Source organism: Thalassophryne amazonica, chromosome 13, assembly GCF_902500255.1.
Source record: "Thalassophryne amazonica chromosome 13, fThaAma1.1, whole genome shotgun sequence".
Lineage (NCBI taxonomy): Eukaryota > Metazoa > Chordata > Actinopteri > Batrachoidiformes > Batrachoididae > Thalassophryne > Thalassophryne amazonica.
In genome coordinates, this window is record NC_047115.1 from 23,772,862 (window position 1) to 23,844,950 (window position 72,089).

Here is a 72,089-nt window from a genome sequence, read left to right on the forward strand (position 1 = left end):
AGAATGTTGAAAAAAATAAAATGATTATGATTAGTAAAAAGTTGATTTCGTGGGTGCTCTCAGGATTTATCTGTGCTGTTTAATGCAGGGGGCAGCATAGTCAAACATTCTTGGTTAATCTTTAGGTCAGGTCTTTAACTGCGCTTGATGCTTTCAAAAGCGATCGTGTTAAAAATCAATTTCAGCTCTTGAGTAACTGCAAATGTCCCATAGACAACACCAGAATTTATCGATTATCTGTAACTTCCGATACATTTTTGGGTGGTTTATCGGTTTATCTTTATCAAAGATAACTTTTCAGTTATCTTATTATCTGTTATCGAAGTTAATTTTTTGGTTATCTGTGCCCACCACTGGTTACAGCATTATACAGTAAGGAAAATAAGTATTTGAACACCCTGCCATTTTGCAAGTTCTCCCATTTTGAAATCATGGAGGGGTCTGAAATTTTCATCTTAGGTGCATGTCCACTGTGAGAGACATAATCTAAAAAAAAATCCGGAAATCACAATGTATGATTTTTTAATAATTTATTTGAATGTTATTGCTGCAAATAAGTATTTCAACACCTGTGAAAATCAATGTTAATATTTGGTACAGTAGCCTTTGTTTGCAATTACAGAGGTCAAACATTTCCTGTAGTTTTTCACCAGGTTTGCACACACTGCAGCAGGGATTTTGGTCCACTCACCTATACAGATCTTCTCCAAATCTTTCAGGTTTGGAGTTTCAGCTCCCTCCAAAGATTTTCTATTGAGTTCACATCTGGAGACTGGCCAGGCCACTCCAGGACTTTGAAATGCTTCTTACGGAGCCCCTCCTTAGTTGCCCTGGCTGTGTGTTTGGGGTCATTGTCATGCTGGAAGACCCAGCCATGACCCATCTTCAATGCTCTTACTGAGGGAAGGAGGTTGTTTGCCAAAATCTCACAATACATGACCCCATCCATCCTCCCTTCAATACGATGCAGTCGTCCTGTCCCCTTTTGCAGAAGAGCACCCCCAGAGTATGAGGTTTCCACCCCTATGCTTCAACGGTTGGGATGGTTTTCTTGGGGTTGTTCTCATCCTCTAAACATGGTAAGTGGAGTTGATTCCAAAAAGCTCTATTCAGGTCTCATCTGACCACATGACCATCTCCCATGCCTCCTCTGGATCATCCAGATGGTTACTGGTGAACTTCAAACGGGCCTGGACATGTGCTGGCTTGAGCAGGGGGACCTTGCTGCCCTGCATCATGTGTTACTAATGTAATCTTTGTGACTGTGGTCCCAGCTCTCTTCAGGTCATTGACCAGGTCCTCCTGTGTAGTTCTGAGCTTTCTCAGAATCAACCTTACCCCACAAACTGAGATCGTGCATGGAATCCCAGACCGAGGGAGATTGACAGTCATCTTGTGTTTCTGCCACTTTCTAATAAATAATCATAACAGTTGTTGTCTTCTACCAAGCTGCTTGCCTGTTGTCCTGTAGTCCATCCCAGCCTTGTGCAGGCCTACAGTTTTGTCCCTGGTGTCCTTGGACAGCTCTTTGGTCTTGGCTATGGTGGACAGGTTGGACTGTGATTGACTGTGTGAACAGGTGTCTTTTATACAGGTACAAGTTCAAACAGGTGCAATTAATACAGGTAAAGAGTGCAGAATAAGAGGGCTTCTTAAAGAAAAATTAATAGGTCTGTGTGAGCCAGTATTCTTGCTGGTTGGTAGGTTATCAAATACTTATTTGCAACAGTAACATACAAATAAATTACTAAAAAATCATACATTGTGATTTCCACATTATTATTATTTTTTTAGATTATGTCTCTCACAGTGGACATGCACCTAAGATAAAAATTTCAGACCCCTCCATGATTTCAAGTGGGAGAACTTGCAAAACTGCAGGGTGTTCAAATACTTATTTTCCTCACTGTAGAAGTAGTTAGTTACTAGGGAAAGTAACTATCACTTTACTTTTTTAAAAATGTTCAAAAATTTGGGTCCCCCCCACCTTACTTTTTTAATGGAATTTTTAATTCAACTGTATGTTCAATTATCTTTAATAAAGCTGAATTTTAAATGTGGTTAATTAACTAAATGGGCTCATCAGAGAATAAATTAGTAACAGTAAACATTGTACACTAATCTATACTATTTTAATGTTGCTGTGGGACAGCTTAATTTAAAAAAAAAATTCTAATATGTCAATTAATTTGGATCCCCCCTTAATGAACTTGAAATTCAATTGTATGTTAGATTATTCATAATGAAACTGAATATTAAATATGTTTAATGAATGAAATTTCCACTTAATAGAATAAATAATTAACAGTAAACATTTTACACTAATCTACACTATTTTAATGTTGCTGTGGGACAATGTGAGACAAGATACCTATCAAATTTAATATGTTATTCTAGATATTATCATACTATGTTTAGATAGTAGAACAATCAAACACAATAGATATTTTAGGAATTTTTGATATTTATTGCACCACGTCCTGGATAGCAGATGAAAATGAAGGAATAAATATTTATTGCACCTCAGCAGACCACAACCGGCCATCAAATAAATGTAAAATGAAATTATGCTCGTTCACATGTACACTGAACAAAAATATAAATGCAACAGTTTTGTTTTTGGCCCATTTTTCATGAGCTGATCTCAAAATCTAAAACATTTACAAAAAAGACCTATTTCTCTCAAATATTGTTCACAAATCTGTCTAAATCTGTGTTAGTGAGCACCTCTTGTTTGCCAAAATAATCTATCCCATCTCAAAGGTGTGGCATATCAAGATGCTGATTAGACAGCATGATTATTGCACAGGTGTGCCTTAGGCTGGCCGCAATAAAAGGCTACATTACACAGATTTTGGCATCTCTTCATTGGCTTCCAGTCTCTGTGAGGTAAGATTTTAAGCTTCTGTTCCTAACCTTTAAAATTATTCAGGAACAAGCACCTCCCTACTTAGCTGACCTAATTACAGCTCAGGCTTTGCATTCTCAGGGTGCAGGACTACTTTGCATCCCTTGGGTTAATAAAAAAAGTCTACAAGCTATAGAGCCATCTCTTATCATGCCCATGTTTTTTGGAATGATCTGCCTGCAGAGATAAAACAACCAGATTCTGTAGAGACATTCAAGTCCAGACTTCTCTTGTATGGTTAGCATACTGGCATAGTATGGAACTATGCTTCCTATCCCTTCGGGCCCCTTCACACATAGTGCGAATATGTACAACTCAGGGCGACACCCGTCGGACCAGCTTCTATGACTAAACCAGAAAACATCGCACTGACTGGCAGGCGTGCACGATGCTGAGCAACTGTTCACGCACACGGGAACACAGTGCCACCAGCTGCCTGATATGGTTACACATTGTGCAGCTGCTGTGAAGAAAAAAATAAATTAAAAAAATGTAAAAATACATGCTGCGATGGTTTTGTGCATGCAGGAACACAGCAGCTTTTCACAGCAACTACGCAATGTGGTTACGCATCATGCAGCTGCTGTGAAAATAAAAAAATAAAAATTACATGCTGCCCACGGGAATTGAACCCACGCCAAAAGCTCTGATTATCAGTCACAAACTTTACCACTGAGATACAATCACTGTCCTGTACAAGCTGTGGGAAACTGCATCATATCAGGAAGGGCAATACAAATATGATCCATCTGTTCCTCTGTAGATGACCCATAGTAATAGACATACAGTCATGAAATGACATGATTGATGACATTGCGCAAGGGTAACAACCGCACACCACAGGAGGCTGGAATGACCAAGAGATGCAGACGCAGAGAAATTGACACAACATGTAGTGTGCTTTTGGAATGTACTCCTCCATGATGACATGATAGATGGATGCTGGCCCTGCACCCCAGGGCGCTGGATGACCCCCTGCCTGCAGTAGCAATGATTGTGTGCTCATCTCAATAATGCACTTTGTTTTTGATGCTATTCTGATGTTTCTCTTTCCTGTTTCTTCAGCTTGGTAAAAACTTTGTAAAAACCTTGTAATTGTTAAAATGGTCTAAGCAGTGGGTCAAACGTCTGAGTCCGGTCTGCTTGAGGTTTCTTCAACATCACCAGAGGGAGTTTTTTTTTCTTACCATTGTCACCTGTGTGCTTGCTCTAGGAGTTGGTAAGGTTAGATCTTACTCGTGTGAAGTGCCTTGCGGCGGATTTGTTGTGATTTGGCGATATATAAATGAAATAAATTGAAATTGAAATTGTGGAAAAATTATGAATACTTTCCAGATGCACTGTACATTCTGTTATGGTAAATTCATTCATACTGCAGCATCACTGTATTTCATAAACTATTTTTTATGTGTGTGTGTGATGAATAAAACAGAATTAGCAGTTTATTAGGAAGGCTATGATGGCATGGAGCAGTGCACCACCATGTAGCTGCATATTTGACAGTTGCTGTATTTCAGAGTGTAATTAAATTATCACAAATGTGACTCACAAATTATGTTCCATCCGAGACCTTGCTCTGTGTAATAGAAGCCATATATTCTGTTTCTTGTCACCACAGTTCATAGTAACCTTTATCTTTTAATCAAACAGTCACCTCCTTACCCTCAGCCATGGCCTTGCTGTCATGGGGGAAGGGCGTATGCTTGTTGCCTCTCTGTCTCCCCCCCGAGGCCGGTCATTATGCCCATTTTGTTGCCTGTCTTCACTAGCGTGCTGCCTTGCTGAGTCCCTATAGCAACTGTACAACAACACCAAGGAAATAAGACAGGATAGAATGTGTGGCCTAAAGGCGTCTATCCGGAGCTACACTAAAGCTCTGCAGACTTATTATTAGCATCATCATCGTCACTCCTGACCAGGAACAAGATCTTCAAAAGTAAAAGCACAACAAGAGGATCTGTCAAAAGTGGTGCCAGGGAACAAAGAGTCCAATAAGTTAGTGAAGATGTCACAAAGAATGAGTGTGTAATTAGGAGAGCGTGTAGGAATATGCGATAATGGAAGCCACTTCTAAGGGCCCCTTCACACACAGTGAGAATGTAACAGAGGCCAGCAGGTGTCGCTGTGCAGGTGTAGTTGGTAAACCTCACTCCCAACAGCTCAAAAGGATACTCTGGTCACAAGGCCAGAGCCCTGGGTTTTAGCCTTCTGGTTAGAGAGTCCGACTCCCATGCCGAGGATCGTGAGTTCACAAGGGGAGGGAATGGGCAGAGTCATAACAACACAATGCAGAGTGCAGCCGCTACAATGGTGCCGTGACCCGGATGGGAGTGAGTTTTGGGGGGTGAGTGTAACAGAGGCCAGCAGGTGTTGCTGTGCAGGTGTAGTTAGTAAACCTCACTCCCAACACCTCAAAAGGATTCTCTGGTCACAAGGCCAGAGCCCTGGGTTTTAACCTTCTGGTTAGAGAGTAAGACTCCCATGCCGAGGATCGTGAGTTCACGAGGGGAGGGAATGGGCGGAGTCATAACAAGACAATGCAGAGTGCAGCCACTACAATGGTGCCGTGACCCGGATGGGAGTGAGTTTTGGGGGGTGAGTGTAACAGAGGCCAGCAGGTGTCGCTGTGCAGGTGTAGTTAGTAAACCTCACTCCCAACACCTCAAAAGGATTCTCGGGTCACAAGGCCAGAGCCCTGGGTTTTAGCATTCTGGTTAGAGATTCTGACTCCCATGCCGAGGATCATGAGTTCGTGTCCCGAGGCGAGCGAATGGGCGGAGTCATAACAACACAACACAGAGTGCAGCCGCTACAACGGTGCCGTGACCCGGATGGGAGTGAGTTTTGGGGAGGGTGAGTATAACGGAGGTCAGCAAGTGTCGCTGTGCAGTGTAGTTAGTAAACCCCACTCCCAACACCTCAAAAGGATTCTCTGGTCACAAGGCCAGAGCCATGGGTTTTAGCCTTCTGGTTAGAGAATAAGACTCCCATGCCGAGGATCGTGAGTTCGCGTCCCGAGGGGAGGGAATGGGCGGAGTCATAGCAACACAACGCAGAGTGCAGCTGCTACATGAATTTGGTGGAAGTGCATGAAGCAGGAATCATATGCAAAACATGTAAATTCATAGCTGCCTCGAACGCCTCGTACAGCTGTTGCTGTTGCTACAATTGTTTGCGCACACCAGCGGCTGAAAGACAGAGTGTGCGCTGTGAGAGCCCATCAAACCTTCTCGCGGCAGGTGTCTGCCAAATTCCAGCTGACACACACGAACATCTAACACCGCTCGTTTGGCACTTAGACAATGTGTGGCCATTCGCACTATCATCACAAAAACGGTCACCAGATGATCATTGTCGAGCTGAATGTGAAATCTGTCTAAGTTCCCCCACGACTGTGGAGTTGCTGAGTGCTTTACAACTCAGCTCAACTTGTAAAGTTGAGTTCAACATCCAAAACTTGTAAGACCTCTTTATGTTAAAGAGAGGCAAGTGGACATAACTAAATGTAGCTGCAATGTTTTAGAGTGTATTAGATTTAAAAGTGTCATTTTTAAAAATTAGTTGCAGAAAAAATGCAAATTATTAAAAGTTGACTTTATGTTATTAAAAACAAACTACTTTTCATACAACTGTACACATATATTCTGACAGTTATACCTCCTGTTTTTTCTACAGTGGTTTAGTATTTTAAATTCATATCACCATTGTACAGTAGTGTTCAGAATAATAGTAGTGCTATGTGACTAAAAAGATTAATCCAGGTTTTGAGTACATTTCTTATTGTTACATGGGAAACAAGGTACCAGTAGATTCAGTAGATTCTCACAAATCCAACAAAACCAAGCATTCATGATATGCACACTCTTAAGGCTATGAAATTGGGCTATTAGTTAAAAAAAAAAAAGTAGAAAAGGGGGTGTTCACAATAATAGTAGCATCTGCTGTTGATGCTACAAACTCAAAACTATTATGTTCAAACTGCTTTTTTTAGCAATGCTGTGAATCACTAAACTAGTATTTAGTTGTATAACCACAGTTTTCATGATTTCTTCACATCTGCAAGGCATTAATTTTGGTGGTTTGGAACCAAGATTTTGCTCGTTTACTAGTGTGCTTGGGGTCATTGTCTTGTTGAAACACCCATTTCAAGGGCATGTCCTCTTCAGCATAAGGCAACATGACCTCTTCAAGTATTTTGACATATCCAAACTGATCCATGATACCTGGTATGCCATATATAGGCCCAACACCATAGTAGGAGAAACATGCCCATATCATGATGCTTGCACCACCATGCTTCACTGTCTTCACTGTGAACTGTGTGTGGCTTGAATTCAGATTTTGGGGGTCGTCTCACAAACTGTCTGTGGCCCTTGGACCCAAAAAGAACAATTTTACTCTCATCAGTCCACAAAATATTCCTCCATTTCTCTTTAGGCCAGTTGATGTGTTCTTTGGCAAATTATAACCTCTTCTGCACGTCTTTTATTTAACAGAGGGACTTTGCAGGGGATTCTTGCAAATAAATTAGCTTCACACAGGCGTCTTCTAACTGTCACAGCACTTACAGGTAACTCCAGACTGTCTTTGATCATCCTGGAGCTGATCAATGTGTGAGCCTTTGCCATTCTGGTTATTCTTCTATCTATTTTGATGGTTGTTTTCTGTTTTCTTCCACACGTCTCTGGTTTTTTTTTTTGTCCATTTTAAAGCATTGGAGATCATTGTAGATGAACAGCCTATCATTTTTTGCACCTGCGTATAAGTTGTCCCCTCTCCAATCAACTTTTTAATCAAACTACTATTATTGTGAACACCCCATACTTTTTTTTACTAATAGCCCAATTTCATAGCCTTAAGAGTGTGCATATCATGAATGCTTGGTCTTGTTGGATTTGTGAGAATCTACTGAATCTACTGGTACCTTGTTTCCCATGTAACAATAAGAAATATACTCAAAACCTGGATTAATCTTTTTAGTCACATAGCACTACTATTATTCTGAACACTACTGTATATCACGACATTGCTTGGACTGAGTTAGCACAGCCAAATGCGAGTATAAAATGCACCGCTGCACTCTTCTTATTGACATAATTACAATATATGCAAGCGGAGCCTTCATCAGATCTTTCAGTAAATGAAGTTGCTACAAGTGTTTTGTGATGGATATGTGAGTCCACTGTGAAAATGCTCATCAGGCTCCGTAGACGGGCGGCGAATATGAGCTCAAACAACTGCAATAGTGCGCTTTCAAAGAGTGAAAGACACACGAGGAGGAAAGCTGAGTGCAGATTTAGCGCGTCGCGTCATACTGAAGTGTCGATGAGCATGACGCTGAAGTTCTCTGAGCTCGACTGATTCCTGTTTGAAGCCGATCTCGATCCCAGTGTTCTCTACATGAGCGCACAATCACTCATTTCATTATTGTGCCTGTGGAGAGATCCCCAAGGGGGATCGGTTTCATCTCGATCTGTGAGGAACATCCGCACCTCCCCTCCATCACGGAACACACAAGCTGGAGCTCTTTTTTTTTCTTTAAAAGATGAAAAAATGCACAGATTTCTCTCTGCTATTGGTAAAAATCACACAAGTGATGATTTCTATGTAGTCATAACCTGCGATTCTTCCAGCGCTCGTGCATGGGAGCTTTGCTCATACGGCATGCGGCTCGGCTGCAGGAGCCTGCCTGGGGATTGCTTTACGGATTAATTTGGCCCTCACCTAATCTCTCGTCTGTGCCGTTTCTTCTCATCTCATCATTCTCGCTCTATTTCTCTTCCTGTTGATCTGCATTTCTTCAAATGCGACTCCCTTTCTCTCACTGGTTTTTCAAGCGAGGAGTGCGGCAGGACTCTGATTTTTCATGCCCTGAAAGGCGACTAGCGCTTCCACTCACTCAGCCCACAGCTAGTTTGTCAAACTGTCACTAAATTCATCAACAGTCACCACAACAGAAAGAGTTAGCTCCCATCACTCTGTTAGCACTGGTGGGCACAGCTAAATTAAAAATTAGCTTTGATGAGCACCAGTCTGCTAACTGAAAGGGTAACTGTGATAATGCTACAATGCTAAAACATTTAGCTGAAGCTACGATGCTTTGGCTTAGTTTTTGGCGCTGCAAGCCCCTAAAAAAACTGAATTTTAGTATGTTCAAGTATAAAAAAGGAGATTCCTAGAATGGTTTAGTATGCCGATATCAAATGATGATCAAAATGTGCATAAATAATTCAAAAGCAAAATAAATTAACCAGTAGTTTCCTTTTAACATGCTGAAAGTATTAGACAAGTAAGAAGTATTAAGAAATAATAGTTAACACAGTTCCATTAAATAAATACAATTCCATGAAATAGTACAATTTTTATTTTTTCTAATTTTACCTCAGATTGTTATTCCATGTGTAAGGAAACACGACACTTCATTTGTGTATGTATGATACAGTAAAGCAGATATGTAAAAATGTAAGAATGTAAAAATGCCAAATTTTCCACATTGTTTAATAAATCATTTAAAATATTAGATATCATGCTATGCTCATTTTCCCCCCTTGAGGACAAAAAATGGCAAAATCCAAGATGGCCATCATGATATTCCGTATTTATTATTATGTCATACATACACAAATGAAATGTTATTTTCTGTGTTTTCTTGCATGTTTAATCCATTCCAACCACAATTACATTGCTATTTGTTAGAAATAGCATTTGAAGCTATTTGAAGAAAAAAACACCTACGTTTGCCATGATATTGCTTATTTTTAATGACGTATTAAACAAAGTCTGTGCAAAATCAGAGATTTTACGTGAAAACTCAATCATTTCACATATCTGCTCCACTATAATTGGAACAAATGCATGATTTTTGGATTCACACACATTTTGGACCCTTTAAATTCATTCAAAAATATGAGTCCTGATGGATCCAAACTTCTTCCATTTACGGATGATGGAGGCCACTGTGCTCATTGGGACCTTCAAACAGCAGAAATGTTGTGGTACCCTTACCCAGATTTGTGCCTTGAGACAATCCTGTCTTGGAGGTCTATGGACAATTCCTTTGACTTCATGCTTTTGTGCTCTGCACTGTCAACTGTGGGACCATATATGTAGAAATGTGTGTGTGCCTTTCCTAATCATGTCCAATCAACTGAATTTACCCCAGGTGGACTCCAATTAAGCTGTAGAAACATCTCAAGGATGATCAGTGGAAACATAATGCGCTCACTCACTTACACATCTTCAACCGCTTATCTGGGATCGGGTCACAGGGGAAACAGGATGCATGGCAATGGCTGTGAATACTTACATACATGTTATATACTTAGTTTTTTAATAAATGTGCAAGAATCTAAAAAAAATCTTTTTTACATTGTCATTATGGGGTATTGTGTGGAGAATTTTGAGGGAAAAAAATGAATTTAATCCATTTTGGAATAAGGCTGTAACATAAAGTGTGGAAAAAGTGAAGTGCTGTGAATATTTTCTGGATGCACTGTAAATCCTGTGGAACTACATTTAGTGAAAGCTAATGCTTTTCCAAAGTTAGCTGAAAAGCTAATCTGCAAATGAAAACATTAAGCTCACAAGTTAGCTGTTCGCTGAACTTTCCCCACCACTGTCTCTTATAAACTCGTGCTTCAGCCATTTAATCATATCCATTTTTTTCTCCTTTGTGCATTGATTTTCTCTCACGTATGCAAACCTGCAGACCCTCATCCCCTATAGGCCATTACAAGCCAAATTAATGTTATGCAAATACAGATAGAAAATGAGTGTAAAAATGAGTGTCGTACTGGTCGCAACAGTCCAACACTGCCAGCAGTGTGAATTAACTATGTCCTGGCATGCAGGGCTGGAGGAAGTGAACAGCAGGAGGGGTTTTATCCCTCTCGGTGCTGCCTGGAGCGCTGCTGGAGTTTTAGATCTGGTGATTAGGCTCTGAGGTCGAAGTACTCTGCGGAAAGCTCCTCTGAGTTCTGAGGAAGCGCTGAAGGCATGTTATTCACCACATCACATGCAGAGGAAAAAGGGGAGATGGGGTTGTCCTCACATACACAAAGATAAGACGATTTCAACATCCTTTGAATGGAATCTACATATCGCACATGGACAAGAATGGACTTTGCTATATCTTTTTATCTTTCCACTAACAATGGTTATTGGTGAGATTTTGCCAATACTATTGATTCAGGTATTTCTTACTGATTTGGATATTTCATGGTGCTCTTATCAGTACCCCCTCCATGATTTTGTTTCTTCCTCAAAAATTAATCATATCAGTGGGCAATGCACACCTTGTGCACACAAATAATGTGCTGTGCAATATTTTTGGGACAACGTCACTCACCTGTCTTGCCCTATTGGACACAAAACAATCCTGGAAAATGTACTTTACATTCTATATATTTATATTTTTTGATGGCCTTGACCTTTGACTGATCTTCTCCAACACTTTATCATATGGAGACACACACCAAAGGAATATTCTTTCCAGGTTTGGTGAAAAATCTGCTTGTCTGTTTGTAAGTTAGTTTGTGCACAAACACACTTGAGCAATTATAACACTGAGCAACTGCCAGCATGCAGTATAATATGACACAATATACGTATTATTTACTCTGTGAGACGTAGTGCGAGCAGGATATTGTTATCAGTCTTCTCTTTCTCTCTGTGTGTGTGTGTGTGTGTGTGTGTGTGTGTGTGTGTGTGTGTGTGTGTGTGTGTGTGTGTGTGTGTGTGTGTGTGTGTGTGTGTGTGTGTGTGCGTGTGTGTGTGTGTGTGTGTGTGTGTGTGTGTGTGTGTGTGTGTGTGTGTGTGTGTGTGCGTGCATGCATGCATGTGTGTGTGCGCGCGTGTGTGTGCGCGCGAGGGTGCACATTCAAAATTTTAAAAGGCTAGAGGGATTTTCACCAAATCTGGTGTGAATATTATGGAACTACAATGATGAATGTATAAATCAGTGATGAACAGACTATTAAATTAAACACCAGCTATTTTGATAATTGATTATCAAAATGCCCTATGCCCAAATACAGTTATTTCAGCTTTGTAAATGTCTTGGGTTTGGGAATACATTGTCTTAGGTCTGGGGAAACACTGATCAACATCTTGTTCATGAGTCTTGGCATGAGATCAATAGATGGACTGGGGCTTCATCTGAAGTCCTGCAGATGCTGTCCTGGAACATCGTGATGAAGAAACAGCTGAAGGAGAAGGTGAGACTCTCAATTTACACTCCTATACTCACCTATGACATGAGTGATATACAGAACAAGGTCAAGGATACAAGCAGCTGTAATGAGTTTCAACCACTGGATATCTGCGCTTACCTTCAGAACAGGGTGAGGGGCTCAAAAAGGGACTTGGAGTAGAGCCACTGGTTCTTCGCAACAAAATGAGCCAGCTGAGGTGGTTCGAGCATCTGATGAGAATCTCCCCGGTCGTCTCCGTAGGGAGGTCTTGCAAACACGTTCAACTGTGACGAGACTTTGGGAAAGACTGAGGACATACTGGAGAGATTATATTTCCCAAATGGCTTGAGAGCACCTTGGGATGCCCCAGGAAGAGTTGGGGATCTTGGCTGTGGATAGGGAGTTGCTTGGTTTACTGTCACCTCAACTCGAACAAGTAGCCAAAAATGAATGATTGACATTGTTCCATATTTTCATTTAACGTGCTTGGGACCGGCACTCAGATTGTACTGGTTCCACACCCCATGTGGCTGAGTTCCAATATTACCAATATGACTAGATATTTACTCATATTTATCTGTCGAATATTTCCTATTCATGTATAGGGGAAAAGAACCCCTCCTTACTTGTGATATCTCTGGAACCAACATAGAGAAATGATCTAAAGCTTTTATTCATTCATTCATTCATCTTCTACCGCTTAGCCCAATTAAGGGTCGTGGGGGGCTGGAGCCTATCCCAGCAGTCATAGGGCGTGAGGCGGGGTACACCCAGGACAGGACTCCAGTCTGTCGCAGGGCCACAAATAGACAATCAAACACAGACACACCCACACGCACACCTAAGGACAATTTAAAGATTCCAATCCACCTAACCTGCATGTCTTTGGATGTGGGAGGAAACCGGAGCACCCGGAGGAAACCCACGCAAACACAGGAAGAACATGCAAACTCCACACAGAAAGGCCACAGGAATTGAACCCACGACCTTCTCACTGTGAGGCAACAGTGCTAACCACTAATCCACCGTGCCGCTCTAAAGGTTTTATTGAACAGAAAATAATTTACCATCATTTGGTACCAATTAAATTCTACTGCAGTCATTAGGAAGATCTAAATGACCTCACAGCCGAGAAAACACATTTGTGATATTTATCCAACAGGTGTGAGACCACAGGACAGGAAAGCACTTAAGGTCCTTTGGGCAAGAGCCTTAAGTTGCTGTTGTCAATGTGAAGCTGAGCGCCTCTCATTACAGCATGCTGACATGTGTGTGTGTGTGTGTCAATGGATGGATGATGATGTGGCACATCAATGTAAATCTCTTTGAGCGTGTGCATCGGCTGGAGGGGTGGATTGTTCTTGAAATGCAGTGTTTTTTGTCAGAATAAATGTATTTCTGTGCAGAGCATGTTTCAGCTTCCTTTCATTTAGCAAGTGAAATTCAAAGGAACCAGCTGAAGTTAAACGCCAGTTCTCCATAACTGTATTTAGTTTCCACATATTTTCCTTGCAACGTGACTGTTTTGCTTTATGATCACTGCTCAATATTTGATTGAAAAGAAACAATAATTTGTATACTTTTTTATGCATAATCAGGGTCATTTGTGCATTCCACTGGGTAGTTTTGCTCAGAATCTGAATGAAAATAACTGGCTGAAATGTTAATTCTGTGCCCATGCTGCAGAAGAAGAAGAAAAAAATGCCCAAGGCTGTATTTCCACCTAAGGCGCTGCATTATTCAGGAGATAGTCTGCTGTGGGTTTTGGTGAACAGCATGAAAACACCCTCCCATGCCTGACAAGGTATAAATCTGACATGATACACCTACCCTCATCCCTCAGCGCTGCCAGCCCTTCCCATAAAGAAAACATGTTCTGATTTCTCAACTGCAGGCAGGCCCTCGTGTTCAAGCAAGTCTCCTTTAAATCAAAACATTTTTAAGAGAAACAAAGCCTGGATGCGGTGCTGTGCTGCTTTCAAGGCGCGTTGTGTTCAGAATTAACAGTATGCACGCTTTAATAAATGTGTTTAATCAAATCCACTCAGGAATATATTAAAAGTGCTGCAGAAAATGAAGAAAATTTCAAAGCAAGCTCCCAAATCCCATTTGTTTTACCGATTGTTTGAAAGTTACCCCATACAGCTTTTACTCAGCATTGCCGTTTTTCTGTTGTGATGGCAAAGTTGAGAATCGAGGCAACTGATTTGTCAGCCAGACATGGTGCACACTGACGTGGTGAAAGCGTTAAAGAAATATGTTCCAAGCCTCAAAGCTACAGCACTGTAGAACTGCCTCTGTTGTGTGGGCCGCCAGAAGAGGAGGTACTGCTGGCCCACCACCAGAGGGCGCCCTGCTTGAAGTGCGGGCTTCAAGCACGAGAGGGCGCTGCCGCCACGGACACAGCCGGGGGTGACAGCTGTCACTCATTATCTCCTGACAGCTGTCACTCATTCATGCTTCATCATCTCACTCCATAAAACCCGGATGTCATCTCCACCTCATCGCCGAGATATCGTCAAACTGTTCAGGTAGTATTCTCAGCCTTGAAAGTGAACTGTGTATCAGTCTGAACTCTTTTTTGCAGCCGTTTTCCTGTGGTGTTCCGTGTCTGTGAGACCGGCGTTCGGTGTGACCAGCAACGGCTCCGCTGCACACCTCTACCAGATAAGTGGGTAGACAGGAGCTGCACGAGTGTGTGTTAGAGGTGGAGGTGGCATTCCCACCGTTGTTGCTACTGGGTGTGCACACACCCATATCTTATTGTCTCTGCTCCCTGCCAGCAGTACCAGATCCGACCTTCGAAGACGGTGGCCACCTGGGGACTCGGGACTTGGCGGCTCCAGTATTCTCCGGGTTCGGTGGCGGAGGAAATCGTGTGGTTCCGGTTCATCTCAGGACAGACGTCTTCTATCCTCGAGCCTGCCCACACGTCACCCTTGTGATTGACTGTCTGTAAAATTTCACATTCCTCTGTGTTGTGCTCATTCACAACAGTAAAGTGTTCATATTTGACTCTTTCATTGTTCATTCATTTGTGCCCCCTGTTGTGGGTCCGTGTCACTACACTTTCCCCAACAGCCTCCACAATTTATCAGATTTTTCATGTTTTCGCTAAGAGACAAAAGACCTCATTTTGACAGCCAAAAGGATGGGGAGGGGCGGGGTCTTGTATGTGTGGATTGAATGGCCAAGTGTGCAGCAGCAACGAGGCCGAATAGACACACACACACAAGGGTTACAATGATGATAGGCTGCCACTATTTTCATTCATATGATTAAAAAAATAATAGATGCCCATGTGGTGACACAAAAGTCACCATATCTGGGTCACCCCAGAAAATACTGCACATGGAGCCTGCTCAGTGTAAGGACAAAGGATGGTACAGAGGTCCAACGTTTCTGTCTCTCAGACTGACCTTGCGTGGAGGAGGTGATCACAGGGAGCTTGCCACAAGGAACGTCTTTGTATTCGAAGCATCTTGCAGCTCTGATATGGTTGTTCTGTCATGCAAACACAATGTGGCTACTGGCAGAGGCTAATTGTGGATAAATTTAAACAGAATTCAATTCAATTCCATTTTATTTATAAAGTGCCAAAGCACAACGCAAGTCGGCCCAAGGCGCATCACTAGAGTAAAGTCAAACGTCACAGGGCCAGGCTCAATGGGCTGACCACTGACCACCCCGTCAGGCCAATCCAACAAACAATAAGACAATTAAGAATTAACATTAAAACAGATAAAACATCAAAGGTATTAAAAAAAATGTTACAACAACATCCACATCATTTGAATGACTGAGAAAACAGATGTTTTTAACCTGGACTTAGTGAGTCCACAGAACCAGGCATAAGAAAAGGTTCTGAACAGCTGATTTCTACTTCAGAACACACACACTGCAAAAACTATCTCTCTCAAAATAAGATATATAATCTGAAATCTAGCCAAATCGTCTTGTATTAAGCAAAAAAAATCTGCCAATGGGGTAAGAAAAATTTACTTGGTTAGAATTCTTAAAATTAGCAAAGTGTCTGGGCACTGAATAATGAAAATGTGCCTTAAAACTAGACAGAATTCATATTTTAAGATTAGCCTCTGTCTTAAAATAACAATCTTGTTCCTTTGCTTGGGTAATTTGAAATCCATTGCCTTTCCTTGTAACTGGTTAAACAGACCTTGATATTAGCTGGAATTGGAAAATGAGAAACATTTTTCCAAAATAAGACATTTTTCTCTTGTGTAAAAAAATGCTTGACAAGATTATTTTTCTGTTTCGACAAAAATGAAGTAAAATTTTCCTTAAACAAGTCTATTTTTACTTACTTAGATATCAGTTTTTGCAGTCCAGCAGTAAATAAGTGTAAAATGAAGATCTACAACCCACACACACAAATCATAATAGGGCTACAAAGATACACCTACCCCACTAACACAGCCATGATAATTATACTGTATATACAGTGCAAATGCGCCATGTTCACATATATATTATAAATGTCCACCAGGTGGAGATATTGCTCCATTTCAAGAAAACTGAGTACAGGCTGCTGTGGGACCACCAATGACAACCAGCCTGCTGCTTGTATTACTAGATAACCTACCATATCTCATATCTCAGTATCACAAAATACGAGATCTGTGATAAAACTAACGTACCTTTTTATTTTTTTCAAAAACTATATGGATTTGAATCACGTGCGATTACATCAGGCAAGCTTGAACCCTCGTGGGCATACGAGAGTTTTTTTCACACCTGTCAGTTACGTCATTCACCTGTGGGCTGGCTTTGAGTGAGGAGTGGTCAAAGCCAGCCCACAGGCGAATGACGTAACCGACAGGCGCTCTGACCTCAGCCTGGGGTGACGGTTCATCTTTCAACAGGACAATGACCCTAAGCACACAGCCAAGATATCAAAGGAGTGGCCTCAGGATTTCATAGTTTTTTTATTATTATTATTTTTAATGAATTTGCAAAAATGTCCAAAAAAATATTTTTATTTTTTTTTCGTGTTGTCATTGTGGGGTGTTGTGAGTAGAATTTTGAAGGAAAAAAAATAATTTACTACATATTGGAATAAGACTGTAACATAACAAAATGCAGAAATAGTGAAGCGCTGTGAATGCTCTCCAGATGCACTGTATCGCAGGGTCATGTTCACAAGTGGTGGTAAGTTGAAGCGTGAGGTCAATATATGGATTGGGGTGGTGTCTGGTGTTTTATGGACGCTGTACCGGACCGTAGTGGTGAAGAAAGAGCTGAGCCAGAAGGTGAGTCTCTCAATTCACCAGTCAATTCCCACTAAACATTAGACGTCCTATTGATATGCAGATCATGTCTATATTGCGTTTGTAGGATCCATAGAACATCCATAAGATGTCTAATGTTTCGTGGGTTAATGCTCCTATCCACTCTTATGGGCATGAACTTTAGGTAATGATCCTGGATATAAGTGACCAAAATGAGACACCTCCATCAGATATCTGGGCTTACACTCTTGGACAGGCTGAGAATCTCGACTATTTGGGAGGGACTCTGAGTAGAGCCACTGCCTCTTCACATTGAAAGGAGCCAGCAGAGGTGGTTGGGCACCTGGTGAGGATGCCCCATGGTCACCTCCCTAGGGAGTTCTTCCAGGCACTTACAACCGGGAGGATGCCAGCTGGCTTGGAAACGCCTTGGGCTCCACTGGGGAGAGTTACACGGCTTGGCTAAGGATAGGGAAGTGTGGGATAAGTTGCTTTCTCTGCTGCCACCACGACCCAGACAAGCTGCTGAAACTGACAAAATGAATAAATGAATGAATGTAATTTAGCAGAAACTATAACTGCAAAGAAATTGCTTTTGATAAAGATGTTTGAAACATTTTCAAATTACATTTTTCTGTTGACCATCTCCACTAAAACCAAAAATATATGCTAAACTGTTATGGATCCATTATCCAAATTTGTCAACAAATTTTATGGTTTATGTTCCAAGACATCCTTACAAGCATCCTTGCATGGGTACCACTGGAATGACTTTGTACCAGATGAGTGGTTACTTGGGGAGACTCGGGTATCATTTTTGTAGTTGAGGATAGAGGTGGGCGGATCAATCTTAATATCGATAATATCGATACCAACACTGGTATTGACATTGAACGATCCTTGTGTAAAAAGATCGATACTCAAGCTTTTTTCTCTCGCACAAGCACTGACTGCCCGCACGCAGATTCATCAAAGTCTACTCTCTGTCTGTAAGAGCAGCGCTGCACTGTGTCACACACCACAGAGCAGCGCACCCTTGTATTGTGGTTTGTCAGCCCTCTACCTCAGGAGATTTTGTTTTAAGTTGTGTTGAGTGATATTTTTTTAAACAAAAATGTTGATTATGATAATAAAGTATTTTGTTGTCACGTACAATGTTTGGCGAAATTCTATCCTAGGTCTTTTGGATCCTTTGGATCTATGAAGCTTAAATATGAAAAAGTATCGGTATCAGTTTCGATATCTGCGATACTGGGCCTGTATTTACTTGGTATCGGATCAATACCAAAATTCCTGGTATCGCCCACCTCTAGTTGAGGAACGTCAGCTAAATAACTAATATTTTTGTAGTTATATAGATTTGAGTGTGTTTTGTCAGGTTTTGAACAGCTTTTGGGCTGGAAACATAAGTTGTATCTGGCAACACCTCTGATGATCATGCATGAACATGGAGATCATCCAGGGGGGTAGAGAATACTGAAAAAGAGTGTGGTAGTCACTGGGATAATGTTAGAGAGCCAACTTTTTCATCATGGTGGTGAACATTTGCTCATTAGATTTTGAGGAATCTCGCCAGCAAACCGATGCAGGCAAAAAAAAAAAAAACCTCTCCTTGATAGAGGTTTGACATCACGTCACGACTTCTGTGTTCGGCTTTAGTTTGAACACCGTTCGGCTAAGTAAATAATAAGACCTTTTCATGTATTTGTCAGAAACAGCCAGTCACTGCAACCTCGCCGTCTGTTTTCAGGTGTGCCAAACAGACTGGAAAACACCCGTGACATGAAAATGAGCTGCTTCTAATCTTTCCTATCCTGCGAGTTGTTTCTTCTAAAGAGCCTCCAGCACAGCGGTTAATTCCTTCACTGGGAATTCTTTAATTGCATCTCCCAGCAATCATGACACACTCCGATCCCTTTGGGAAGACAAGTGTTTCTCTCAATTTGTGTCAATCAAATTTCCTGCGCTTAACCTCTGTCACCTGTCACTCTTCTATTTAAACACCGCAGTAATGAGGAACACCGATGGGGACACTGTCTCCGGATGTTAACAGGCCACCTGGAGGGATTTTCTAGATCCATATAAGATTAAGTTACTGCAGATGCATTATCACCAGTGTACTTTACCTAATGAAGTATACATAATTAATATCTATATTTTCAACACAGTATATAATCAAAGCTTGAGATTTTCATCACGTACTGATTACGCCGTTGAATTTCACTGAGTCGAGTTTTAACACCGGGGAAATCAGTGTTGTCAGTTAAAAAAAAGAAAAAAGTTGCAGATTGAAAACAAGAGCAAGCCGAGATTTCTGACATCCGCCAAGGGTTGACGAGGACTCAAAATTAACGATTTGTGATTCACATCATGACCCGGACTTTACTTGGATCCAAATTCAACAACACAATGCAATTTGATATTTAAGTCACAAAAGAAACAAAATGTGTCTTTCTGATCTTGGTTTTATATCGTGATGTCGTATCCATGAAGTAGTTTTGACATAATTCTTAAAAGCCTACAAAGTGAAATCCTGATCCAGAATCCAACTTCAGATCCAGATCCAGATCACCTCCAACATTTAATGGAGTCTTCACTAATGTGTGGTGAAAATCTGGTGAAAATCCGTTAAGTAGTTTTGGCGTAATCTTCAAAATCCAACAAAGTGAAAGTAAAACAAACAACATTGAAATCCTGATCCAGAATCTATCTGGATCACCTCCAAAATATCTATCTCTGGTGCTAATTTGTTCAGAATCCATGAAGTACTTTTGACGTAATCCTTAAAAGCCTATATAAAGGGAAATCTTGATCCAGAATCCAGATCCAGATCCAGACATAATAATTGTTTTGTAACTAAGGTAAAATTAGTTCTGTAAAAGCTATCACAGATAAAAGCATAGGCAATAAAAACAGTCAACTCTTCCAACTGTATCCAGGTTAACTCAGTGTTACCTCACATCAGGTGTTCTGTTTCCAAGGCAACCAGATGAGAAGTGATTTTCTGGACCACAAAGAGCCGATGGTGATGGGCAGGACCAAACATCAACAATACAGACAAGACAATGGAACTTAATTTATTTAATAAGTACATAAAGCATTTTTTTCAGTTGTCACGGAGATGTTTTTTAAACTGTTGTTAGGGAATGCATTGTCATAACATTGGGGAGCATTATGAGGCCATTATTCCATCACAAATATTGCAAATGTGTGCAGAGATGCAGAAATGCATTCATCCATTCAGTTGAAAATCCAGGACAGATGGTTGTGTTTTCAGACCTGCTGCTGGCTGGATTTTTGTGTGTTTAACTTGAGAATTGTTGAACATTTGGACTAAATTTTACAGGTATTTTGGAATATTTAGGAGGTAAGAGGTCAAGGTCGTGAGTAGTGCAGTTGTTATAGTATGTGTAGGTTTTTTTTTTTTTTGGCAGTTCAAAACTTTCCTGGGAAATTCTTGAGGAACATCTCACTCAAGACTCTGTATGACAACTAAAGCTTTGGTATATGTAACAACATAAAACAACTCAAAAGATTTCTTGCACTTTGCCAAAATGTTTGCAGTTAATGGTCTGCCTGGCAGAGGGCCTTCCTTCAAACTCATCTTAAATTCTTGTTGGCACAGATTGGAGCAGAGTCAAATTTATGCATGGATGCTTTCTCATGTCTCATAAAGAGTTTAAAAAATAAATAAAATCAGAAGCACAGCTCTTTGGCCACTTGTGCATTTCAGCAGAAATAAAAAAAATACGTTTGTCTGCCATTTTTCATGAGTTGAAGTAAAAACTAAGATTTCTTTCATGCACACAAATTTTTACTTTCATTTTACTTTAATTTTGTTTAGAAATGTGTGAACATCTGTGTTAGTGAGCACTTCTTTACCAACATAATCGGTCCAGTTGGCTGGTGTGGCACATCAAGAAGCTGATCAATCAGCAGGAATTGCTCCAGTATAGAGGCCTCGGTTTAAGTGGACACATTGATGACTTGGGAACACCTTGGGATCCTCCAGGAACGTGGTCAAAGATAGGAAAATGCAGGATGATCTGCTTGGTTTACTGCCTGGGTGTTCTTCTAGATGGTGACACAGTGACTACATCTCCCAACAACTTGTACTTGTACATGTTTGTTTGGACTGATGATATTTATATCTGCAGTTTTCTTAGGGCCCCTTCACACATAGTGCCAAGTTTGGACGAAGTGCGCATGATGCAGGAATCAGGTGCAAACCGTGTGAAATCGTCCCTGCCTCAAACGCCTCGTATACCCATTGGAAAATAAAAGCACCTGCTTGAACAATTTGCGCACACCAGCGGCTGAAAGACAAAGTGTGCGCTGTGCGTATCAGACGTGACACAAACTGTATGGACATAACTGCAAACTCACATGAATGATACAGTTCAAAAAGGGGTTTAATAGGCTCAACAGGCAGGTGGTCAGTACACGTGTGGTCCAGCAGCGTGGCAGAAGTAGCAGGCAGACAAGAAACAGAGGCGTAGTCAAAAACAGGCACAGGTCAAAATACACAGCGTAAGAGCAATCAGAAGCAAGACAAAACTCAAGGTCAAAAACAGGTAAAGTCAAAATACTGATAAGCTGGACAAAACTAGGCATGGGACAGAGGCTGGAAAGCGACGCAAAGTCGACCATCTGGCAGTGAGCTGTGAGACTGTGAGGGCTTAAATAACTGGTGGTGTGATTAGTGAAATAAGATGCAGGTGTCAGTGAAAGTTCTGGAAGGGGGCGTGACTAGTGAACAAAGATAAGAAAGGGGCAAGATAGTGAAGGCAGGAAAACAGAGTGGAGTGATGAAAGAGACAAAGACACGTGAACAGGTGCAAGAGCAGAGGTGGATGAAAACACAGAGCAAAAAGAGTCATAGTGAGAGACAAAGACACAAGGGCTGGTGATAGGGGCAGTCAAATAAAAACGGCAACAACTGAGAACAAAGATGAATCAGAAACCAAGGACAAAATTCAGAACAACGAAGACCGGCAACAAACTAAGCATTAACATATGAACTGAAAACACAAATGAGAAGAGCAAAATAAACTAATAAACAGAGCATAAAGAAACCCGGTGACTACAGAGTAATGCAATCAATAAAAGATAACTGAGAAACAGAAAATGGATAAATAACAAATGGAACATAATCAGATGAGAAGTACTGCAGATAAATAACAAAACCCTGTGACTAAAGTATAATACTAACAATGTCATAAACATAATTAAACTGAAACTAAATCCACATAAGAGAAAGCAAACAATAAATGACACAGCAAAACTATATACGTGGCAGGCACACGATACACCAAGAGTAAATAAAACAAGACAAAACATAACTGAAGCATGACGAATGCCACCGGATATTATATAAATAAAACACAGAAGATTCAGGACATGAACCCATCATGGGCAGGAACATGACAGTGTGAACCCATCACACCCTCTCGCGGCAGGTGTCAGCCAAATTACAGGTGACACGCACAAACATCTAACACCACTCGCATGGCACTTAGAAAATGTGTGGCCACTCGCACTGTTGACACAACAACAGACTGCAGACTGTCTACTGTCATACTTGCTGTGAAATTCCTCTAAGTTCCCCGCGACTGTGGAGTTGTTGAGATGTGGCGTGCCATCGGCTCCCCCCACAACGTGTGTGTGTCGTGCACCCCCTCCCCCCAACACGTGCATGTGCGATTCACACACATGCACATGTTGGGTGTATATATACTCCTCAGTTCGCACTGCTGCTTTGCCAGATTGATGCACCTAGTGCCTTCTCTCCAGCTCTGTTTTGTGTATTCTCGACCTGCTTGCCCCACGTGTGTTACAACCGCCTGCCTGTATCCTCGACCATGCTTTTGCGTGATGTTCCTGGTTTTGTTACTCTTGTTGGACTGCCTTACTGTGTACCGGACCCCGTTTACCGCTTCAGTAAACTGTTTTTACTTACAGAGCCTGTTGTCTGAGTCCTGCATTTGCATCCAGCCTAACGTGTCATCCAGACCTGATACTATTTTGCAATTGAAATTGAGTCCTAATTGTCCTTTAAGTCATTTTGGGGAATTTATGTTGTAAAGATGAGCGAAATAGGTTCATAACCAGAAAGGCATTGGTTCAATTCTCCGACCACACAGAAAATTCACTGAGATATCCTTGAGTAAGTTCCTTGATCCCCAAGGTGTTTCTACTCTCCAGCCAAGGACACTGAATGGCAGCATCCTGATACCAGGGTGTTTTCATGTACAATTGGGGGAACATGTTACTGTAGGATAAACATACATGCCATGTCACAGCTTTTATTAAGATTGCATGTCATTACATCAAGTACATCAGTGACGGAAGTAAATTTCAGTCACAAACCAGTTGCCAAGAATCTCAGTTATGGCAGTGATAACAGGCTAATTTTCTGTATGCTTCTTGGTTATCATGGGTGCAATTCTTCTAAGCAGGACCTCAAATTCATTAGAAGACATTCTCAGGAGATCTCTGAATCCCATTCTGTCCTGTACTCTATCAATTCTATATTAGAATAGCCAAGTGGCCTCTGTGCGCGTGCATGCATGCATGTGTAGGGCTTCGATCACAAAGCAAATAGGGAGAGCTGAGATTTGCTGTTTGATATGCTTATGTATTTTGGATCAAGGATGAACACTGTGAAAAAAGAAAAATTGAAAGGACTAATATTTTTGGAGAAATTAACGATATTAGTTAACAACAGTGAAAAATGGATGTTGTACTGCAATGCAGCATGGGCCTTCAGGGTTTTGGGGGTTTAAATGTTGCTATTGTGGTTCATGTTTGATTTATTGTGTTTTTGTAGTTCAGTTGGTTTAGTCAGTTTAGATAAGTGTCATGTTGCCGTCACCATGAGTAGGAAGTGTAGTGCAGTCGATGTCTTCAGCCATGTGTTTGTGTGTGTGTAAAAATAAAAGGACCTGATTGAAGCAGAATGCAGAAATGACTAAAAGCTCTGGCTCGGTTTTGTTTTGTTTTTGGGTTTGTGCATGGTGCACTACTGTTTGCATGTTTGTGTTTGGAAATTTTAGTTCTGTGATTAATTTATATTTTGTATTAGTTATCATGGGTATATGTATTTTTACTTTTTTGGTTAAAGGTGCACGTTTATAAGATTGTGCTTCTGCCTACCCTTTCGGGCATACGGGCGCGTTGTTGGATTATTTTCTTTGTGAGTTTATTTTGTTTTTTGGGGTCTGTGTGTGTTGAATAAATTCATTTATTGATTCATTCAATTAAGTTGGTTTCCTTTTTCAGTGTATGATCCATCAACAGTGTTTATCAGCTTGGTGAAGGAGACTTTTTAAATTGCAGCTTTTTTAATTAATGATTGCCTCAGAAATTATGCTCCTTTGGAGATTTCAATGTAACTGCAGGCACTGGTTACAAATTGCTGGATTATGGAACAAGAATTCATATTGGAACCACTGGACATGACACCAATACTGGTGATGCAGCTGAGGAGCTCATGTTTTCTTGAGAAGAGATTAGAGACTCCTGGAGATCTGCAGGTTCCATAGAAGTGTCCAGTTTGTGAACTTCCTTCCCTAAAGCTCCAGCTGAAATCTATTGAATCTACTGTAATTCTGTCTGCTCCATGTCTTAGACGTTATGTGTAGCTACACATTAACAGACTGTTTTGCAGGAGTTTGCATGTAATCTGGGTGAACAATTTGTAAATCTAAACATATTACCTGAACAGAATGTGGAAGTTCTAGACTATGAGTAGCCATTCAGTAAGCGTGACTATTGGCAGGGCTTCTTTGCACCATATGTTGATTTTCATACAGCATGATTTCGTTGATGGGACTGAATTGTGTGCCATTCTGAGAATATGTGGGACCCTCAATAAATTGCATTGCACCTGGATTATACATGAGCACCGGGAGTCCTGTGTGGATTAGGAATCTGATGTCTTCCCAGTGGAATCTGGCATTACTCAGGTTGGTGTTCTGGCCCCTACTCTCTTGAATGCTTGCATAGACTGGGTGTTAGGTAAGGTTGTAGATTTTATAGACTCTGGTGCCTTTGTTAGTGAGGAAAGCTTCACAGACCTTGACATTACAGCCAATGCTGCAATCTTTATGGGATCAATGGATTTCCTGATTGCAGGATGACAACGAGCTAAGTCTTCAGGGTCCTGACACTTCTAGTCTCACTGTAAAGTTATGATACTTTGACTTGAACCAGTGACTAGGGATGCACCAATGCCGATACCAGTATCTGGTATCAGCCTGATCCCGTATTCATTTACTTGTACTTGTAATCATGAAATGTCTCTGATACTTCATGACTCAATACCGCGTTACAGCAGCGTGATGTCAACCTCTCAATGTGGGATTTTCACGCTCGTGCTCTGAAATTTCAGGACTATAAACGGCTACTTTTTTCATATGTTTTGAACACTGCGGCTTTAACAATGATGCTGCTAATTTATACATTTATTACAGGCTTTCATGTCGTTTACTCATAAGTAAAATACGTCGATCAGTGCTGTCTATTAATTGGCTGAAAACTGCTGTCCATTATACAGAGGCAATTCACACATACAATAAATAAAAAGTCTTACCTGTTCGTTTCAGTGAAATTCATCATCATACAAGCTTGAAGAAAAATTATAATGATAATAATAGTAATAATAATAAAGCCTCCTGAGTTTGGAAAACATCTGAAAATACTTTAATTCCTCATGTGGTTGGAAAAAACGTTCCTCCGTGAGTTCAGGACTTTGCATCAGTTCCTCCGTCAGAATTCAGATCAGGGTTTCAGCAGCAGAGATTGCCCATCAGGTTGGTGAGTTTCAGCCCTTGGTGTGGCTGTCCAGGCCGATGGCAGACCAGCTCGGTCCGCAACAGGTGTGTAATCCATTTGCAGAATGTCTTACCAAAGGCCCTTAGTGATTTTCCAGTCAGGCTGGGATTTGAACCGAGGATCCTCTGGTCTCAAGACCAATGCTAAACCACTAGACCATCACCTCCCCTTCAGTTATTGGTGTTGTATATTTTGTAGTGCTGAAGTCCACAGGTTATATTTAAGTGAGATGTCTGGCAGTGTCATTTTTGTTAAGAAACACGGTTAATGTTAAAGGACGATTTGTTCTAGTTAAAAAGTGAAGTTGCATGATTTAAGTGAAATGTTTGAAAATAAAAACAAAGCTAATGATATTGGTAGTAGTTACAGTCAACAAGTAAGCACAGCTGATAAATAAAACATGATTTCAAAGTCATCATAAACTGTTATGGTATCATTAATTATTCGTATCGGTACTCAGCATTGAGGAGTACCAACATGTATGTACTTGTACTTGGTCTGGAAAAAAGTGGTATCGGTGCATCTCTACCAGTGACGTTATAGGTGACAACTCAATGTCTAAGGTACCTTGCTTCTCAAGGGAATCTCTGAGTATCAGTGAAATGACATGTCAAATGAGTGGTTAAGTAAGTAAACTTGTTTGGCTGGTCCTGTGATATATTTTCCAAGTGACATAGGAAAAAATACTGAATTATCATCTATGACCACAAAATGGCACTGTCTACATGTGCAACAAGATGATCCTGTATACTGATCTGAAGGACATACTCTAAGTCACACTCCAGAGAAGAAGGTGCGGATAAGCTGGACACCAACCACCACAAAACATCTGCATGAGAAGGACATGCTGGTTCTGAGAGAATGAGTGGAAAATAAACCATGCTCTCAAACTGAAAGATTATGAGCTTGAAAAGAGTGAATAACCTTACTTAAAGGACACTCCACTTTTTTGGACTTTGTGGGACAGCTGGAACAGCAGCCATGATGACATCTAGGCTAAGGGAAGTCTGTCTATGTTAGAAAAATGTATCGTTTTAAAATCTTAAATTACATTTACTGAGGTAAAGTTACACATTGTTATCTCTGGTGCCAAAAAGCAATTTCCTTTATTTTTTTGTGTCTTGTACAGTAGGGTGCATCAAAAATATGAAGGTTGGAAATCTAACTTTTACCTATGCTTTTTTTTTTTTTTTTTTACATCAGTATAGGGTATGTCACATGTGAAATATTATGTAAATCCACACATTTAGAGGTCCCACTGAATATAACAAATTATGCTCAAAAGTCCCGAAATCGTATAATATTGTGTATTTGAAGTGTGTGTTTGCACTGTATATATAATTTATCACAATTTATATTATCGAACTGCCAAAAAGTTAGTTCTTAATGAATAAATTGCGATTTAAATTTCTGATTTCAACTTTCATCATATAACACCTGATTTAAACACACAACACATCCCATTTTTAGTCCAAGCTCATGTTCTGAAACATTCAGAATGTTCACTACGATATTTTCCATTTTTAAGAAAAATGTTTGGGCGTCCAAATTTCCCCTAATATAAGTAATTGGTGGGACCTCTAAATATTGAGCAAATGCAATAATATTGGGTTTGGATATGTGAGAAGAGCAAGTGTAAAAAAATATAGACAGGGTAAAAGTACATTCTACGATTAAAAAAAAATAATTATCATAATAATGTGATGCACCCTATTGTAGAGTAACACTAATTAGCCCATTATCTTTTGCTTGCACCACTTTACAGAAATAAATGAAACTTGGACCAGTGCAACTTTTATTTTTTTCTCGCTCTTCATGACACATTTTTGGAAAGATGTAGCTAGTACTATGGTGTTACGTACAGTCCAACAAATATGGTACATGAAAAATACTACCTGAACTATGAAAGGAAAATCAGCTATGACTGTTACAGAAGCCAGAAAGTGGTTCCAAGTGTGACAGATTGATGAGTGGCTGCCAATCAGCACAGTAGAAGGCTCCACAGTGTGGTGGGTGTAGCGTTGCACAGTACCAGTACGTCACCTGTCTCAAAGAATGGAACTGGATGTTTCCAACCCAGCAATTGACAGCAGCCTTTGTGCAACCAGAGAGCACAGTCACAGCACCACTCATATCCTTCTTCTTAGCCATGATTTCATCCACAGTGCAATGACCAGTGAGCAGATGACAACGGCCCATTTCTGTTTGTTTTGCTCTGAAGTCATGCTTGATGAAGCGAGTTACTGCAAGAACCTAAGTCACTGGAATTTGCCCTGTGAAATCATTTTTGTATAAATACCAAATGTGCAGTCCTGCATCCTGACTGCATAATCTGGTGTGTCTGTACTGTTGATTCAAATATTCCAAAATAAATATATCTGTGGCCTTGCATGTTTGTTTGTTTTTAAAATGAAGATTTGAAAATCCTTTAGTGTGCATGCTCAAATTGATGTGTACATAAAATTAGAATATTTATTTCAAGTGAATGCATGGTAAATGATTGTGTACACATCATTTTCATCAGTTCAGTATGTTAATGTGATACTGCAACAAAATGGTAATTTGCTGTAGTCTTTCATTACTGTAAGAGTAATATTATTACAGCAATGTCACTCAAGAATTTGTTAAGCCTCCGTCTTCAGCCTCCGTTCTCCCTGTGTGACCCAGAAACCCGTGGCTGAACTACTCACAGTAAATATTCTGCTTTATAACCAAAACCTACGAGGGGTTTCTAATTAGGTGAGAAAACAGCACCGCACACAGAGGAGAGGGCGATGAGGGCAGGAATAATGGAGGAAGTGTGGAGGAGAGGGCTGATTGGAGAGCAAAACAAGAGCAGAGCAGTATGAAGAAGGAGGCGATGAGAGGAAAAGGCAGTGGAAGATGACAGGAAGTCTCAAGACTTATCAATTAATAACCCAACGCCATCCGGACATTGATATGGATGGCACAGTGGGTAGGAGTGTGACGGACACTCGAGACACAAACAAAGAGACGCGCATTTGCAGAGAAAGTGACTGAGGCAAATTTGCATATTCAAAGACCAGCGATGAAATTGGACAGAAGGGATGATAGCGAGGGATAAAAATGTTGACACTGGCCTCTTAAGTGTGTTGGGTAAAAGCAGAGGACACTTTGCGCTGACATACCTGCCTGTCAACTCGCCAGCAAGGCACATCCTGTAGATGTCAATCGAGAGTGGTCAACGCGCTCCAACACAGAGATGCTTTGAGGAGACCCCGACCACAGCCAGAGACCAGTCTGGGGCAGCTCGCACTGCAGAACTAATACGTGCCTAGACTTTTATCACAAACCCCCTCAGGCCCAACAGTCAGCGAGCACAGAGATTGCATTGCTGTTTCCACTCAGGATGTCAGAGTAAAAGCAGCGGGTGATGCCACACAATTTTTGAAAACAAAGTAAAACTTGTAGAAGTTGGCCATTACACATGGCTAACTTCTACACGCTTGCTGAGTTGCATTCAGTATCAGCAAGAATGAAAAGAGTATCTGAAAGGCTTATTTACTCTGGCATTATCCAGAGCGGAGAGAGAGTAAAAGCATGGAATAGAAGAGTGTACAAAGTAAGTCGTATATGGGCCCTAAGGCCCTCTGGCACACACCTGAAATCAAACCCCAGTCTATATATTGGTAATTCAACCACTACTGCACAGAGTGAGGCACTCTGTGAAATCAGTGTTAATGTCTGCAACCCTTTCATGAACATATTTGTATCGGAATTATTTTTGCTAAAAGGAAACTTATTTTATGGAATAACAATACAAAAGAAAACAAAACAAAACAAAAAACAATTTGGCTGTTAGAAATGACTAGCTGTCCAGTTTGTCCAGTAGGGGGCACTTCAAGGGCATGGTTTACACTGCTGTCAAGCATGGTTGGGACCCCTCATCACACCTTGGTCACACTAACTATGAGAGATAGAGGCAAAGTGTCCAGCTGCCATTCATTTTCAGACTGGACCTTTTACAGTGACAAGAATCAAGAGGTCACTATGCTCCCATCTCGGCTGCACCAAAACAGACAAGAAGTCAACTTTATGCAAATAAAAAGTGATGCAACACTATGAGTGCCAATCCAAGTGAAAGTGCTGATGTATGTTGATATTTATAGTGCAGAAATCAGTATCACATTTTTGTTTTTACTTCCGAATATCAGTATCAATACCCCCTCCCCCCCCCAAAAAAAAATCCATATCAGTCAGGCTGAAATCATGGTCACATTTCATTTCCAACTAGGAAGAACCATAACATACAAACATAAAAACTGGTGTGAACCCCCAAAGACTTTTTTTCCTCATTGCAAAAAGTAAGTTCTATGTAGGCCCTTTGAGTTGGCCCATAGATTACATTAGATAGAACTTTGCACAGAGGCAAGACTCCGTCAGCAAAACTGTGGTTCCAGCAGCATTGTATACCAGCACATAAGGTAAGAAGCACACAGAGTATCAAAAGTAAAAGTAAAAAAGAAAAACAGTTTGCATATATAAATACCAGACATACTGATCAATACTGGTTTACTGGCTACTACTGTTCATCTCATTCCCAACCTCTGACTTCCTGTTATTCTCTGGTACTGCAAAATGAAGTGGATCAGAGGGTTTTTGGCTCCTCGTGTATGGTACACTAGTCGATTCTTCTCCAGCCATTTTCACTTACAGATATTTAGATTGGGAAAATCCAGATCAACGGTCTCGTCCAAGGACAAAGAGGAGTAGTATGAAGCACACACCTAGAATTACACCCTGGTCTATATATTAGTCGTCCAACTCCTATACCACAGAGCTCTCTGCTCTGTGAAATTACTGTGTCACAATTTCTACTAAGGAAGAACCAAATTGGCTCCCATTACTCACCATTCTACCAATATAAAAATGGGTGTGAAACCCAAAAGATCCTTTTCTCCATCGAAGAAGTAGAAAACACATAGCTGGAATTGAAACCGTGGTCTATATATGGGTAGCCGAATTCCTACACCACAGAGCCACCTGTTATCAGGACCTGTAGAATGAATCACAATGACATGACAAAGTGCAGTACTGTGGGCATATGTGTGTGTCAGCATGAATAAAGTCTGTCCGCAAAGGAGTTGATGGTTATTGGGACAGGTAGACAGAGACATTTTATTACTTAACATTGTCTCCTGTTGACAGTGTCCTTCATCACTGACTTTTTTTAAACATTTGTATTATGTTCAATAATTTCTTGTCTTTTGACTTGCATGTTAGAGAGGTGTTAAATAATGCCCTTTTTCATAATATTGCAGTAATCAGACAGCTGAAACACTGATTCATGCTTTTGCATCTTTCAGAATTGATTAATGTAGTGTTTTATCTTCTGCCATACCACATAGTAGTACAAAAAGACTCCAGGGGCCTCATGTACAAAAGACTGGTGTGGATTTCCTACTGAAACATGGAGTACACATGCAAGAAACTAGCGTAAGCACGCAAGTATCCAGATGTATCAAAGTGTGCATATGCATGGATCCAAGCACATTCCATTTGTACATCTGACTGAACGTGGAATTGAGCGTACATGCAGACGTACCAAGCTCCTCCCTTTCCACGCCCCTATTTAAATATGCAAATCCATGTAACTAGCCCCTTGGAGCTAGGAATCCCCCTCCATCAGATCAGTCAACATGAACACAGAAAAGAAATTATACCAAGTGTGACTTACAGATGACTGGAAATTATGTAAAGACATGCAGGGATGGTTTATTTGGTACCCTGTCAAACGGAATAAACATGAAACTGCAAAAATGTTCGTGGGAGTGTGTGAGACTGCAAATGCTGTGAGCTCAGAGCAGTGCACACACTGAAGTTAAATAAAAGTGAGGTGCACCACGGCTGATAGTGTGTGACATCCACAACTTTACACATGTGTTTAGTGACAAATGCTGAACACAGGGAGACAATCAGGGGCCTGATAAGAAGCACTGCAGTTTTAGTTTCACCATAAAGAATAAAAACATTAATAACAAAAAAAAAACATATTTGAATGTGCACATGCCCAAATGTGCCTGCACTGGTTTCATTTGGCACAGTTAAATGAATAAACTATTTAACCACGCAACCATCCATCACACACCATGCCAGCCTGGCTGTTCCCAACCCGGTCCAATACATTTGTGCATCACATATGACTTGAACATTGATGGAATGAAAATGTTTCCTACAAGTGTTAACAAAAACCAAATTCATCATCATGTGATGGTGCCTTTATAGCAATATGTTTGCGGTCAATAGCTCTGATTACATTCGCCCTATTGACGTTTCAAATCCCGCAAAACTTTGAAGAGGTCGCCGCGCTGCAAGATCTCAGTAATATTGAGAACTGCACTGAGACGCTCTGATCGGGCTGCACTGAAACCGCTGCACACGGACAACACCATTAACATCGCAATATAAAACTATTTTTATATTGTGCCTAAAATGCTCATGAATATATTCTCTGAGTTTATAGACGTTGTTATTGTGTTTATTTTATGTAAACATGCGAGAATCACAGGCTGTCTCTCCGTTATTTTCAATGGGAGCTGCAGTGAGCTACACTCACGTCCTGATCATGTCGTTCTGGGGGAAAGTGAAATTTGCTCTTTAACGTCTTGATTATTGTTCTTTACAACACTGTTTGTCCTTTTTGTTCCAGACTAATATATATGTCTGAAATTTGGTTTGTGTTTATTAAATTCCACGCAGATTAAACGTAGCAGACACGGATTATTTGTTACAATTGTTTTACCAAGTTTTCAGGGTATCATGCAGCAGTCTCTCATTAACGTGACGAAAAGCATTAAAAAAATTACAGTTTTGTAGTATAATATTCATTTACAATTGTCATCATGTGGATTTTCTATATGCTGTTTGATTGCAGCGACTCTCTGGCACACAAGAGATTATGGGATACATCAATAGGGCGAATTAGAGAAAATGGCTCTTGCTGCACGTGAAACTTTAATATTGGAATGTGATGTACCTGGATGACATTCGGATGATTGCGTTCCTCACAGTAGGCATTGGTTAAAGGTTGACTGGCACACTCCTGACTAGGGATGGGTATCGAGAACCGGTTCCTTTCGGGTATTGTTAAGAAATGATTCGATCCACCGACATCAATAGCCTTTTTGCTTAACGATTCTCTGATCGGTCCTTCAGAGAGGGCGTTGTTTTTGTGGGTGTTTGTCAGGAAAACGATCATTTCTCTACATTGTTTACAGACCCTGCAGCGGGTCTGTAATAAACTTTTCGGCAGCGCGGCTTTGCTTTGAACCTTGAACCAATCGAAGCAGTGCTTCGATCTATTGCTTTGTTGATTCATTGTTTTATTTTGCTTTATCTTAATTTTCCCCCGCTAAAACTCTAAAGAGCATATGTCTGTGAGTAATATTTACCTTTTTTATGTTAAACCGATCTGTTATGGTCTTCTGAAACAATTGGTAGATGTATTTTAATGGGATATATTTAACGGGATAATAGATAGATAGATAGATAGATAGATAGATAGATAGATAGATAGATAGATAGATAGATAGATAGATAGATAGATAGATAGATAGATAGATAGATAGATAGATAGATAGATAGATAGATAGATAGATAGATAGATAGATAGATAGATAGATAGATAGATAGATAGATAGATAGATAGATAGATAGATAGATAGATAGATAGATAGATAATATTTAACGGGAGCTAACATGTTAGCATGTCTATGGCGTTTTCAATGTTAAAGTTAGCATTAAGCTGTTGCAGCTGTCAGCACGTTTGTGTACATTTGTTTTCTGTATAATAATTAATGGCTCAGGGTTTGTTGTCGTAAAAGAGTCAAATGTATTACAAATTTGAATATTTTTTTAATTTATTTTTGTTTATATATTAATAATAATAATAGCAACAACAACAATGCTACAATACAATTTTAGAGAAAGAGACAAAAGGAACCTGATTAAAAACACAACAGAAAATATAAAACCAACTAAGAATGAACATAAATAGAAATAAAGTATTTCCTGTGAACACCTAGTGCAGCAGCCGGCTGAGCTCAGCTCAGTGGTATGGAGGGACATTCATGCCAAAATGTCTGAAAGGAAATGCTTTTGACAAAAACTACAGATTTTGTTTATTTATGTCCAGAGATCAAGGATACAGTGACCAATTTCATATTTATTTACTTTAAGACTCAATAAAATACATATAAATCCTGTAAAGCCTACTTTTAGTACAAAATTCACAAGAGGTATTGATAAGGAATCAGATCGATAAGCAGAATCAATAATGGCATAGATAGATAAAATCTTATCAATACCCATCCCTACTCCTGACCGATTGGCCAGCTCTTGCTGGAATGCCCCTGTTGCCAGGAAGCCCAGCATGGTCAGCACCTGTGTGGGTACAGACAACCCGTGTCTCCTATTGTGCTCTGAGCCAGCTGCAGTTCTGAGCACAACTCCAATAACAGTGGCTCTGGTAATTGAAATCGGCTTATGAGTCCATTATCATCATTTGCAAGTAAATTATCACAACCTCACGTCGGATTGCACCATTTGCAAGGTCTTGTAACAACGCTAACGCAGCCACTGTTAATGTCATTTTACACATCACTTTGTGCATGCTTTTATATCCACCCAAATAACTGCAAACACGTGGGTGTGTTAATTGTTCATAAGTGTGTCTCTGGTGTGCACATCTCTGTGATAACTTCATGTCTTCACACTATTAACGGTTCCCAGCATCATCTCTACGTGTCGGCAGAGGAACAATAGCTGTAGAAATGTGTATGTACATGGGGCTCGAGGCATGCAAACTTCACACTGAAAGGAGCAGGAGGGAAGCGATTCCATGACTTCCTGTTGTGAAGCAACAGTGCTAACCAGTGAGCCTCTGTGCCACCCAAGTTTTAAGCAGAATTAGGAAAATTACATCACCTCAGCATCAGCTTTCTTTCAGTGGCTCCCTGTAGATGTTTTTGTTGATGACATGGTGTGAAACACTGAACATACTCATGTCCCCTCTTATCTTGCAGCAGTTACAAAACAGGAGGTACAGTCCCCAAGTGCAAGCTAGATGGGGATGGATCGGTTATCTGCCTGGGTGGTTGCCATCAGGACCCAAGGTGGCTCCATGACAGTGACATGCAGCACAGAACATACGCTCCCAGAACTGGCCTGGGACAATGCAGTCGTAGTGTCTTATCCAAAGACACAGATGGGCAGCCTGGAGCCCACACCTGCAGGGTCATTTAGAAACATTGTGTACACACAAAAAGCATACACCTTTTCCTACAAATAAATTAAATTTCATACAGGAAGAATACAGTTACAGTATGCATGCATGCACACATTGCTCAGAGCAATGCAAGACTGATATAAAGCAGAAAAATGAGATGACAGAATTCAACCTAAACCAGCAGAGCTTGCATTTCTTTTTCTTTTCCTTGAATAGAACAAACTATCAAATCAAAACATTAGATTCTCTCATTTAGAGATTCTCTCAGAGCTTGCATCTCTTATTAAAATATTATTTCTGTGCACACACAGACTTGTATTATTCATGTACAATTTACCATTCACAGTTTGCACTGCAAGTAATTGCATGAGGTAATTTTAAAATCCCATTTATTAATATTCATGGATGCACTTATTTGCCACTTGTAGGTGCTACAAACAGTTGCAGCTGTGCACTGAATGAGTTCATTGCTTGTATTTTTCACATTCAGTGACTTTTGTCAGTGAACTAAGACCACAAAATAAAACGTTTTTTTTTCTCCACCTCTACGATCAATCAATCTGAATTTCAGTTTCATATTCTGTTAAAATTTGCTTTTACTGCATGTTTTCATTTCTTTGTTCTCCGCTGTGTGACAGAACAGATCCGCTTTGACAGACAGAGGTTTTATATGCAAATGGTCATCTGAGGTTGTGTCTACATACAGTAGTGCTCAGAATAATAGTAGTGCTATGTGACTAAACAGATGAATCCAGGTTTTGAGTATATTTCTTATTGTTACATGGGAAACAAGGTACCAGTAGATTCAGTAGATTCTCACAAATCCAACAAGACCAAGCATTCATGATATGCACACTCTTAAGGCTATGAAATTAGGCTATTAGCAAAAAAAAGTAGAAAGGGGGTGTTCACAATAATAGTAGCATGTGCTGTTGACGCTACAAACTCAAACCTATTATGTTCAAACTGCTTTTTTAGCAACCCTGTGAATCACTAAACTAGTATTTAATTGTATAACCACAGGTTTTCACTATTTCTTCACATCTGCGAGGCATTAATTTTGTTGGTTTGGAACCAAGATTTTGCTTGTTTACTAGTGTGCTTGGGGTCATTGTCTTGTTGAAACACCCATTTCAAGGGCATGTCCTCTTCAGCATAAGGCAACATGACCTCTTCAAGTATTTTGACATATCTAAACTGATCCATGATACCTGGTATGCAATATATAGGCCCAACACCATAGTAGGAGAAACATGCCCATATTATGATGCTTGCACCACCATGCTTCACGGTGAACTGTGGCTTGAATTCAAAGTTTGGGGTTCATCTCACAAACTGTCTGCGGCCCTTGGACCCAAAAAGAACAATTTTACTTTGATCAGTCCACAAAATATTCCTCTATTTCTCTTTAGGCCAGTTGATGTGTTCTTTGGCAAATTGTAACCTCTTCTGCACATGTCTTTTATTTAACAGAGGGACTTAGCTTCACACAGGTGTCTTCTAACTGTCACAGCACTTACAGGTAACTCCAGACTGTCTTTGATCATCCTGGAGCTGATCAATGGGTGAGCCATTGCCATTCTGATTATTCTTCTATCCATTTTGATGGTTGTTTTCCGTTTTCTTCCATGCGGCTCTGGTTTTGTTGTCCATTTTAAAGCATTGGAGATCATTGTAGATGAACAGCCTATAATTTTTTGCACCTGCGTATAAGTTTTCCCCTCTCCAATCAACTTTTTAATCAAACTACGCTGTTCTTCTGAACAATGTCTTGAACATCCCATTTTCCTCAGGCTTTCAAAGAGAAAAGCATGTTCAACAGGTGCTGGCTTCATCCTTAAATAGGGGACACCTGATTCACACCTGTTTGTTCCACAAAATTGACAAACTCACTGACTGAATGCCACACTACTATTATTGTGAACACCCCTTTTCTACTTTTTTTTTTTTTTTACTAATAGCCCAATTTCTTAGCCTTAAGAGTGTGCATATCATGAATGCTTGGTCTTGTTGGATTTGTGAGAATCTACTGAATCTACTGGTAGCTTGTTTCCCATGTAACAATAAGAAATATACTCAAAACCTGGATTAATCTTTTTAGTCACATAGCACTACTATTATTCTGAACACTACTGTACATTCATGCGGAAATGAACATTCAAAACAGGTTCTTATATACACATACTCTTCCGCCATGAGTGTGATTTATAGAGGAGAATAATGCGTACCTGTGGCTTTGTAATTGCTGAAAAATAACGCCTATACACATTTCTTTATCATTGTTTCCCTATAGACTGTTTACTGAAACATCATGCTGCAGTTTTCACTTCTTATTCTTATATATACCTGTTATTTTTTAAAAAGGTAGCTGTCAGGTCACGGTTTCAAAAGTGAACCTAGCTGTCAGTTTGCTTGAGTCACCTCCACCCAGTGGCCTACTATGTAAACATCACTTGTACCACCACGAGCTAGAGGTCTCAAGTGGAAATGTACTTCCTTTCTAAGTCATTGGCTGAACCCATTATTTGGATTTCAGACATGGAGCTGAAGGTGGTTAAGGACAACTTTTCTTTGCAGACCCCCAGGCAAAGGTGGTTCAAACAATATTTCCATTGTAGACAACTGGCTGAAGGTGGTTTGAGTAATATTTGGATCCTGGACATAGTTGGGTCAAGTGATGTTGACATACTATGCCCTTGGGTGGAGGTTGCTCAAGTGATTTTTCCATCCTACACCTCTGGCTCAAGGTGGCTCAAGTATGTTTGCATAGTTGGCCATTGGGTGAAAATGCCTCAAGTGAACTTGGAGCCAAAGTTCACTTTGTGAATTGCAACCTAACCTGTGAAATTAATAATTTTTTCTCAGTTCAACAATGTCTCTTGGGAAATGTAGGCAAATTCAGACACAATAATTGGTCTTCATCTTTGTTATCTGTGGTGTTCAATTGTTAACTGTGGATGTGTTGGATAGAAAATTTCAGGTTTGCAGGAAAACTGATAAAAGAAACCTTCAAGTGAGCAATGAAATGGACTAGATCATCTGGACCTCACCTCCCTACAATGAATACTGTATATTCTATAAATAGGATTTACAATTAATCATTTATAAAAAAAATAATAATAATTAGGATGATTAATTTGACACTAAAGAAAAAACAAAAGCTATACAATGTGTAATAAAAAAATACACTCAACACTTTTGGTTTTGCTCCCATTTTGTATGAGATGAAACGATGAGATGATCTAAAACTTTTTCCACATACACAATATCACCATTTCCCTCAAATATTGTTCACAAGCCAGTCTAAACCTATGGTAGTGACCACTTCTTTGCTGAGATAATCCATCCCACCTCACAGGTGTGCCATATCAAGATGCTGATTAGACACCATGATTAGTGCACAGATGGGCCTTAGACTGCCCACAATAAAAGGCCACTCTGAAAGGTGCAGTTTTATCACACAGCACAATGCCACAGATGTTGCAAGATTTGAGGGAGCGTGCAATTGGCATGCTGACAGCAGGAATGTCAACCAGAGCTGTTGCTCGTGTATTGAATGTTCATTTCTCTACCATAAGCCGTCTCCAAAGGCGTTTCAGAGAATTTGGCAGTACATCCAACCAGCCTCACAACCGCAGACCACGTGTAACCACACCAGCCCAGGACCTCCACATCCAGCATGTTCACCTCCAAGATCGTCTGAGACCAGCCACTCAGACAGCTGCTGAAACAATCGGTTTGCATAACCAAAGAATTTCTGCACAAACTGTCAGAAACCGTCTCAGGGAAGCTCATCTGCATGCTCATCGTCCTCATCGGGGTCTCGACCTGACTCCAGTTCGTTGTCGTAACCAACTTGAGTGGGCAAATGATCACATTCGCTGGCGTTTGGCACATTGGAGAGATGTTCTCTTCACGGATGAATCCCGGTTCACACTGTTCAGGGCAGATGGCAGACAGCGTGTGTGGCGTCGTGTGGGTGAGCGGTTTTCTGATGTCAATGTTGTGGATCGAGTGGCCCATGGTGGCGGTGGGGTTATGGTATGGGCAGGCGTCTGTTATGGAAGAAGAACACAGGTGCATTTTATTGATGGCATTTTGAATGCACAGAGATACCGTGACGAGATCCTGAGGCCCATTGTTGTGCCATACATCCAAGAACATCACCTCATGTTGCAGCAGGATAATGCACGGCCCCATGTTGCAAGGATCTGTACACAATTCTTGGAAGCTGAAAATGTCCCAGTTCTTGCATGGCCGGCATACTCACCAGACATGTCACCCATTGAGCATGTTTGGGATGCTCTGGACCGGCGTATACGACAGCGTGTACCAGTTCCTGCCAATATCCAGCAACTTCGCACAGCCATTGAAGAGGAGTGGACCAACATTCCACAGGCCACAATTGACAACCTGATCAACTCTATGCGAAGGAGATGTGTTGCACTGCATGAGGCAAATGGTGGTCACACCAGATACTGACTGGTATCCCCCCCCCAATAAAACAAAACTGCACCTTTCAGAGTGGCCTTTTATTGTGGGCAGTCTAAGGCACACCTGTGCACTAATCATGGTGTCTAATCAGCAACTTGATAAGGCACACCTGTGAGGTGGGATGGATTATCTCAGCAAAGGACAAGTGCTCACTATCACAGATTTAGACTGGTTTGTGAACAATATTTGAGGGAAATGGTGATATTGTGTATGTGGAAAAAGTTTTAGATCTTTGAGTTCATCTCATACAAAATGGGAGCAAAACCAAAAGTGTTGCATTTATATTTTTGTTGAGTGTAATTAAAAAATGTATTTGGAATAAAATAAAGTTGTACCTTGATTTGCATGAAACTCTCTGCCAAATGGATATGTAAATGGGGAGTTTTGTTCAAAGACGTTTCATATCCTTTGGATTTATATTAGAATTCTGGTGCCACAATAGCACAACTTGTGATAGTCATTTAGAAAAAAGCTGGCATCCACTGATCACTGAGACTGCAGGATCAAAGAATCGCACTCATCCAGGTCAGTTTCATTATGGATTCATCAGATTTGTCTCAGTGCATTTGAATGAACATCCCAAAGCTTCTTGATCACACTGTGGCCTTCAAACCTCATTTCCCACTTCAGCGCAAAGTATCAAAGTGTTTCCTTTCTCTCGTCCATCTCCGCAGTCTCTGTCCTGAATCGAATCCCACTTTACTGCAGGGTGAAAATTATCATCGCTGCTTCTGAAGAATCCAACATGAAAGCTGTATTTTCAATCCCTGATGCCCAATGGACACCCCCCCCCCCCCCCCCCCAAAAAAAAAAAAAAAAACAGTGAGTACAATGTATTTCAAAAAGCCTGAGGTTCAGAAATATTCATGTTTGACTGTGTGATGGCTTCAGGTGAGACTCCATCTAAAAACAAAAAGAGATACCTAAACAAGTATAAAAACTCATTCCTCCCTATATCAGTGAACCTCCTGAACTCAAACCAAAGAGTAGGTCACTAATGTGTCATTGTGATTGTATTGTCTGGGTCTGTCTTGTCATGTCTGTACTTGATTAGTGTATTTTATGTGGCTGCCTGTGTGTCCAAGACAAATTTCCCCTTGGGGACAAATAAAAGAATCTTGAATCGAGACTCGCCCCGCGCTGCTGGGAGTGACGTCTCTCCACTAACGCAGGAGGAGAGAAAGAGAACATGAAATTAAAAGGAAAGCAAATAAGTGGATTTAAACAGTGTCAAAAATTATTACTGCATATTATTACCTTAAATCTAATTCCCCACATGATGGTCTTGTACTAGTGTGCCACCTTAAATTTAGCAAACATGCCTAACTTCAGAAAACTGCATAAGTGACCAGTGTAAACATACCACCCTGAATTAAATCAGGGCACATTCACAAGTGTTGTGGTTTAGCACAAATATGTCTCATTAATACTTTAAAAGGTTCCTCCTCTGCTGCCAAATGTCAGGTATGCATTCAGGAAAATGGCATCTAAACAAACCAAGAAGAATTTTGAGACTGAGGTCCTGCTATCAAAGATCCAAAAAAGAAGTAGGCATTTTTTACCAGTGGAAACAACACACCTGCTAAAACCAGGAAAATCAGTTTGGGGTGGGGGTGGGGGGGTGGGGGGTTTGTGGAGTGTTTCCAAACTGTCACCAGAACGCTGAACCACCCATGATCTAAAAAACTAGTTTAACACGAAAACAATAAAATCAAAAAGCAGATGAGAGTCTACAACTACTCCTTGATGGACACCAGTACAATGAAAGTTTGTTTCCCAGCAGACTGGTACACATTTCTAACTGGGTGGAAATACAAGAGTCTTGTTCAACTGTCTAGACAAGTAGCATAACTAGTAATGGAATCCAGGCCCACATATTGATTGCCCAATTCTTAAAAATAATAATCATTTTAAAAATGAAATCAATGGAAGTCATGGGTTAGTCTTCATTCATCACAAATGTTGTACAAAACAATACACACCATAAATGGTTTTGCACTTTTGCTTGACTAAGGCAAGGCTAACTGTATAGTCGGCTATTTTACAGAGTTGATTCATATTTAGTTTGGCAAACTTGCTTACTCGGAGAGAGAAGGTGTAACAGGAAGGCAGGGGACAGGAACGAGAGGAAGACTAGTAGCCAGTAGCAAGCAGTATTTCTGGTATTTATATTTGTATTTACATCTTGCAATTAGATTTTTACTTTTACTTTTGTGCTTCTTACCTGTGTGCTGCTATACAATGCTGCTGGAACCTCAATTTCCCTGAGGGAGTCTTCCCAAGGGATTAATAAAATTTGTCTAATCTAATGTGTAGCTCTGGATTTAAGCAACTGATATGCAGTCCAACACTTATGTTTTCTTCTATTCAGTGATGAAAACAAACAGTTTTACTTTATTTTTGCATCATACAACAACAATTAGCCTGTTAGCTTCTGCTTACTAAAGTGCTGTTTGTGTTACAAATAATACTGCAATTCGATTAATTTTGTCCGTGTATGCTCAAGAACTGCCAAGAAGATAAATTTTGTTGGTGAGCCTTCTTGTTGCACCATGTTCCAAAAATAAATGTGACTTATTAGCCAGTGCTATTTATTGTGGGTTTTCTTTTTTCTTTTTTATGATGCCTTTTTTGAGCAAAGTGACTACTTGTCTGCTGCAACATAGTCTAGAAAATAGTTTGCATGTTCTCCCCATGTTTGCATGCCTTCTCTTCGGGTCCTCCGGCTTCCTCCCACATTCAAAGACATGAAGGGTTGGTGAATTGGCAACATTACATTGTCTGTAAGTGTGCATATGGGTGTGAATGTGTTTGTTTGTCTAAATAAGGCCTTGTGAGAGAATGGTGTCCTGTCTAGGGCTTCCTTGCCTCATGTCCTGTGACAGGCTCCAGCCCCCCGCAACCTGATCTTGGATAAGTGGTTGAAGATGAGTGTGTGTGTGTGTGTGTGTGTGTGTGTGTGTGTGTGTGTGTGTGTGTGTGTGTGTGTGTGTGTGTGTGTGTGTGTGTGTGTGTGTGTGTGTGTGTGTGTATTTGCATGCATTTACATGCATTTAAGCAAAGAAAAATAAGCTAATTTGCAGTTAATTATAGCTGGAATAAAGGTTCAGCAAGTTTAATTTTTGCTCTTAAACACTGATCAGATGTTGCCATGCCTCTACCAGCTACCGTTTTCTTTTATATTGAAGTAAATTAAACTTCTGGATTTCCACTGACAGCATGGAAACACAGCAGTAGAAACATTAAAGATTTGTTAAGGATACATCAACGATTACAACAGCAATTATATTTCATAACTGGATCCAATATTGAACAGTTTAGCAGTTATAAATGACCCACTGAAGTTATACTTAGTCACATCCTCCTCCACACTGTGATCTAACACACTTCTGTCATGTGAAGGTCAAAGAAGCCATTAAACTCTCTTCCTTGATGTTGCCATCATTGTGACTTGCACAGTGATGGACGGCTCTATTAAACATCACTGCACCCTCATTGCTTCTTACAATAATCTGCCTCTCCTTTACCCGGCCGGCACACTCCTCTGAATGCGCTCCTCAACACGACAAAGTGTAAAGTCACTCCAGAGTAATTAAAGATTAAAGTGTATGCTGCAGAGTGTTAATGTCAAATATTATTCCTTATACTTTGATGAAAAAAAAAGCTGCGTGCAAAACTGTTAGGCACTTTCCTTGTGTTAAAAGTAATGAAGGATTAAGCCCAAATATGCATGCATAAAACACGGGGACTCATTTATAAAAAAAAAAAGTTTATCTACCAGATGAAGGCAGGAAACCCAGTAAGCCAGGGGTGCCCAACCTTTTTTGAACCGAGATCTACTTTTAAAGTTGACAATGTATCGAGATCTACACCAAGCCATATTGAACGCCATAGCGTAGCCATAATTTATTGTGCACCAATATAACAACACAATTTTCTGGCACAAATATAAAGTTTTAACAGTGATAATACATTATTGCAGTAAATGTGTGTGGTGCAAAGAATAAGCAAAAGTAGGCCTAGGACTGGCCTGCAACAATACAACAAACAACTCGAATAATACAATCCTTAATTCAAGTTGGAAAAGTTGTTTCCTACCTTAGTGGGACTTGTGGCACTGAGAGGAGGCAGCTAGTCTCTCGTAATCTGGACAGTAGAAACTAACTGCCAGCCGTAAGCAGGCCGCAAGGTGGTTATCTGTCATGGAGGATCTGTATTTTGACTTGATGATTTTCATGTGTGAAAAGGCAGATTCACACAGATAAGTTGATCCAAAAAGCGCAGTCAAATTCTGTGCAGTCTGTCTGACGTTGGGGTATTTCTCTTTCTGCATTAGATTCCAAAATTGGACATTTAAGGCAGGTGTTGCTCTGGATTTCATCTCAATGTCATTTTTCAGTGTGAGGATTGCATTCTCAATAGCACAGCTATCCAGGTTGAAGAGTGATTCTGTTTTGAATGTTATATAGTCCACGTCAATATTTTCACCAAATGGAAAACAGAAAAATGAGAACAGGCTCAATCGAAGCAAAGTCAGTAAAGCGCCCATCAAATTCCGACAAGATGCACTCTTAAGCTCCGCACAGTTTTTGCTTTGATACTTAAGTTCTGCGTCCATGGGTGGAAAGTTCCGTAGATCACACTGTTGCAACCTGCTTGATAACAAGTGTAACTTGCTTTTAAATGTGTTCACAGAACTGATCATGATGATGCGTTTGTCTTCACCCTGCAGTTCGAGATTCAAGTTAATGAGCTTGTCAGTCAGATCAGTAAGAAAGGCTAAATCCAAGAGCCACTGACTGTCTTCTAGCTGTGCATATTCAGCATGAGTTGACTGTTCCAGAAATTCTTTAATTTCAGGCAACAACTGAGAAACCCTTTCCAGAAATTTCCCTCGGCTGAGCCATCGAACATCTGTGTGCAGCAGCAGATCTGTGTGTTCTGCACCTGTCTCCTCCAGCTGTGCACAAAATAATCACCTCTGCAGACTCCTGGATTGAACAGAACAAGCAATTTTGTTGGCCACATCCATAACATCTTCCATATTTAAAGTCTTCCTGCACAACCCTTGCTGGTGAATTATGCAATGGTAATTCAGGAAGTCTGGGAAAGATTCACACTGTTTGCACAATCCAATGAACCCAGCAGTATGTCCAACCATCGCTGGAGCCCCATCGGTGGGAATGGAAATGAGTTTGAAGAGGGGCAGCTGGCTCTTATGAACAAATTCCATAAAAACTCTTGTGTCCCCTTTCAAAGGCAAAATGGTCAGCAGCTCTTCTTTTACATGCATGTTGACAAAAAAAACATTCTAATAAAAACACATAGCTGAGCCACGTCCACAGCATCAGTGGATTCATCGAATTGCAGAGAAAAACACTCACATGCCTCAATATCATTCCTCAGTTGCCGTTCAGTATCCTCCGCCATTCACTCGCATCATCGTGTAACAGAATTTCTTCAGAGCTGCACATCCTGAATAGCAGACACAATCTCCTTTCGATTTTTAAAATCGGCAAAGAGCACATTTGCAGCTTCCATGAAAGCTTCTTTCACAATCTCACCATCCTTGAAAGATTTCTTTCTTTTTGCCAGAACACAGCTGACACGATAAGAAGCTGTGGTTGCAGCCTTACTGGTGGTATTTGGCCGGGTGAAAATGGCCTGTTGTGTTGCAAGATGGTTTTTCAATTCCTGCACTTTTTGGGCGCAAAGAGGTGATTTAGCCGGGAAGCTAGCATCGTAGCTCTTGTGGATCATTTTAGAATGCCCTCCAAATTCCCTTTCTTTGGTAATGCCACAGTTGCATTGCAGATAAGGCAGACTGATTTGCCATTTTGAATAAACGAAAAAAATAATCTTCCCCCCACTCTGGATGAAAATGATAAGTTTTGGATTTTTTTGCCTCCACCATTGTACACTCGCCTCGCTCTCCACTGTAGCTCCTCACAACCTCTTGACCCTGCGCATGCGCAGATAGAAAGAACCGCGAGAGATTTTCCCCCCCCATGCGATCAACTGGAAGCCAGCTTGCAATCGACCGACTGCACGCCAGCACTTATCGTGGACAGCAAAAGAACAGAAAAAAAAGGCAACCCAGTGTCACATCTTTCTTCGTGCTCCCGTCACAAAATTGTTCAAATTTTTGTAACAGGTTTTTTTAACTCACTATCACTAACCCTACTCCTTCCCCCAACCCTAACCATAACCACCCTGACCCCCCCACCCCCCACTTCACTTTTAATTTTGTGCAGCCGTCACGGACTGTATTTGAATTAATTTGTACTCCCGTTATGAAAATGTGGTGCTTTTCGTGACAATATCACGAACCAACAGATTAATGTATATTTCATGCTGATAATCATGACATGCCGTGAGATATGGTAGAAAAAAGGAGACAAACTGCAGGAATTGGAGCAGGACTGACAGCAGATAAACTAACAAACTGAAACCCACAGACTGATAGACTGCAAAATGCCAAAACAGGGCACAGGTATGCGATTATGACTCTAGTGTGGTTGTGTAAACAGAATAAAAACAGAGGATGGAGCAACACCACACAGAGACACTAGAGGGAGAAATGACCACAGCGATATAAGAAATTTAAGAAAAGTTCTTACCCTATTTACACTGAGAGCCTCCTTATTTACAATCACTGATGTCATTATTCTAATCTGACCATTTTTTTCAGTAATGAGTAATCTAACGAGTAATCTTTCCAAATCAGGAATCAGATTAAAGTTTCTTCTCCAAGTCACTGTGCATTACAATTATTTTTGTATTGTGGGTCAATTGCAACATTAAAACTCCCGTGGGCAGGGGGAGGTTCACCGCCCACTTCACTGACTTTCAGTGAGCTGCGCTTTTTGTCCGCAGTTCTATGCAGTAGCTTTGAGTTGAAAAAAAAAGAAGCAGTTGTCATCTCTCAAAGCGTGGTGACAACAGCACACCTGCACTGAGCTTTACAAAGGCATTTTTAAGTTTTTTTTCTTTAAAACTCTGAGCTGCTCTGTGAGTCTCCTCACTAAAAACAGCTGATCCGCGACATGTTACCACAAACACTAACACTGTTTTTTCCACTTAAATTGCACCTCAAGTCTCTTTGAGGATGGCATGATGTATAAAACACTGATAAAACATTGTTACCTGTCAATCTGGTCATGTTTTCTACATAAATACACATTATCCATTCATCCTTCTCAGACAACAAGCAGCTGCTGAAAGTAACTAATAAAGTAACTAACTTAAAGTAATCTAACTTAGTTATTTTTTAAATTGAGCAATCAGTAAAGTAACCAAGTTACTTTTTCAAGGAGTAATCGGTAATTGGATTACGTTTTCAAAGTAACTGTGGCAGCACTGTTTACAATACACTGGTATATATAGAGAACTTACGTACCACATAAGGTGTATAAGCAAATATAAGGGTTAAGCTCCACCCCCAACCCCCGGGAATGGATGGACGATTGAACCTTATTGCGTTTTCCCCCCAATTGTCATATTTGTTAATGCATTAGCACAAAGGCATTAGTCCAAAAGTTTACCATGAGCATAGCTCATGCTCTGAACTAAGAGGAGGTAGACACTAAAAATTAATAAATGAAAAATTCATGTTTCCAGGAGTGATATCACACTGAGGTATTTCAATAATGGTCTTTTCGAATTATGCAAATTCCAAACATTAAAAGAAAAAAAATTGGTGGAGCAGCCAGGAGTACCAGCTTCATGCTTCAAAAACCTCTTAAAATATTATCTGTGAAAATGCAAAATCCACTCCTTAGCTTGATGCCCCCCAGACTCAGTGATACTCTGTAAGAAATAAATGGGCATCTGCTGTTTGAATAATTATGACTCCCACTACTTGGCTTTATTCTCAGTGAAAACCTGCACAATATGACCAAAATGATGGTGACACTCAGAGCTCTGATAGTTTTAGGAAGATACGACACAACCAAATCATTAGTTGACGACATATGAGCACAGCATCAAATCTTGAGCAAAACAGAGAAAAATGCGCTGAGAAACTGTTTATGCATTCTGCTGCAGTAGACCTGCTACTTGTTTGGAATGCCTTCAACTCTTTGCATAATTGTAAATGTTTTTGATTATGTGCGCTCATCTATACTCACATTTCCTCAAAGTAAATCAGATCGAATTACTTTTTAATTCAGCGGGCCGATCATGGCATTCCTGAGGCGACCTTAATGAAATTAGCTGTTTGATGAGTGATTTCACACACTGTGGCGTACATTCTGTCTTGTTAAAGCCGAGAATGAATCTTCAAACTCGTAGATCCGAGCATATCGCCCCCAGGTGTAAGCTTTTTGTCCTTCATGCCGTCGCTCGGGGGAATCTGATCGGCAGCGCTCACGGAGCCGTCCTTTGGTCAGCAACATTGATGCCATTATGGGTGTCATTAAACCTCTCCGCAGCGTGACAGTGTGCACAGTCATCATTGTGGTGTCCCAGCAAGTGAGAAACCTGGCAGGCCTAAATTTAGACGCAGCATCCCAGCAGGATGCCGGGCTACGGATCCCCCGAGACACATTCCCGTTGCTGATTGCAGATCTGATGCTCTTATGGAGAGGCTAATTAAGAGATGAGCACATCAATAGTGCATGAGGCTCTTATGCCTTTGGAAAAAGCATAAGGACACAAGAGAGGGCACGGGGGACAACGTATGTGTGCGCTAGTTGTGTGTCACCTATCAGAAAGCAATTTCTGTCATTTTGTTTTATTGTCTCCTCAGCAGTTAACAAGAAAACAACCAAAGCATAATATTAGGGTTTAATCACACTGTAGTATATTGTTAGTGTGTTTGTGTGTTGTGCTGCTTCACACCCCACAGTGCAAAGACGTGCTGCTTAGGTTAATTGGGGTTGTATATGGTTATGTGTGTTAGACTGACCTCTCCAGGGTGAACCCCGCCTCTCCCCCAGTGTGCAGTGGGCTACGATCCCACCAATCTGCAATCCTTAACGAGATATACAGGCATAACAGATGGGTATATGTGCAGAATTCACCACACAACTAAATGCAACAAATGAGCAAGTGCAAAAGGAACTGAGAAGAACTTTGAGAAAAACAAAGGAGGACCAAAGTGAGTCGATAGGAATGGGGAAGCAGGAAACAAAGAGGCACAGCTTATGAAAGAAGCAATATTCTATCTTATACAAACCAGCTCCACGCATCTTGTTCTCGTAATGTTGCAGTACCATCACAAACTGGACACGAGGGTGAAAAACTTACTGACAAAACAGTCAACAAAACCAGAAAAAAATCTCAAGGATCCTCAAGGGTCCAGATGCCCCTCTCCCCAGTGTACCCGCCATCACCCAACCATTTTCAAGTTGCGATAGAGCAGCACCTACGCACATGTGCGATGACCTCACAACCTCACAGTTAGGGAGATACAGTTTCGTTCAAAAACAAGAACTGTCAAGAAACTTTCTGGTCGCTGTTTGGAGTTGTGTGGAGGTAGGAATCACCCATAACAACCAATCGGTTAGCCACGAGGCGTCATAACAAGCTGTTGTTTCAAACACGTGAGTGAGAGGCTCACTAACAGCAGCGCAAGTCTCGGCAGCGCAACTTGAAATTTGTCCATTCCCTTAATTCCAAGGCACTGATTTTATCATTAGAGCTTTTTTAATGGTCCTTACTGGATTTTGTGAGACTTGGAAGCAAACAGGGAACAAAGGTGACAACTAGATATATCATATCTTTGGGATGAGGTCTCTTTGATCTCACTGGAAAGACTCTGTCAAACAAGCAGTTACTTGGGGAGACTCAGTGTCACTTGCATTGTGAGGGGCCGCCAGCAATGACATTTTGGCCATGTGGCGCATAATCCAGAACACTGCACAAACAATTTGGCTCTCTAACTGAAAATATGAAATGTGTTTTTTTGAAATTCTTCAGTCAGTCAGTCAGTGAAAGCAGAACTTCATGTCGATGAACTGTTTTGGTGTTAGAAATGGGGTTACCAGAGTCTTTGAGTCACAAAAGTGGTGTAAATATGACAAAGATTTTAGATCAATATATAATAAACATCTAAAAATAAAATATCCCAGTAGGCAGCGCTTCTGCACTGCACAGCAGGGACCTGGTACATTGTAAATGAAATATTTGCAAAATAAAAATCACTCATTCTTATCTGCAAGATATCTTATATTTTCAAGTAAATCCTTATAGTATGAATAAAATCCCTTAGTTACATAAACTCCAGTATCGATGTCACTAAAATATTTCACTGAAAATCCAAGACTGATGCTCACTGCAGCCATTGTAACCACAGAGTGGCACTGATGTCACAGGATCATGTGAACTTCTCTGGTCTCTAGGATTGGCTGTGAGCGATGGATCATTTCAAGGGACGATATAAACTACAGATAAGAAATTGTAGTTTCAAGAAGTGGTCGAACAAAGTCTCTGTGACATTCGGTCGCTGATTCGGACCATAGAGGGTTAAGTGCATATCAGAGCTCAATTCAATTAAATTTGAAATTTTATACAGTCCTGCTGTCTGTATGATATTCCATGCTCTTACTTGAGCTCCTGGCTGTATCTTTACAGGTAAAACATAAGGCTAAATGTCAAAACTCAAACAGCCAATCATCTTCAGGTGTAGCATATTTCCTTTAAAACTCAACAGAACTGATCAATTAGCAACTTTCTCAACATTCTCTCTCACCCTACACCTACAATTTTTGCATTTAAAATAATTTATTTAATTTACAATTAAGTAATTGCCACTGACAGTCGAGAAATTCCAGTTCCACATTAATTTCACACCTTTTAACTGTTCTGTCAGATGTGTGACTTTTCCTCTTTGATCTTCTGTCTTCTCAGACACCCAAAACTGTCGCAACCTGCATGTCCTCTTTTTGGTATCTGGCCCGACAATACTACACCACTAAAACTCTTTCCTCCACCTTAAATTTGTTCCCATTCTATCTCTAGTTCCCATACTTTAGTGCAGTGTTTACCAATCCTGGTCCTCAGGACTCAAAGTACTGCACAGGTTCCATTTGTCCCTGAACAAAATCAGAGAAGATCAGCTCCCTCACGCCTTTCAGTTCCACTCAATTCCAGGGGTGCTCATGTCTGCTACCACCTTCCAGGTCTGAGACAGTTATTATCACATCACTGTCTTCTGCTGTCTACTACCACTGTGTACCAAACAGACAACATCAGTAACCTAGCAACAGTTAGAGTGGGTATGAATAGTTCCTGATTGAAAACGAAGCCCAGGTGTGATAGTGCATAGCAACTGGAGGCATGGTGAGTTCAAGGTAAGCTGGGAGAATTAAGGTGCACTGACACTAGATGCACGCACATTGTCGTGATGATCCCACCCGCTGTGATCCCAGCTGGATGCCGTGCTTTGTTCCACAGCCTGCCACGTGCTCTGTGCTGGACGCTTCATATATAAAATAATTATTTTGTAGCGGATTAATCATTTTCTCTGTAAGTTGTCTGTTGAAAACAGCTCTAATCGCTTCCTGAATCACAGAAGACCGCTCCAGCAGCGCTGTTTGCGTGCACTGAATAAGCTGGAGAAAACATTTGGAGCCGTCTAAAAAAGGTAATTATTTGTCATGTTTACATTGTCATGGCTTGGTAAAACAGCTGCATGGTTTTTCCTTCTTGTCTGCAGCTGTTAAAGTGTGTTTATGATAGTTTTAACATAATCACTCAGATGAGCTGCGCTCTGATGTGATCCGCTGACGCAACCACTCGTTCTATTCACTTCTTTACTCCACTTGACAAGCTGCACGTCATGTTGGTGAGCTGATCGCACCACGTAGCACGACATTTATACGTGAAGATTTTTTGAACATTTCAAAATACTCTTTGCAAAATTGCACACGCCGGCGCCCCTCTCACATTCAGTCTGCACCTGTTAAAGACGAGTTTACTGTCATGCACGACACAGGTCGTGCAAGTGCGTGAAACAGTGTCAGTGCACCTTTCAACAGACATGACTAAATCATGGCCGAAGAAAATGGAATGGGTCATGTGTTTGAGATCCACCCAATATTCAAGTGTTTACAAAATCTGAAAATGTTATAAAATGAAAAAACTAAACAAAGAAAGAAGCTGCCACTTCTGCCACCTCATAAAACTGAATGGAGTCCTTCCCATTTCCCACCTAGGCAGATCTAGCTGCCAAAAGTAATGATCTATCAATGAGGGTGTTGCATGGGTGTGCCATAACAATCAGTGAATTCATCAACTGGCACCGCATGCTGACCCAAGATTGTAAAGTGCTTCACACCAGACTGTAGAGTCGTAGCTAAAGTGCCCTTGTTATGCAACTAATTGAACTTAAGGTCTCACTAATCACCCACTTAACTGGCACAAAGCCATTACAGCAGTACCATAGGATTCTCCAGATAGACCTGCAGTAGTAGCAAAGACATGCAATCATTGTCGTAGCTCGCTGGTTAACATGTGGTCTCTTCCTAACATGCCCTGCAGAGCTGAACTTGTCCAAAAATTGCCACAGGAGAACACAAATGTTCAAATCTGTTGGACCACACATTGCCACAGACTGTATTTATACACTGGACAAACCCTGCAAGATGTCATCCATAGGTTTCCTATAGAGGCCCAGAAGAGCTGTTTTTGGTTCCAAAAATTGCTGCCCTGGCTGTTGCCATGTTGGTGGTGGTTATCTGCCCACAGCAAGACTAACCCATACGTGGATAAAGAGGTGGAGAGACTGTGCATGACTTGGGCAGGACAAATGAAGCCTAAACATACTTCCCTTTCCCCATCTTAGAATTACCAACAAGCTAACAGGCTAACCTGGAAGTGTCATTGCAAAATGTTTTGCATGTGGAGAGAACGTGCGCACGTTTTATTATATTGTGTGCACATTTTATTATATTGTGCGCACGTTTTGTTATATTGTGCGCACATTTTATTATATTGTGCACACGTTTTGTTATATTGTGCACACGTTTTGTTATATTGTGCGCTCGTTTTATTACATTGTGTGCACAAACGTGCATTCAATATTGTCGTGACATAAATGTTGGCTATTAGCCAACAAACCAGCAGACAGTGTAATACATTTCCCCTTTAGAAATGGATCTGGTCAGAGTGTATCATCATGGTTTGGGCGCACAAGGACATACAGAGAACTCCAGCTGCCCAGCATGACATCATCTGGAGTTTAAGTGCATTAAAAAGGATGCTGAGGGTGAAGCGTCTCCCCATCGTGAGGATGACAATTTAGGTCATATTATGAATTTAATTTTGAACAAAAGGAAAACGTGCGCACGTTTTATTAATTCGAGGTCTCAATTAAGAAAACGTGCGCATGTTTTATTAGTTCGAGGGCTCAATTAAAATCAAACGTGCGCACGTTTTATTAATTCGAGGGCTCGATTAAGGGAAAACGTGCGCACAAATTATCATGGTCAGAAAAAAAATATCACTTTAATTGACCTCTCCCGGGTTCCGTACTAACCTCTGTTCGGGTGTTTATTGTTAAATCAAAGTTTTGGGAAGTGAGCAGTTGTTCTTACAACGGTTTGCTTCAGTGTGGCCATAAAAATTACAATAAGCTTTACTCAGTAATCGCAGATTAGCTGGACCAACCTAAAAGTGTTAATACCGTTAGCATAAAACATTAAATAAGACAAAACATTCACTGGATGCAAATATTGTAGCACAAAAGTTTTAGATGATCTGTTAGGAGAATTAAACACAACAAGCCATATTAGCACAAATATTGGTAATAAAATCCTCAAAACCACAGAGACAGCCGCCCAGCAACTACAGCTAGTGGCTCTGAGTCTGAACCCTCACTCAAATCGACCATGCCCCCAGATTATGTGCAACTTCATGGCATAAAACACCTTAAACTAAGAATTAAGGAGAAAAAAAATTCACCCCGTGCACAGTTATCATGGAGGGGGACACTAGCCATTAAGAGACAAAACCATTTTTGTACTAGGCTGTAAACATGTTTTTTTCTGTCTCTCCTCTAAAGTTGGACATTTTAACATTGGCATCTATGACAATGTGCTCAATTTTGGAGCCAGCCTCAAGTGTCCAGTCAAGGGTAAATCTGATTTGGGACCATGGAAGCTTACTGCTTGTATAGTATATTACATGGACTAGCTCTCTAGTTGCAGGGAGGCTGATGGCTTGCAGGTTTGTGATCGTGTGCAATAGTGAGTCCATGCTATTCACAAACATTCCTAACTTCTCTTATACCTCTGTTGTGGGACATATAATTCGCTTTGGAATATAAGTCACAGGACCTCCCAAACTAGTAAAAAATAAATTTAAAAAATGCAACTTGCAGTCCAGAAAATATGGAGAGACACACACACACAGTACATGTGTTGAAAAGGAGTTGCTACAGGCTGCCTGTCTGTGCTCTGAATGAGAACAGAATAGGGAAGAAAGAAAAAAAAAGAGGCTGAAACTCAGCAGGCGTCATGACTGAAAGAATGCCAAGTGAGGGGAAAAGGTGTAGCTGATAAAGAGGGAGTGGTTATGAGGAAATGCAGGACAGGTGTGGAGGAAGGATCTGGAATGGGGCGTGGTAAGCAGGAGGAAGGACAGGAGGAAACGCCCAACACCAAACACCAGACAGCGGACAAGGAAAATCCCAAACACAAAACCCGCGCAAGAACAAAACAAACCGCACAGGCCCAATCATGACAGAAGTACACGAGCAGAAAAGTCACAAGGTGACAGAGGGAAAAAAAAAAAGATGCAGAGATGCAGAAACGCCATGTGAACTTTCCAAAGTTCCCAGGAAGCGACCGCAGAGCTTACAGAGAGCAAAGGAGGCACGCATTGTTGTTTTGGATTTACCATGCAAATGTTTTTAGTCACGCATGGATTAAGGACAGCAAAGCCACTTTAATACTGGCGCCCTCAGTTTAAAACGTTTTCATGCCTGGCAGCTTCATCTCGAGTCTTAAAGGCTCAGCAAACTGTGACATTTATAGTTATATTGTCCTCCTTTGATCAAGAATACAAACGTTAGAAAAATTAACTTCCTGTTTGATATTCATTGTGTGAAAGGATGTTAACTTGACTAATGTATCATTGCCTTCACCCCTTAAGACTCAGGGCGAGTTCATTTCAATTAGCACGCCTTGTGCCTGAAGCTGACGATCCCCTGAGCTGTTGTCTTTGTGCAGAAATAAAAACAGCACAGCCATTAAAATTCCATGTTTACGCCTCCATAAAGGGAGAATGAGGGCACACCCCCCCAAACATAACTGGTCTACTTCAACTGTGTGCACAGTCGCCCAGTCCATAAGGACATTGTGCAGCGACACACTTTTTGTAATCTTGCCTCTGTACACAATCACAGTGGAGTTGAAATGAAACAATCACGATGTGCTTGAAGTGCAGACATCCCAACATCGCAATAACCATTAAGGAATTAAAGCCATTTTTACACATAGTGGCTCCATTTTCAGAGCCCATGGTTACATGAACATTTCCAAGTGAATGGACACGTCTTGTGTTTGCTAACGGTGGCAGCCGGTGAAGTCATCTTGAATTCGCCCTATTGACGTATCCCATAATCCCTTGCGCGCCAGAGAGTCGCTGCAGTCAAACAACATAGAGAATCCACATGATGACAATTGTAAATGAATATTATACTACAAAAATGTATTTTTTATGCTTTTCATCATATTAATAAGAGACTGCTGCATGATACCCTGAAAACTTGCTAAAACAATTATAACAAATAATCCGTGTCTGCTACGTTTAATCTGCGTGGAATTTAATAAACGGAAACCAAATTTCAGACATATTATATATATTAGTCTGGAACAAAAAGGACAAACAGTGTTGTAAAGAACAATAATCAAGACGTTAAAGAGCAAACTTGACTTTCCCCCAGAACGACATGATCAGGAAGCGAGCGTAGCTCACAGCAGCTCCCATTGATAATAACGGAGAGACAGCCTGTGATTCTCGCATGTTTACATAAAACAAACGCAATAACAACATCTATAAACCCAGAGAATATATTCATGAGAGTTTTAGGCACAATATAAAAATAGTTTTATGTTGCAATGTTAATGCTGTTGTCCGTGTGCAGCGGTTAAAGTGCAGCATGATCAGAGCGTCTCAATGCAGTTCTCAATGTTACTGAGATCTCGCAGCGCGGCGAACTCTTCAAAGTTTTGCGGGATTTGAAACGTCAATCGGGCGAATGCCACGTAAAGCCGCCAGCTATTATATCTAAGATGGAAAAACATTCACCGTGTGTGTGTGTGTTAGGCAACTTAAATTTTACTGAACACAATCCAGCTAATTAGCTGTTAGCTGATTAGCTGGCATACAGTAACGTTTATGCGTTTTGAGAGAATTGTTGGAAAAAGCCACGTGTCTCAGAAAATGTATGGGGGAGGGGGTGTTTACAATATCATTTATTGTTTAAACATAAAGCTCCAGAAAATCAGTGTCTGTATCATTATGAACCAGTCTGCTTGGGGATTTTTTTTCTTGAAACTTCCAAATGACAGGATTGCATTTTAAATGTTTGACCTTAAAAAAAAAAAAATAGCCTGAAGGAAAGTCCACTGAGTGTACAAATTGGAATTACGACTGCCCAAAGTCATGAAATGAACATGAGAACTTTTTTATTCATAATACAAAAGGTGCTTTAATTTTGATGGTGAAAGCGTTCTCTGCACCAAATGTGTTGAATTTCAAATTTTCCTATAATAAGTCCCTGACGAGACAACCAGAAAATACATTCGCAGAAGATGAACTGGGTGTTTCAATATTCTCATCGTGTCCGAGCAGAGCTCACATTATCCAGATAATACTGATTTTTAGACTTTATGCTTGTTGTCAAAACACAAAAACTGTAGCAACAGGATTCTATTAAAATAAAAGTCTCACCTGCTCCCTGGTTTCCTTATTTAACCTGCAAAACATTAGGATTTTGATGTTGAATGCAAATAGGCAAGTTGTTTGCTGAAGACCCGATAAGAAACACTGAAGTTCTGCTGTTGTCATGAAGTTGTAATCAGTACGGCTCGAAGCAATGTACTGTACGCTGGAAACGGCAACGTGGAAGTTTGCCAAACTCTTAACACTCTCACAGGGAATTAGCAGCTCATGTGCAAGTGTCATCAGCTTAAAGGAAAATCCAAAACAGGTTCCTGAAAAAAGATTCCATGAGGAAAAGCTCTTAGCCGGTTAGTTCAGTTTAGCATGTGAAGAAAATCCGAAGCAAACCGGCAAATCAATTCACTCAAAAATGTATTTCATTTACAGAGGAGACAAAACATTCCCTCACAAGCACAAACCTATCTTCACTCTGGGGGTGGTAAACTTTTCTTTTTTTTTTACTTTGAAAAGGTTCTTTTATTCTCTTTTTCTCCTCCCACTAGTTTTTTTTTTTTTTTTTACCTTTGCAACAGAGAAGATGTGTCTCAAGAGTATCACTGCATCTCCCAACAAAAATAATAGGTTTGTTTTTTTTCTGAAGGCATGTCCTTTTTTTAAAATTACACTGAGAAAATGCACAATTCCATCATGCCACTGTAAAAAAAAAAAAAAAAAAAACATTAAAAAGTCACAAGCAGCAATCATCTGCTGCCATAAAGACCAAAAGTGTGATGATTTCATTTTTCTTGATTAGTTTATGAATTATTGATAAAATGATCAAAATGCACCATCTTCTGAACTGAATTAATGTCTGCCATCATGCTATCTTGACTGCATCTTGATGAGTTCTGCACAGTGCCTGATAGTGTTCATCTTGCATCCATGACAAGATCTTCCTGGTTTGTGTTTATTTACTCGTGTATCATCAAGGATATTCATGACTCAGAAAAATGTTATCATCAAACTGCCAAGACACCAAAATGAGATTCCCCCGTTATCTGGGTTTACACTCCTGGACAGGGTGAGAACCTTGACTATCCGGGAGAGACTCAGAGTAGAGCTGCTGCTCTAGACATGTCCAACTGGGAGAAGGCCCCGGGGAAGACCCAGGACACACTGGAGGATTTACCAGCTGGCTTGGGAACAGTTCAGGGTCTCCTGGGAAGAGTTACAGGACTTGGTTAAGGATAGGGAAGTGCGGGATGAGCTGCTTGGTCTTCTGCCAATGAGACCAGGACCTGTATAAGTGGTAGGAGCTAAATGCCAATCACCAAAAAAGCTGGAGACTTGTTTAAAAAAATGTTGCAGTGTGCCATGAGTTTTCCTGGCCTATGATGCTCCATCACGGCATAATACAATGCAGTACCCAACGTTAGCAAGACATCGACTTATTAAGTCTTCAGGCAGCCTACTGAGTGGCACTCATGTTGTCATGAAGTCATAAAGTTTTAACCCCCTTTAATGTATTTGTTTCAATAAAAATTGAATTAATATTTCCATTAAATTCTATTCAAATTGGCTGATCTGTGACTGAAGGCAGCACGTTGGCTTAGTGGTTAGCACTGTTGCCTCACAGAAAAAAGGTCATGAGATTGATTCCCATCTGTGGCCTTTCTATGTGCTATTTGCATGTTCTCCCCATGTCTGTGTGGGTTCCCTCCGGGTGCTTCCACTTCTAAAGACATGTAGGTTAGGTGGATTGGAAACATTAAATTGTCCATAAGTGTGCGTGTGAATGTGTTTGTATGTGGCCCTGTGATAGACTGGCATCCTATTCAGGGTGTACCCCACCTCACGCCCTATGACTGCTGGGATAGGCTGCACCCCCATCCCCGCCATGACCCTTAAGGCCCAGTCCCACTGGTGTTTAGGAAGATTTGTGTATGGATTGCACACAAAATTGGCTCATATTTGTTAAACATCCGCAATAAACGTGAAACATGCTTGTATGAGTCAGCCGACATCTGCACATGTCCGCAATTATCCGCAGAGGCATGTTTTTCCGTTGCCAGGATTTTTGAGCTGCACAAAATTGTGTTTGCGGATGACATCCACCTTATATACGCAATACATACTCAATACATACTGAAGCTATGCACTGTATATCCGCCGTTATCTGCTGATATCCGCAACTGATGGGGATTTGCGGCTTGGCAGAGGACTGGGACAGTGTGTAAAATGGATATATTGCGTGCCTATCATGTCCACATCACGGGCTAAAATAAGTCGTAGCGAATGCATACAGATTGGCCACGGATAAAGCGTTTATATTACGTCTGCTTTGCATCTGATTTGCACACAATTTGCGAATGCATAACAAACACGTCACATAAACCCAAAGTACTATATGTGGCAGAAATCGACATACCTGCCAGTCAGTGCCAGTCCAGCTGTGGAGACGTACCGCTGTGGTTATGGATCCCCAAAGACGTAATAGCTGCTGCCATCCAACAACATACTGTAAATCCCCAGCTGCAGAGAAGTCAGCCGTGGCCCTGGTTCTCTTTCAGAACACTTACGTAACACCAACAAAAGGAAGAGTTGCTGTTACAGCCGCAACTCACGTTGAACTCTCTCTTTTTGAAAAAAAACACCGTCTCACAACCCAGAGCGGCTTCCCCCCTCCCACTCCCCAAACTCATGAACAATTAACCCTTGCATGACAACATGAACATCAACTCTATGATCATTACAATACCAATCAACTTGTCCGAGTCCAGCAATTACTCCAGAGGCTGTGGTGTTGGTGAGAATAGTGATGCCGAAAGGCCTGAGTGCACTTCTTTTATGACCGCAATGCAGATGCCACGCACGCACGTGTGCGATGCACTAACTATACATCTGTAATACTGCCGTGATAATCACAATGCATCCGATCCGTTTCCTCAATACATGCGTTATACAACCATGATTGTTCTTCATATATTCACTATACATTATTAATATATCCATAATTCATACTGGGAAATTTGTCATTTTTGGCCAATTTTGTTGCAGACGGCAACGAATACCCGTAATTTGTATACTCAATTCATGCGCAAGTAATCCTCTCCCCAGTGGGACCGGGCCTTTAATTGGAGTAAGTGAATACAGAAAAAGGATGGATGGATAATCTGTGCTGAGTAATCAACCGACAGAGACCGAATTTGCATTATATGTTGCAAATTCAATTTGGGTGATATAAAGGACATCAGGTACATCATATCATGCAAACACAACACGCTGGAATACCTCAGATGACCATAGCAGATGGCCACCCCACTGAGTCTTGTCTGCTTGTGGTTCTTTCCTCATCTCCTTTTTTCGGCTATTCCCTTTAGGGGTCTCCACAGCAGATCATGTGTTTCCATCTCACCCTGTGCTCTGTATCTTCCTCTGTCACACCAACCACCTGCATATCCTCAGCACATCCATGAACCTCCTCTTTGGCCTCCGTCTTCTCCTCCTGCCTGGTGGCTCCATCCTCATCGCAACATCTTTAGCTCTGCCACCTCCAGCTCTGCCTCCTGTCTTTTCGTTAGTGCCCCCGTCTCGAAGCTGTACAACATAGCTGGTCTCACTACTTACTGTCTTGTAAACTTTCTCCTTCACTCTTGCAGATATTCTTCAATCACAGATCACTCCTGCCACCTTTCTCCACCCACTCCACCCTGCCTGCACTCTCTTCTTCACCTCTCTACCACACTCTCCCTTACTTTGGACAGTTGACCACAAGTATTTCAACTCATCTACTTTCACCACCTCTGCTCCTTGTAACTGCACTATTCCACTGGGCTCCCTCTCATCCACACACATGTACTCACTCTTGCTCCTACTGACTTTCATTCCCCTTCTCTCCAGAGCATATCTCCACCTTTCTAAGCTAGACTCAACCTGCTCTCTACTGTTACTGCAGATCACAGTGTCATCTGGAAACATCATAGTCCATACAGACTCCTGTCTGATCTCATCTGTCAACTTGTCCATCACCATTGCAAACAAGAAAGGATCCATAGCTGATCCTTGGTGTAATCCCACCTCCACCTTGAATGAGTCTGTCATTCCTACTGCCCATCTCACCGCTGTTTCTGTGTAGGCTCTCAGTTGTCCAGGTGGTTTCCATAGTAGAGAAGCTTGAATCTTCGACTGGACTGGGTTGCTTGACGCGAGGACATTTCGCTTCAAATCGCAGAAGCTTCCTCAGCGAAAATTCTTGCTCTGGTAGTCTGACTTCTGTCTTGACTCTTGTAGAGAAGAATAAACAGAAGCCACAAAAGCTGGAGTTTTAAACCTAACCAGACCCCTCCTAAGGAGAGGCAGACTGCTGTGGGCTAGTGACTAAACAATAGCTCTAATTAGCACCTATTGTGCTCTAGTTAGCACCCTCCTAATGACAGGGCAGCTGTCTCTCCTAAAGATGGGACAGAAGCCTCTCCTGATGGCTCCCAGATGACTCTCCTGATGATGTGAATGACTCATTACCATGAACAAAAGACTGAAACTGCTTTGACCTGAGTACCCCATTGTAAACAGGGGACAAAGCGTGTCTCAGACCACCTCCCCGGTTAAGGTTGGGTTTCAACTGTTTCACATAGAATGCCTCCTTGACCCCTCTTTCAAACCATTTCTTCTCTCTGGCTAAGATTTTAACTTCCTTGTCCTCAAACGTGTGATTTGTCTCTCTGCGGTGCTGGTATAGCCTTTTGTGTAAAGGTTGCTTAGTCTCACCTATGTAGTGTTCGTTACAGTTTTCCTGACATCTGATAGAGTACACTACATTGCTCTGTTTGTAACTAGGGATCCTGTCCTTAGGGTGAACTAATTTCTGTCTCAAGGTGTTAACTGGTTTAAAGTAAACTGGGATTTTGTGCTGTCTGAAGATCCTCTGTAGTTTTTCCCCTACTCCTGCTAAATAAGGGTCAGACACTCCCCTTCTTCTTGTCTCCTGTCTATCTGGTCTCTTTGTTCTCTGGGTGTTGGTGAACTTGATATAACACATCAACTTTGTGGACTCCAATATCAAGTTCACACGTGAGGATGCCAGAAACAACCATTTAGCCTTCTTGGACTGTGATGTTACGATTGGAGAGAACAGGCAGCTCCAGGTCTGAGACACGCTTTGTCCCCTGTTTACAATGGGGTACTCAGGTCAAAGCAGTTTCAGTCTTTTGTTCATGGTAATGAGTCATTCACGTCATCAGGAGAGTCGTCAAGGGAGCCATCATGAGATGTGTCCGTTCCATCATTAGGAGAGACAGCTGCCCTGTCATTAGGAGGGTGCTAACTAGAGCACAATAGGTGCTAATTAGAGCTATTGTTTAGTCACTAGCCCACAGCAGTCTGCCTCTCCTTAGGAGGGGTCTGGTTAGGTTTAAAACTCCAGCTTTTGTGGCTTCTGTTTATTCTTCTCTACAACAGTCAAGACAGAAGTCAGACTACCAGAGCAAGAATTTTCGCTGAGGAAGCTTCTGCGATTTGAAGCGAAATGTCCTCGCAAGTAACCCAGTCCAGTCAAAGATTCAAGCTTCTCTACTATCTCACCGTTGTCACACTATCCTTGTACATGTCCTGCACTACCCTCACGCCACTCTTTCATGCTTGGGCACACTCTCCACCACCTCATCTAACTCACTCCAGAAATATTCTTTCTCCTTCATCTCAGAATGTACCTGTGGGGCATACGCACTGATGATATTCATCATCATCCATTCAATTTCCAACTTCACACTCATCACCCTGTCAGACACTCACTGAACCTCCAACCATACTCTTCCTTTAAAATGTCCCCAACACAATTTCTCTTCCTATCCACACCATGATACAACAACTTGAACCCACTGCCTATGCTCCTGCTCTTACTTCCCTTCCACTTGGTCTCTTGCACATATCAATCAATCAATCAACTTTTTTCTTGTATAGCGCCAAATCACAACAAACAGTTGCCCCAAGGCGCTCCACATTGCAAGGCAAGGCCATACAATAATTATGAAACACAGTCTACGTCTAAAGCAACATAACCAAGGGATGGTCCAGGGTCACCCGATCCAGCCCTAACTATAAGCCTTAGCGAAAAGGAAAGTTTTAAGCCTAATCTTAAAAGTAGAGAGGGTATCTGTCTCCCTGATCTGAATTGGGAGCTGGTTCCACAGGAGAGGAGCCTGAAAGCTGAAGGCTCTGCCTCCCATTCTACTCTTACAAACCCTAGGAACTACAAGTAAGCCCGCAGTCTGAGAGCGAAGCGCTCTAATGGGGTAATATGGTACTACGAGGTCCCTAAGATAAGATGGGACCTGATTATTCAAAACCTTATAAGTAAGAAGAAGAATTTTAAATTCTATTCTAGCATTAACAGGAAGCCAATGAAGGGAGGCCAACACGGGTGAGATATGCTCTCTCCTGCTAGTCCCCGTCAGTACTCTAGCTGCAGCATTCTGAACCAACTGAAGGCTTTTTAGGGAACTTTTAGGACAACCTGATAATAATGAATTACAATAGTCCAGCCTAGAGGAAATAAATGCATGAATTAGTTTTTCAGCATCACTCTGAGACAAGACCTTTCTGATTTTAGAGATATTGCGTAAATGCAAAAAGGCAGTCCTACATATTTGTTTAATATGCGCTTTGAATGACATATCCTGATCAAAAATAACTCCAAGATTTCTCACAGTATTACTAGAGATCAGGGAAATGCCATCCAGAGTAACGATCTGGTTAGACACCATGCTTCTAAGATTTGTGGGGCCAAGTACAATAACTTCAGTTTTATCTGAGTTTAAAAGCAGGAAATTAGAGGTCATCCATGTCTTTATGTCTGTAAGACAATCCTGCAGTTTAGCTAATTGGTGTGTGTCCTCTGGCTTCATGGATAGATAAAGCTGGGTATCATCTGCGTAACAATGAAAATTTAAGCAATACCGTCTAATAATACTGCCCAAGGGAAGCATGTACAACATACAATATGTCTACCTCTCTCTCTTTACCAGTCCCAACTCTCACTTCCACCCTTCTAGTTTTCCTCTTCCCTCACTGTCTGTGGACACTGTGTCCTCCTCTTCTTCTTCTTTGCCCAGCAGTAGCCTAATTTTTGCTGACATGCTGTTGGGCAACGGCACCGATGGCAATCATTGTTAACCTGGGCCTCGATCAATTTGGTATTGTACTCTACATGGTTGGGCTGGCTTGTCTTATGCCAGATGCCCTTCCTGATGCAACCCTACTCATTTATCTGTGCTTGGTACCGGTACAGCGTACTGGCTGCACACACCATGTGGCTGAGATTTGATAAACATTAAGGTTAACGCCCTGCCCCCTTCTACCCACGTCATTTATCCGGACTTGGGGCTGGCACTCATAATGTACTGGTTTCTTCCTACAATAAAAAAAAAACTACTAAGGGAGCTTTTCGTTACCACTTTATCCAATGTGCTTGCTTTTGGAGTGGTAAGGTCGAGACTTTACTTTATGTATAGAGCTTTGAGGTAACATATTAACATTTGGCACTGTACATTACAAACAAATGGATCTGAATTAAAATTAGGTTCAGCAGCAGTGAGATCATAGGGGCTGTATTTCAGGTTTAAATGTTCCACATGATTTCAAATATTTCAGTGATGGTATAAAAGTGACATTTCAAGATGCTTATAATAGATAATTAAACACTTCTTCACAAATTGATTCACTGCTTCAAAATCCAAAATTAAATGAATGAATTAGAAAATCAATTACTGGGTTCAAAATGCTGAAAATGTAAAATGATAATTGCCCCAGAGAATGATGAACTATTTTTTAAATACTCATACTACAAAAGTAAATTAAACTGTTGTTTCAAAAGATGATCGAGTTTCAAAAAATGCTTGAAATGGTGAAACCGTCTGCTTAGAAAATAATTCATTGTTGTCAAATGCTTGACAAACTTGATGACACTATTACCTCTGGCAAGGGCTCACTTTCAACAACTGTCAGAAAATCAGTCACAGTTTTGAAAAAGCCTGAATCACTGAAATGAAAGTTTCAAAGTTTTCATACTTTAAGTATGAAAGTTTATGAAAGAACTGCTTTATACAGTGCATCCAGAAAGTATTCATGGCGCTGCACTTTTTTCACATTTTCTTCTGTTACACACTTTTTCCAAAATGGATGAAAAAAATTTGTTCCTCAAATTTCTACACACAATACCCCACAATGACAAAGTGAAAAAAGTTTGTTTGGGAGTTTTGCAGATTTATTAAAAATAAAAAAAATCGCATGTACATAAGTATTCACACCCTTTGCCATGAAGCTGATAATTGAGCTGAGGTGCATCCTGTTTCCACTGATCATCCTTGAGATGTTTCTACAGCTTAATTGGAGTCCACCTGGGGTAAATTCAGTTGACACACACCTGTCTACATGTGATTTCCCACAGTTGGCAGTGCATGTCAGAGCACAAACCAAGCATGAAGTCAAGGGAATGGTCAATTGTATCCTCCAAGACAGGATTGTCTCAAGGTACAAATCTGGGGAAGGGTACAGAAATATTTCTGCTGCTTTGAAGGTCCCAATGAGCACAGTGGCGTCCATCATCCGTAAATAGAAGAAGTTCAGATTCACCAGGATTCTTCCTGGAAGTCGGGGAGGTGATCAAGAACCCAATAACCACTCTGCCAGAGCTCCAGCATTCCTCTGTGGAGAGAGGAGAACCTTCCAAAAGGACAACCATCTCTGTAGAAATCCACCATTCAAGCCTGTATGGTAGAGTGGCCAGATGGAAGCCACTCAGGGGAGGTGATGGTCTGGTGGTTAAGGTGTTGGGCTTGAGTCCAGAAGATCATGGGTTCAAATCCCCACCTGACTGGAAAATCACTAAGGGCCCTTGGGCAAGGCCTTTAATCCCCTATTGCTCCCGGTGTGTAGTGAGCGCCTTGTATGGCAGCACCCTGACATCGGGGTGAATGTGAGGCATAATTGTAAAGCGCTTTGAGTGTCTGATGCTATATAAATGCAGTCCATTTACCATTTACTCCTTAGCAGTTGTAAGAGACATATAGCAGCCCACCTGGAGTTTGCCAAAAGGCACCTGAAATCCATGAGAAACAAAATTCTCTGGTCTGATGAGAAAGACTGAACTCTTGGTGTGAATGGTTTGGTGTCATGTTTGGAGATAACCAGGCACCATCCCTACAGTGAAGCATGGTGGTGGCAGCATCATGCTGTAAAGATGTTTTTCAGCAGCAGGAACTGGGAGACTAGTCAGGATTGAGGGAAAAATGAATGCAGCAATGTACAGACATCCTGGATGAAAACCTGCTCCAGAGCACTCTTGACCTCAAACTGGGGCAACGGTTCATCTTTCAGCAGGACAATGACTCTAAAAACATAGCCAAGATATCAAAGGAGTGGCTTCAGGACAACTCTGTGAATGTCCTTGAGTGGCCCAGCCAGATCCCAGGCCTGAATCTGATTGAACATATCCAGAGAGATCTGAAAATGGCTGTGCACCGACACTCCCCATCCAACCTTGAGAGGTGCTGCAAAGAGGAATGGGGAAAACTGCCCAAAGATAGGTGTGCCAAGCTTGTGGCATCATATTCAAAAAGACCTGAGGGTGTAATTGCTGCCAAAGGTGCATCAAGTATGTGATTTCTCAGGTTTTTTAAAATTTTTAATAAGTTAGCAAAAAAAAAAAACTTTTCATGTTGTCATTATGGGGCGTTGGGAGTAGAATTTTGAGGGAAAAAGTTAATTTACTCCATTTTGGAATAAGGCTGTACTAAAATGTGGAAAATGTGAAGCACTGTGAATACTTTCCAGATGCACTGTAAAATGACTGTATCAAATAACATGAAATGGTAAATAAAAAAGACAACAGCTTGTTGGACCAGTTGGACAATGAGACCACAGTACTGTAGATGCTGGTTACTGTGTAAGAAGAGGACAGGGCTGGGTGAAGACGTACTGTAGGTTTTGACAGTGTGTTTCTCTGGCCAAGACTGAAGCACAACCCCCTCCTTCGGCCGACAGGCATGTTCAGAAAAGCTCTGGGTTTGTTAAAATGTGCAGTGAGGCATTTCTCTTTGGTCAGTGCAGCCAAATTTAGCATTGATGTCAACCTTAGAACCTCTCGCACCCCAGATCCTGAAAATGTCCCACCCTGGAACATATGGTTTAAGCTTGAAGTCAAGGGTGACAAATTTGGACATAATTATTAAAATTGGAACTGATTTTAGTGACATTTGCAAAGGTTTATCAAGCATTTCTGTAGATAAAAAAGGTAAAAAAAAAAAAAAAAGCCTTGCTTTCATGAGAAGTACCCCTCAGCTACTCATCGAGTTGAAACTGAGATGTTTGAATTGGAACTGTTCAAAAGGCCAGTCTGTTGAAATGGTGCCAATCACTGAAACCACAAGATTAAACATTTTTCAACTTTGAACTACACAAATGAGAGGTGAAAATTTAACAAGAAATGCTGATTCTTCTGGTAGATGCGTCATGTGACAATGTGGTAATAGCCAGGGGCGTCAGACTGGGGGGGTAAAGGGTACTATGTACCCAGGGCCCAGAGCATGGGGGGGGGGGCCACAAAAAACTGGCATTAAATACATTTTTGTGTTGCATGTTATTAACGTCCATACAATTCATGTTGTAAAAGAATATAATTAGAATGAATGTATAAATTTGCAAAACATAATTCTGCTCAAACAAAAATATTGAAAGATCTAACTAATGGTTTAGTCCAGGTGCACAAGCAACACCCCCCCCCCCCCCCCCAACACACACACACACACACACACACATTAAAGAAATAATGGCAAAACTCACATGTAAGAAAAAAAAGAAAAAAAAAAGATTAATCGAAAAAATAATCGACCGATGAACTGATTAGTAAAATAATCGTTAGTTGCAGCCCTAGTGTTTAGGCTGAAATAAAATATGTCTTTCCTAAAAAATCAAAGTCCGGATTTCAAAAAAGAAGAGAAAAAAGGACAGGGAAAGAAAACTAAATGAGGGAAAGCAGCTGCTAACCAAATTCTTTGAAAAGAGAGGTGAGCTTGAAAGCTAGCTATATTAAGTTGGGGGGTTAAAATGCATTCCTGTGCATTTTAACAGACGGGAATGGACCAAATTCCACCATTTTTCTAGAAAATGGTGCAATTTGGTCCCCCAGACCCCCCAACTCAATATTGCTCCCCCAACTTTAAAAAGGGTTCGGACTCCCAGGTGTGATCTAAGGTATACATGATTTAGACCTGGTTTGACTACGCATTAGAAATTTGGTGTTTGCGTTAATAAAAAAGAACATAACAGTGGGGGGGTCTTCAATATGGCTAGTACCTAGGGCCCAGAATTTGGTGCTATGCCCCTGGTAATAGCCTTGGTGTTCAGGATGTGTCTTCCTCTACCTACCACAGACAGAACAGAAATTTCTGAGCAATTCCTCTAGCACTTAAGTTACCATCCTGATATTCATTCATTCATTTTCTGCTGCTTATCTCACTCCAGTTTGAGGTGGCAGTGAACCAAGTAGCTCTTCTCCCACTCCTGAGGCATTCCCAAGTCAGATGGGAGATGTAATACCTCCAGCGTGGTATCCTCCCAGTTTGAAGTGTCTGGAAAACCTAACTATGGAGACAACCAGGGGGCATCCTCACCAGATACCCGAACCACCTCACCTGGCTCATTTCAATGCGAAGAAGCAGTGGCTCTAATCAGAGTCCCTCCTTCTCACCCTGCTCCTGAGTGTGCTTTCAGTCATTATCCAAAGTTCATGACCGTAGGTGAGGTTAGGAGCATTTATATAATGCCTAAATAGATCCTTCTCCTTTGACTGGTGGTTTGTATGTCACGTGACGATCATTCGTCCCATTTGCCATTTTGTTCCGCTTTCCGTGCAAATTTGATTTGATTTACCGTGGAAATTTGGTTCCATTTACTGTGCAATTTTGGTTCCATACGTTTTGTACCACTGCACGCTGCAACCGTGACTACGTATATGACTGTTTTTGCAAGTTGACAGAACAATTTTGGACTGGATTGAATTGGACTCACACTAGCAGCGACGGCGGTTTATTTAAAAACAAACATGGTGGGATTTGTTTTGGTGACAGACAACAAGCTTATTGACTGCAATAATTCTTCTAACATAAAAAGAAACAAATCCACTATGCCATAAGTCATTATTTGTTTAATATTGACTGCTACATCAAGGGTCTCACCTTCTGATTCACCTCTTTCTTTCCATCCAAAAATGAAATTCAGATTGGTAGCCATGGCAGCCTTCTTGGTTGAGTGATGAGTTTGAATTTCAACAGGTGTCTTTCTCTACCCAAATTAGACCCATCATACAAATTTCAGATCAATACCTAAATCCGCTCTACGGGCAGGAGTGATGGTTAAGCGTTAAGTGCACCCAGCATAAATCTGCTGCCTAATCAACAAGCAGATCCATCTCAGAGCTGCTGTGGGGAAAAAGACAGAAAGCAAAGTTACTTAGTTTTACCTACAACAGTTCTTCCGTCATCAATGGAAACAAAACGTTTACAGGGTGGACAGACTGACAGAGGGACGAATGGGCAGACAGACATCACATGTGATGACATTACAGCTCCACACCACTGGGGGCTCGGGTAAAATCTTATGTCCCTGTGTGGTGCATGTTGACATGTAAGACACCATCCAACAGCTCCTACAGAATCCCTGTTACGCCTTTTGGGAACAAGATGAGCTGTAAATCTGCACATCATCATTAATCACCTCTGTTGATTAACATGACTTTGAATTAGGAAGTATCCCCCATTTTTTTGATTTCCCACAAATCCTTTAGAGAAAATCATTTTCCTTTTCCAGTGCACACTGGTGCAGTACGCTGCAAAACAGTGTTGAAATCAGCTCAATTCAGTTAAATCTCTAGCCTCCAGTTTATACAATACATCTTGCGTCAGCATGCACATCTGCAGCTGTCTGATTTGTGGATGCAAAATGACAAAAAATGCTTGAAGACAGATTTAGAAGGCAGTGTGATGTTTAAGCCAGGATCCTGGCACATCATCTGCAGTGTGTGTGTGTGTGTGTATATATTTTCCTGCAGGCTTGAAAGCCATCCGGGGCACCCTGCCACTGGAGAGGATTATTATTCCTCCAAATTACTCAGCAATTCAATTTGGCAAGACAATGCAAATACCAAGTCTTTCAGGTCATCGTACTTTCACACAGAAGACAGACAAAGATCAAGAAGCGTCGTCTGACGCAGCAGTTTTCATTTCTGCTTATTTCGGTGCGGGCGCAGGGCTAATAACATCTGGGAAGTGCTACCAGTGCAACATGTATAATGCAACTTTAATTCACCCTCACATACAGCTTCACAGTCAAAAGCCATTTTCCGACTTCTCATCTTTCACCACCGCATTGAAAGTTTTGCCGAGCTGAATGCAGGCCTCTTGGGGGGAGTATCATAGGCGCCATTAGATGTGGAAAAAGGAGATGTTGAAACTTCAATTAGAGGTTTTTCATGCTGTGTTTTGATTTGCCTTTTTTTTTTTTTTTTTTTTTTTGCCAGGCCACGGGGGTCTCTACTAGTTGCACTGGCATGCCTTCAAATGCGTCACACTGGCAGTTAATCACTTACATCTCCAACAACAAAAATCACATCTCCAGCTACACCACCGAGGAGGCCAAGGCAGAAACAAATATATGTAAGAGGCAACAACAGAGCAAAGCAGGAGAGCGAGAAAGAAAACAGAACTGGATGTTCACAGTGCAAAAGAGGCAAAGGAGGGGAACCAAAAAGGATTTGAAAAATGATTGTTACATCAAACTGATGTTTGCTATATTACAGCCACCGGAGGAGGGATATGTGAAATTTTGGGTGGTGATCTGGACCGGTTGTATGATTTTCCCTTTATGTCTTTCTGTAACATGAATCACAAAAGTCAAATGAAATCAACCCTGAGAGTTCTGGTGTTACGCATCAACCACACTGGGTCCACTGGAACCACACTGGGTCCTTTATGGCAACTATTCAAGCAGACAAATGGTTCATCCCCATCTCTCAAAACTAGCCATCGATCTGCCGCAACCAGGGAAAACGTGCTTGGCCTTCTTCATCTGCTGGGGTTCTCAACACTGAGGCACCTGCTTGCTGGATCATGCCCAGAAAAAACAAGTCATATGACCAAAAGGTTGCAGCTATTGTTCCCTCACAATGCAAGTGATATTTCTCGTCCCATCTTTGTCCCCCATTTCCATGTTAAATCCAAAACTAAAGAAATCAGGCCTGTTTTATTGCAATCACAGGCAAAATTTGTAAAAAAAAAAAAAAAAAAACTACTGCTGACAGCTTTCAAGCGAGTGTAACCAGTGATTGCTGAGTATTTCTGTTCATGCCAAATACACCAAAGAATGGACACAGTTGGTTGTGTGCAACACCACTCCCGCATTATTCTCACACTTTTCCAAAAAGCTAAAATGTGTTGGTTTACTTGTCAAAACTGTCTTCTGTTGAAGAGCGCGACTTGCTTTTCATGGGATTTATGTTATAGAGGAGCTTCAGAAGAAGGCTTCTGCTCAGGGAATGGCAGGTCCCAGTTGTCCCAGATGTCCACCATCACCTACTTTTGCAAAATAGTATCCCCATCCTGCACAAAATACATCCAAATAATCATTCTCTTGGATTTTTAAACATGCTCAAAAATTTCCAGTTCACTCACAATGTTTTACAACACTACTTTTACAACCACTTACACCTGATGTCAGGTCACAATCCTGTTGTGTGTGTGTGCCAAAAATGCCCACAGTCTGATATCAGAAAACAGCAACGGTCTTCTGAGGTAACCGCTCATTTGACACACCTGTCATTTCAGTGACATCCACGGATCATCCAAAGACCTCAAGTACAAAAGACATCCAGTCTTCACCTTAGGTCAATGGTTAGAGTCCAAGTCTGACAAACACACAGTAAGACTGGGTGCACCACCTAAAGACTTGGATGTACCTTCTTCAAATATCTAAGCATCACCAAATACCTCTGTCCAGCAGCCTCATGACTGCATGAGTTCTTCCCAGTCATCTCCCGTTCTCAAAGGCCAACAGCTCCAGAGGCCTATCAACCTACTGGCTGACATATTACCACAGCAGAGGTATGCAGCCTCTGAGTGACCTTATAGTTATCTCTACCAGCCAACAGGGGAGCTACACACACTCTGATGGCACCTTATGTACACAATGCAGCCACACTTTGCATTGTTTCTAACATCTTTTTATTTCCATACATGCTGCTCTTTTTATAATAATAAAAAAGAAGACAGAGCCACAAACCCTTACCC